At 46.1% G+C, this 71,167-nt stretch overlaps 2 protein-coding genes across 10 annotated transcripts in view; both read left to right on the top strand.

Annotated features, from left to right (window-relative positions):
• Positions 1 to 18,873, top strand: part of Znf746 (zinc finger protein 746) — a 23,602-nt gene extending 4,729 nt beyond the window's left edge. For 4 of the 7 annotated variants that reach the window (XM_040736874.1, XM_005087163.4, XM_013126049.3 and 1 more), the window contains 3 exons: positions 14,336 to 14,527; positions 15,095 to 15,220; positions 16,283 to 18,873. In XM_040736874.1, coding sequence (XP_040592808.1) covers positions 14,336 to 14,527; positions 15,095 to 15,220; positions 16,283 to 17,382 — 1,418 coding nt within the window. In that variant the 3' untranslated portion in view covers positions 17,383 to 18,873. The remainder of the gene's footprint in view (positions 1 to 14,335; positions 14,528 to 15,094; positions 15,221 to 16,282) is intronic. The other 3 variants (XM_005087164.4, XM_013126050.3, XM_013126051.3) reach the window with 2 other exon arrangements.
• A 15,799-nt stretch (positions 18,874 to 34,672) lies between these two features.
• Positions 34,673 to 64,292, top strand: Znf777 (zinc finger protein 777). 3 transcript variants are annotated; one of them, XM_040736842.1, is made up of 6 exons: positions 34,673 to 34,712; positions 38,660 to 39,508; positions 40,712 to 40,838; positions 44,716 to 44,829; positions 59,787 to 60,038; positions 62,842 to 64,292. In XM_040736842.1, exons 2-6 carry the CDS (start codon positions 38,675 to 38,677, stop codon positions 64,011 to 64,013), a joined length of 2,499 nt encoding a protein of 832 aa, XP_040592776.1. In that variant the 5' UTR covers positions 34,673 to 34,712; positions 38,660 to 38,674; the 3' UTR covers positions 64,014 to 64,292. The 3 variants fall into 3 exon arrangements, with proteins under 3 accessions (XP_040592776.1, XP_040592774.1, XP_005087222.2); XM_040736840.1 differs by lacking the exon at positions 34,673 to 34,712 and adding an exon at positions 35,274 to 35,405; XM_005087165.4 differs by lacking the exon at positions 34,673 to 34,712 and adding an exon at positions 35,632 to 35,775.
• Positions 64,293 to 71,167: the final 6,875 nt, after the last annotated feature.

Genomic DNA, 71,167 nt, shown 5'->3' with positions numbered 1-71,167 from the left:
CACCTCTTCAAGTTCAGGAAGGATGGGGATGCTGAGTTCCTACATGGAAGACCTTGCTGGGCCGTTTGGCAAGAGACAAAGAGACATTGTCTCTGCTCAACCTCTGCCTCCTCCTTTGTTCCTCGCCTGTCCTGCCATCTTGGCTTTGTGTCCTTGATTCTGTATCACTCAGATCTTCCTGTGGTTAACTCCTATGTAGTTAATTATGTTTTATGTGTTCACTTCATAGAGGTTAAGCTTCATCTCAGACAAGGGCAGAAGCAGGTCTAGGGCTGAGCTAGTTTTCACTAATGCACTAACTACATAGTTCAGCAGATGTAGTTTGAGAGTCTTGTACCAAGGACAGTGTATCAGCTAGATGGTGGAAAGGTGCCTGCTGAGTCCCCTGCCTGGAAGAGGTGGGGGGCACATGTAACCTTGACTTCCAAAGCCAAAAGTGAAAGGTTCCTGGTATCTGATTTTTTTTTTTCTGGTATCTGATGTTATTCCTTAATGTTTGAAACATGTGACAATATCCCTTGTGAAAACCAGTAGGGTCCAAGAAACAGCCAGTTGCTGGCCCTCAGTCTCCACTGTCTGTTGGAACTTGTCGGCAGGAATCAAATGTTGCCTTTCTTCCCTCCTCGGTCCTGGCATCTGGGGTCTCCGCCCTCCTCCAATTCTTGATTGGGTTGGCCCGTGCCCTTGCCAGGCCTCATCTCTTCTCTTCACCCCCTAATGTCTCCATGGTGCTTTTCAGAACCCACCATGCCTAGCAAGTACTACTGGAGCTGGTGGAGTCCCATCGTCTTGCTCAGGCTGAGCCCTGACTCTTTGCAAGTGCCATTGCCCTGAAGCTCTGTTGTCCTCTTTCCCATGACCCTTTGACGTTGGGCTTTCAAGAGGCCAGCGTCCTTGCTCCTCATCATTGACCCTTGCTAGCCTCTCTCTCCTCTCTGCAAACGCTGTCTTGAGCTGAAGCCTCCTTTAGATCTCCAGGCACCTCACCATCCTTCACCTTCCTGCTCTTGAAGATGGCTCTATCCATGTGCTGGCCTTACCTCTCCACCCCTTCATCATCTGGCACTGTTGGTGGTCTCCTCGTTCCTTCCACTGACCCCATTCCTAGCATGTATTCCACAGCACTTCCTGCTGTGGTTCTTGCCATCTTTAGAACGTACAGTCCACAAATCCTCCGTCTGCAGGACCTTCAAAGCCTTCACTCTCTCCTCCTCTATCCCTGTGGCCATCATTAGTTGCCCCTTCATATACTCTCTCACTTTCCCTGTGTTCACCATCTACTTGGAAAACCATAATCCCAGAGAAATCATCTGCATGCTCTGCACCTGCACCCACACAGCTGCCAGTGGCAAACCATAACCCTGCAGCCAGTCCCATGTGGTACTCCTGACCAGCGCTTAGTGGGAGCTTTTATCAGCCAGTAGTCACCAGCACCATCTCAGTTGCCTCGTTAGCTCAGAGCCTGGCAAATTATTGCTCACAGACCAAACCTAGTCCTGGTTATATAGAGCTCACAAAACCAAGAATTTCAGTTTAATATTAAAAGATCATTTTTCATTTTAAAAACCCACTGGGGGTGGGTGCTGGATCAGTGGTTAAGAGCACCTGTTGCTCTTATAGAGGACCCAGGTTATTTTCCCAGTACCCACATGGTATTTCATAGCCATCTGTGAAACTCCATTTCTAAGAGATCTGACAACAGGCACACATGTGCCTTCTGCATTAGACACACATGTGGTACATGTATATATGTATGGACTGAACATTCACACACAAGAGAAAATAAATCTAAAAACAAATTTTTTTAAGGAAAAAAAAAAGCATTCTCATGGCCCTTGCCCTCCAACTTCTTGTGCCCTGCCTGTTCTGTAGCTCCACAGCCCAAGGACGTCCCTTCTGCCTGACCCAAGACTCTGCCCTATGCCACCTTCTCAAGGGCAACAGACATTTCCTCCCTTGGCCCCACTCCTCTCCCAAGACTCCCCACTTTTCTAGCCTCCATTCCGGCTCCAGAGGGAGCATGTATGTCTCCAGGCCATCCCTTTTATCTGGGTGCCTCTCCCACTAAGCCTGACTGTATCAGTCTCCAGTGAACTGATAGTGCCAAAAGGTCTGCCTTCCTCATTGTGTCTAGAGAGTTTGCCACCATGACTTGCTGCCATAATTCATTTTCTGTTATTACTGAACACCAAAGACTGTCATTATAGATTCCCCACCGTCCTAGTCTGGCGGCTGTAGAGTCAAGGGCAAGGGGCCATACCTGGTGAAGCCCTTGTTGCTGAAGGCGACAGAGGACATCCCATTGTGAAACAGCAAATTTCCTTCGCCTTTTACAAAGCCACTCAGGCTATTATGGGGGATCACATACTTGTGACCTTATCTAATCCTGCTTGTCTCCAAAGGTTCCACCTCTAATACATTAACAAAGATGAAGGGATTAAATTTCCAACGTAGGGATTCCAGGGACACACCCAACCGTAGCACTGCTTCCTGAAGCCCTGTCTGGATACACAGGACACCTCTATCTCCTGTGGTTCCTGCCACACCCCTGCTGCCCTTCCTTTGCTGTTTCCTGTGGCCTTGAGACCTCTCTGAAATGGTGGCCCCTCATTTTCACAGTCCCTTCCTCATGGCAGCTTGGGCCTCAGTTCCTATGTCTAGGTGTGTGCCCCTAGCCTTGACACTGCCTGAATTTCCCACACCCCACTGCCTGGACTGTGTTTCCACTTGAGATAGCCATGGTAAATACATCCAAGGCAAGCTGGTAATCTCCCTTTGAAACCCACTCTTCCCTCATTCTCCCTGGCTTCTCCATCCATCCAGCTGTAAGCCAAAAACCCAAGTCCTCTATTCACAACATACATCCACCTTCTCTTTCTAACCCTCCCACTCAGTTACCTAGACTCCTTCCAAACCTCAGTCTCACTGGTCCTGCCCTTAGGCCCTACAGTCTGCTTGGACCCAGAAAAGATCCCCCTAAAGTACATGTCCTAACTTTCCATCCAATCTCCAAAGCCCAGCGAACCTGCCATTATCCTGTATTTCTGCTCTCATTCCACTGTCCTCTAAGCTGTTTGCTGAGCATTCAGAGCTGCCGGTCCCCAATCTTTGGCTGGTGTACTTCTGTAGAGCCACTACAGGCTGGCCTTTGAATGGGACTCTGCCCCGTCACCCTATCTAACTTGTAGCTCTCCCACCCACAATTGTAGTCTCTCTGTTGCAAGTATTTTGTATTTATTCATTATATGCATGTCTTCCCTCCCATTTATAAATCTCAAATGATAAAATGTGTGTGTTTTGATCACAAGTATTTCATAACAGAGAATAGGAATTCAGGAAGTGATTTTGAGTGTATGCTCATTCCATCCTTTAAGATGTGTCTCCGGTACTCTTAGCCTTTGCAGACTGAGTCCTGTTCTCCATGCAGTAACTACTTGCCCTTCATTGCCAAAGTGTTTTGGAAAGCCAGCATAAATGTCATTGTATTTTTACTCTATTTCACGTTTGTCTGTTCTAACTCATTAGGGTGTTGCTGCTGTGGGAGATAGTCCTGCTGTTTTAGTGCAGGCCTTCCTGCCATGGCCTCAGTCCTGGCTTAGAGGCGGGGCCTTCTGCACCTGCCCTAGCCTTTTCAGCAGGTGCTTGGTATTTGAAAACAGCTCTATAGCTGGATGTGACACATGCCTGTAATCTCGGCATTTGGAAAGTGGAAGACTCTTGAGACCAGCTAGGAATATAATAATGAGACCTTCTCTCAACAAGATAAAAGAAAAATCCAGACGTAATAATGTATGCCAGTGTTAACTTTCAGACCACTTAGGGCTACATAGTAAGACCCTATCGAAACAAAACAAGAACAAAAAAAACTTGCAGCATATTTTCCAGTAATGTCTTTCTCTGCCACAAGCAGCAGGGTAGAGCATCCTTGAGCACATCTTTGCATCAATGTGTCGTTGTTTCTTTGGAGCAGACCTAAGGTGCCCGCCAGTGTGTCAGTCCTGGTCACCCCCCTCCCTCCAGTACCCTTGCTCTCCCCAGAGTCAACAGAAGCCTTGCCCTTCAGCATTCGGAAACATGTTTCTGATACCTTTTCATAATTAACATTTGCCAGGCAGGCAGGGGTGAAATTGTATCTCAGTTTAATTTCTGTTTCTCCAACAGAATATCATATCATACAGAGGAAAAAAAAAAAAGAGTCTGCTCATCTCAGGCCAATCAGGAAGCAGAGCAAGCTATTGTCTTAATTTTTTTCTTTAAAAGATTAACTTACGTTTATGAATGTCTTGTCTACACTTATGTAGATACACCATGTGTGTGCAGTACATACAGAGACCAGAAGAAGGCATCATATTCCCCCTAGAACTAACAAATGCTCTTAACAGCTGAGCCATCTCTGCAGGCCCTTTAAATATTTTTTATTTTAATTATATGTATGGGGGAGCTATGTGCACATGAATGCAAGTCAGATCCCCTGGAACTCGGGTTAGAGGCAGCTGTAAGCTGCTTGATGTGGGGATTGAACTCTGGTCATCAAGAAGAGTGCCCTTAACCACTCAGCCATCTCTCCAGCCCCCCTTTAAATATTTTTAAATTACACTTTAAGTTTAGGGGTGTGGATGTGTGTGCACTTGCATGTGCCATGGCACACATGGAGGTCAGGACAGCTTGTAGGATGGGTTCTTACACTGTGTGTGTCCTGGTGATCAAACTCTGGTCGTTAGCTTCAGCCAGCATCACTACACACTGAGCCGTCTTATCAACCCACATTGGATTTTTTAGATATTTCTTAAGGTTTTGCTTTTTAAATTTAAGTCCTCATTCCATCTAGGATTAATATTTATAGAGGCTTCAAATGAGAATTTAAATTTTTTCCACTGGACACAATGGCACATACTTAAGCGACTGAGTGGAGGCACGAAAATCAGAAACTCAAGATCAATAAGAGAGTCTTCCTGGACAGAAAAGCTCAGCATCGTAATGATGGCAGTTCTCTAGAAGTTACATTATAAAGCAAGTGAATACAATTCATTCATGTTCCCAAGAGGATTTTCTTGAGAACTTAAAGATTCCAAAATGCATACTGAAGAGCAAAGATCCAAGAACAGCCCGACAGTTCAGTGATCCACGAGGTAAGGCTTAAACTGAGATAAAATTTCACCCCTGCCTGCCTGGCAAATGTTAATTACGAAAAGTGGGAAAAGACATCAGAAACACGTTTCAGAATGCTGAAGGGCAAGGCTTCTGTTGACTCTGGGGAGAGCAGGGTGCTGGCAGAGGGGGTGACCAGGACTGACACCTTAGGTCTGCTCCAAAGAAACATGGACTACAGAGAAAGTTGGAGGGGTGACTAACAAGCCACACACAGAAAACACTTGCTACCAAGCCTGGTGATGTGAGTTCAATCCCTGGGATCTACATGGTAAGAGAGAACCAACTCCTGAAAGTTTCTCTCTGACCTCTACACATGTGCTATGTCATGTGGACACTGCCACTCACACACATACAATAATAATAAATGTTTTTAAAAATTCATTGGAGACCAGCTTAAAATACATGAGACCCAGACTCAACACGCACTTCCAGCTTGAACTAGCTTCTGCATATACACAAGGCTGTTCTTTGTTCTGTTTGTTGCTCTGTCTGTCTCTACCAACACCACACGTTTTAGCTCCTCAAAACCTTACCTCGTGGGTCAGACCTGCCCCCTTGGTCTCTGAACTGTCGGGCTGTTCTTGGATCTTTGCTCTTCAGTATGCATTTTGGAATCTTTAAGTTCTCAAGAAAATCCTCTTGGGAACATGAATGAATTGTATTCACTTGCTTTATAATGTAACTTCTAGAGAACTGCCATCATTACAATGCTGAGCTTTTCTGTCCACAGGAAGACTCTTATTGACAATTTCTTAGGTGGTTGAATAGGTTTCACAGTCTTGTCCTGGTGGTCATTTCTCTAACAAATAGGATTTTCTTTTAGACTTAATTTTGTGTTTTATATAGTTGTAGCAGGGATGTGTGTGGTATGTTTTAACTTCATTAGATGGTCTTATTAGGTATGGTGAGTCATCTGTTCTGTTCAGACACTCTGGTTTTTTTAATCCTTACAAAAAAAAGTCATGAGAGGCTCCTTTGGCAGTGCTAGGTATAAAACCCAGGGACATTTGGCTAAGGTGTTATAGAATAGACACCCTTGCTGATGTTTCTAGAGTTTCCTCATGCATTGTGATTTTTATCAGGTAGTTTGTTTTGTTTTCAGAACTAAAGAGTAAACTCGGGTCCTTGTTTGTAACAAGCTAGCATTCTATCACTGAGCTATACACAAGCCTCCTTTTAAATGTATTTCTTTGTTTTCACTTTGAGATGGCATTTCCCGGTATTGCCTAGGTTTGCCTTGCACTTGAAGTACTGCCTTGCCTGTTGAGCCCTGGGACTGTTACCTGGAAGGAGATTTCTTGGCTTCTTGTCTGAAAGGAAAGACTTCATCCGAGGGGCTCAGTTTAAGCAATAATTTACCTAACAAAGTGGAGCAAAGCCATAGCACACTTCATAGAGCTGGGAACACACTGACCCAAGGGTGGGTAGCTGGAAAAGATCTTGCACTTGTTATTTTTGTAAGAGCTACTATGAATATTTATGAGGTGAGTAGCATATTTGAGTGGTAAGGTAACCTTTTTCCTCCCAAATCTTGGTATACTGGAGCACACTTCTAGGGTATTTCTTCCCATTTTTTTTTTCTTTTAGAAACCCAGTAAAGAGATCAAAACCACAATGTCAATGGTATTTTGAAGCCTGAGTCCTTGGAGGATACAAATCCTTTGTTAGTTCACAGTGTGGCAACTAGGAGACTCCCCCTCCCCTTAGTTTTAATATAGTGGGAATAACCTAACTGAAGTTTAGGATGTTCAGTCACAAAGCAACATTTTGAGCATAGACATAGCTATAAAGATAATGCTTCTTCCATGTCCTTGGCTACCTCACATCTGAAGCCCTGCTACTGAGTCTCAGGGTGTGTGTCATCATACCTGGCTAGGAATCCTGTTTAACGTATCTTCTAAAGGACCAGGCATGGTGAAGCATACCTGTCATCCCAGAACTTGGGAGGCAGAGGCAGGTAGATCTCTGAGTTTGAGACCAGCCTGGTCTACATAGCAAGTTCCAGGCCAGTTAAGGCTTCATAGTGAGGCCCTGTCTCAAAAAAAAAAAAAATCTAGCCTGGCTGGTGGTGGTGATACATGCCTTTAATCCCAGCACTTGGGAGGCAGAGACGGGCGGATCTCTGTGAGTTTGAAGCCAGCTTGGTCCACAGAGTGAGTTCTAGAACAGCCAGGACTACTACACAGAGAACCCCATCTCCAAAAAAAAAAAAAGGTATCTTCAAAAGGAGCCAGAGAGATGACTCAACAGTTAAGACCACTTGCTGCTCTTCCAGAGGACCAAAGTTCTGTTCCCAGCACCCGTGTCAGGCAGCTTACCCACATCTGTTACTCCAGCTCCAGAGGAGCAGTGCTTCTAGTTTCTAAGCCTTCGAGTCTAAGGGCACCTGTTCTCACTTGCACACAAAGACACATACCATATACATAACAAAAAATATATCTTTAAAAATTATTTAAGACTATCCTTTTAAATTGGTGATTTATTATATAATTTTAAATAAAATATGGTTTTATTTACACCTATAACCATGGCATACATACAGGAGGAAGGAGTATCAGAAATTTGAGTCTCCATTGTGAAACAAAGGCTGAGGATATAACTCAGTGATAGCGTTCTTGGGTAATATGCAAGGTGCTAGGCACTGTCTTCAGCACCACGCACACAACTTGTACCTAACCAAAAGTTTTGGATGGTTTGGGGGGGAGCTGTGTGGAAATCCAGTATAGATTCTTGCATGCGTGTGGTCACCAAGTACTCTATCCCATCTCCTAACCAGAAGTTTTTATTGTGGACAAGTGTTATTATCAAACATAGAGGGTCACTTTTGTTTTTTATGTGGTTTTTCTGCATCACACAGATGGCTTAGAGGTTAAGAGCACTGACTGTTCTTCCAAAGGTCCTGAGTTCAATTCCCAGCAACCACATGGTGGCTCACAACCATCTACAATTCAATCTGGTGCCCTCTTCTGGCATGTAGGCAAAACACTGTATATGTAATAAATAAATCTTTAAAAAAAAAATGCCCAGGAAGAAGATTGATGGCGTATCTAGAGTGAAGCCAACACCCAGCATGAGAAGGGAGCACCACCAGGACCTTCCAGAGTCCATGTCCTTCCAAGACCCAGCCCTTCCCTCTTTAAACAAACAGAGACCTGGAACTGAGCAGATCATTCCCTGCCTTCTTTATTGTTATTTTCTGTGTGTATTCCCAAAAACCATTGTTTGGCTTACCTGGTTTTTACTTTTTATGAATGGTGCCATTGTGTAAATTTTCTTTTTGGGCTTGCTTTTCTCATTTGGCATCTGTGCTTGAGCCCTCTGTGTTTACATAAAACTAGTTCATTTCCATGACTTTTCACTTCATAGTTGTTATGACTAACACATTGCATTTCTTTTACTGCTGGGGAGTATTTGCATTGTTTTCGAAGTTAGGGTTAGGGCTAGTTGTGGATTTTGGTTTGGTTTGGTTGTTTTGTTATAAGTACATGCTGTTGTGAAAATTCTTAGGCATTTGTAAGTTTCTCTAGTATAGACCTGGGAATGACCCAGTAATGTCAGAGTGTCCCCAGCAGGACCTGGGGCTCCTCTCCTGCCGCATTGGAAAGGTTCTGATCATGTGGGAGTGAATGTCTTGAATGCGTGTGATAAAGCACTGTGGGCTGTGTTTATGGACCATTCTTCTATTGGTCTTTTTAGGTGTTTTTCTTATTCATTTGTAAAATCTCTTTACATATGTGAATATGAATCTTTGTATGTGTACTCACACTCTCGGGGGGGGTTGTTGACTGTTTCGTGTGCTGGAGCTGGGACTAAGAACCACGTATGTGATGGGCCGTGCTCCTCTGCTAAACAGTGTGCTCTGTACGTTTTAAAGCCCACGTGCTTCTCACTCCACTGTACCCCCTGCAAGCATGAGCCTTTTTGTGTCTCCAACAATTAAGACATGTTTCCCAGTTTCCAGATCATAAAGTCTTGTATTTCCTACTGAAAGTTTCAAGCTTTGCTTTACATATTCAAGTCATCAACCCAGCAGGGCTAGGTTTTCCGTTGAGTTCCGAAGAGACCTTGGTACTTTGTTCTTTTCCTTTACTGTTGTGAGGAAACTTTCACTGCCTAATCAAGTGCCATGAAAAATGCAAATGGGGTTTTGAAATTGCAAAGTATTGACACTTTTCACTCTCTGAGTCAATAAGTACTGCAATAAGACCTGCAGTACTTATTCCATCTGTAATATCTCAATTAGATTTTATAATTTTATGGCCAAAAGGTTTTATACTTTTTCTTTAGTTATATTTCTTCATTTCTTGTGTAATTTGGTTTCTTTATTGTTTTTTAATTACTAAGCTCAATGATATCTTGTTTTAACTGGCAGTTTCTGTTTATTGCTGATTTATGGAGACTAAAGGCAGGAAACCCCTCCCATCCAGCAGGAGCTCTGTGGAAGGGCTGTTTTCAGTTCTCTGCCCTTCGTACAGCCAGTCTCTGGTAGTGTGGAGTAACACACTAGGAAGGAGAGGTGAGGATCAGGAGCTACACCAGCATAGTCCCTGGGCCACTGGTCACCTCCTGAAACAGGTGTCCTCAACATCCCTACTAGGAACAGGCTCCAGCCCAGGCTAATACTAGGGTCATTGTAAAGAAGTTTTTTGTCCACAGATAAAAGCCAAAGTCTGAATTACCATCACAAAAATAGCTTAGCCTCACTTCTTTCCTCCATTGTGTCTCAGGTTAGGATCCTCAGGCCAAAGGGGTTATCCTGTCCTCAGAGGAAAAGTAGCAATTAATTGGCTCCTTAAAACACTAGTGGTGTATCAAAAAAGCAGGCCAGCCTGGTCTACAGGGTGAGTTCCAGAACAGCTAAGTCTACACAGAGAATCCCTGTCTTGAACAAGAACAAGAACAAATCAAAAAAGCAGTTGCCTCTATTTGTTGACATTTCTAGAAATCTTACTGAAATTCTCATTAATACTAATAATTTTTCTAATAATTATCTAATCATTTTCAAATTTCCTAAGAAATTAATCACATCATTAATTAATAATGATGTATTGTTTTCTGTTTTAAATCTGGCTTCAGTAGGAAATGGGCACCCTGGTGATATACACATGATAATGTGTTAATAATAAAAACCCAGAGTCAGATATAGTTGTTAACGCTGGAAGATCAGAGAAGCAGAGTGGCCAGCCGGTAGAGAATTCTCACTCTACCAATGCTCAGACCAAAGGATCAATGCTGTCCTCAGACTGCATCCTCACACTGACTGCTCAGACTGCACTGCGCTCCCTTCTCCACCCAGCCGTATCACTCCTGTCTCCACCTCCCTAGTGCTGGGATTAAAGGCTGGGATCCCTTTGTGAGCTCTGTTTCTCTTTTAGACAGATTCAATCTCATGTAGCCCAGGGTGGTCTTGAATTAGCACAGAACCCTCTGCCTGTCTCCTGAGTCCTGGGATTAAAGGTGTGGCCACCACTCCCTGGCCTCTAGTGGCTTAGCTCTGCGCTTTATTTGGTTTTGTTTGGTTGGTTGGTTGGTTGGTTGGTTGGTTGGTTGGTTGGTTGGTTGGTTGGTTTTGGTTTTTCAAGACAAACCAAAGGGTTTCTCTGTGGCTTTGGAGGCTGTCCTGGAACTAGCTCTTGTAGACCAGGCTGATCTCAAATAGAAATCCACCTGCCTCTGCAAAGCTTTATTTGTTAAAACATAAACAAAATATCACTATAATAATAGGCACTCTAATGACTCATGATTTTAAAGAGACTGCTTTGAACGTTCCACCTTGAGAATGCCATTGATAAGTTCTACAATTCTGGGTGGCTAGAGGTGTCTAACATCCGATGGGAGGGACTACAGAGTTTTATAGAATGGATTTTTTTGTTAGCTTTGGCATCTATTGAGACTATAGGGTTTTTTGTTTGTTCCTTTAGTGTACTAATACAGTAAGTTACATTATATCCTAAAATTGAGCCAACTTTGTAGTCCTGGAATCAACCTTAGTGCATCATAATCATTTCTGTACACTGTAGGTTTATTATGTTGATTGTCAGTTAGACTATAACTTCCCTTTTCTAGACTGTCTCCTCCTGCTTTTAAAGTATTACAGATACAAGCCATGATGTGGTCTCCATTTGCTCCAAGAGTCTGCTTGAGTTGGAATGGCCTATTCTGAGTATTCAGAAGACACCACTGAAGCCATGCGGGTCTCAAATGTTCTTTGTTGGAAGCTTTAGACAACAGATTTAGTGTATTTTAGTTAAAGATTATTTGGTATTCTGTTCCTGTTTTGGTCAGTTTTAACAAGTTGTCATTTTTCTAGGGATTTGTTCATTTAGAATACCATTTGCAGTATGCTTTTTACCATTTTAACCGCAGCTGCATCTATGCCCCACCCCCTTCTTTTCATTCTCAGGCCATTCTCCTGGAACTTTTACTAGAGATGAACTGACTTAATATTCTTTTCAGTAAACTAATCTTATGCTCTCCACGTTGTTTTCCCTTATTCTAATGTACTAATTCCACTCTCAAGTCTTTCTGTCTCAAACTGGGTATTAAATCTAGGGCTTCTCACAGGCTAGACAAGTACTCTCTACCTCTGCACTGTCCCCAGCTGTCTTTGGTTGGTTGGTTTGTTCCCACTCTTTATCGAGGCAGGGTTTCAGAACGTTGCTCAGGAAACCTTCAGTAACATGCTTATCATCCCTTCCCACTGCCTGCCAAGAAGCTGGATTTAGAGGCCTGAGCACAGGTGTAGCTTCCTTCTGCTCTTGAAAGGCTTTTGTTTTGAGGTCAGCCTGGTGAGGTCCAGGACAGCTGCAGCTACATAGAGAAACCCTGTCTCAAAAATAATAGTAATGGTTTTTGTTGTTGGCATTGCTTCTTTTGTGATACTTTGCATTACCTGACTAGCCCATTAATTAATCCTCATGCTGTCTTTTCTACTATAAACATGCAAAACTACAAAATTTCTTGTATGTTCCACTGTTGCTCCAGCCCATACATTGTGACAATATTTTCATCAATATTAGCATCTAGCAACATTAGCAACTGATTTGCATTTCAGTTTTCCCTTAAACCCTTGAATTATTTACAAAGATACATGCATATGTTTACATATAACTCCATGGAATTACTGATTTCTATTTTGCTTTCTGTTAACTTTTTAATTTTAGTGTATGGATGTTCTGTCTGCATGCATGTCTGTGCACTACTTGTATGCCTGGTGCCCTCTAAAACCAGAAAAGGGTTTGGTCACGCTTTGTCTGGGTCTTCTGCTGAGTTCCCTTGAATGTTAGTCTTATTCGTGTCTCTTTTGCATTTCCCTCATTCTTCCTTTGAGGTTTATTCATTTAGATTTTCCCCCACCCTTCAGAATGTTGTTATTTTAATTAGTTTGAAGGTTACAGTCTGTTAAGCGGTAGTGACTCACACCTCTAATTCCAGCACCTAGAAGGCAGAGGAAGGCAGTCTCTGTTTGAGGACAGCCTAGTTTACAGAGTGAGTTCTAGAACAGCCAGGGCTACACAGAGAACCCTACCTTGAAAAGACCAAAAAGAAAAAAAAAAAGTTGCATTTTTTTTTATTCTTTCCAGAGGGCTTTGGGGATTTTTTTTTTCCCTTCCTTCATGGGGTGACTTTTTTTTTTTCTTGAGACAGGTTTTCTCTGTGACTTTGGAGGCTGTCCTGGAACTAGCTCTTATAGACCAGGCTGGTCTTGAACTCACAGCGATCCACCTGCCTCTACCTCCTGAGAGTGCTGGGATTAAAGGCGTGCACCACCACCCAGCATGGGGTGACTTTTTATGAATTTGATGGTTTATGTGTAATGGATTTGTCTGAAAATGCCTTTGTTCCATCTTGGTAATTGAAAGACAGAGTTCTAGTTTGTTATTTTCTCTTACCTGTGAAGATAATGTCCCTCTTTCTTCTGACTGGGGTGTTCTTGGGGAGAAGTCAGTAGGTAGCACTACTCTGCTTTATAACGATAATCGAGGCTATATAGGGAAAAACAATATATTTATTTATCAGGGAAAGAGAGAGTCGCACATACCAGGAGTTAGAAGCGTGGCTGGCTTCCAGGAGAAAAAAAGGGAGGCCCCTTTTCCTTTTACTACCTTTTATCTCTACCTTGACCCCGCCCTGTTGGGCGGGTAGCTTTGTGGGGTTCACTCCTACTCTGCTTGGATATGTATACTCCCTCAACCCAGGCAGCACTCACTAATCTTCCAATAGCTCCAGCTTCTGTTTACTGTATTTGTAGGTTGTCATCTGTGCTTAAAACCTTTGTATTTCCCCACGGTTTTAGATGCCCGTACTTTGGGGAGTTTCCCTGATTCCCTGCATGTCCAGCTACTGTTAGTCAGAAACAGAAGCTGTGAATGCCATTGTTAACATCTACAGAGATGATTCCAGGGACTTTGCTATTTGTCAAGAACTCTTTGGGCCATTTACCATTGTGTAATCCCCACCCCCACCCACACATGTACACATACACACCTCCTTTGTTTTTGTTTTGTTGTTTTTGGAAAACAGGGCCTCATTTATTCCAGGCTAGCTTCAAACTCTGTTTAGCTAAGGATGATCTTAAACTTCTGATCCGTTTACCTCTACCTCCCAAGTCCTCAGATTACCTGGGTGTGCCACCATACCTGTTTTATACAGTGCCGGGGACTGGACTGATAGCTCCTTGGGCTCGGTGGGTACTCCACCATCTGAATATAATCCCCAGCTCCTCACTCCATCCCCTCTAGACTTTCTTTTAAGCTCATGTGAATACATAAGGAAAGAGAGGTTAGACCAGGTGGTGGTGGTGGTGGTGCATACTTTTAATCCCAGTGCTCAGGAGGCAGAGGCAGGCGGATCTCTGTGAGTTCGAGGCCAGTCTGGTCTACAAAATAAGTTCCAGGACAGACTCCAAAGCTATAAAGAGAAACCCTATCTCAAAAAAGAAAAAGAAAAGAAAAGAGAGATTAAGACTTCCTATGTTACATACAAGTGGCAGCAGGCCTCCAGGGCAGCTAGGATTTACCCTTGGGTTGGCTCTAACCCTGAATATGTCTGTGTGTCCTTCCTTCTCATCAACCCAGGCACCTACTGCCATATCTTTTCTTGTACTGTTAGACCCTAAGTATCTCCTTGATCATATATACATCCAGCTCAGGCCTAAGGGGCTTACACGCTCTCCTTCTCCTAGGCTCCGGAGCCCCAGTTCCTGCCCCTGACCTCTTGATGCAGATCAAGCAGGAGGGGGAGCTCCAGCTGCAAGAGCAACAGGGTCTAGGTGTGGAAGCCTGGGCAGCTGGACAGCCAGATATTGGGGAAGAGCCCTGGGGCCTCAGCCAGTTGGACTCTGGGGCAGGAGACATCTCCACGGATGCTAACTCTGGTAAGTAATTGAGGCAGGGGAGCAGACTCTGGGATGAGTTTTAGGGACTTATGGTAGAGGTTGGGAAGGTGCCTAAAAGTGTTTGAGGAACTGTGAGCTCTCAGGAGATCTAGCCTAGGGGTTGCAAAGATGGCTCAGTAGTTAAGAGCACTGACTGCTCTTCCAAGGACACAGATTTAATTCCCAGCACCCACATGGCAGTTAACAACTATCACAAGGACTCGGATGCCCTCTTCTGGCCTCTGAGGGTATGAGGCAGGCATGTGGTACACAGACACACAGGCAGGCAAAACACCCATGTGTATAAAATAAATCTTTCTAAAAAAAAGAAAAAAATCTGGCCTGATAAGCAGTTTTTCAAACTTACCTCGAGGCATAGCTTCTTGTTGGAGAAAGGAGAATGAGTTGATAACATCTGACTTTCCAGAGAGGCCAAGGCACACGGTCATTCAGAACAGGGCTTTCAGGGTTTCACCACCCTGGCCTTCTCCCTGGTTTTCATGTTCACTGTTCTCCCGTGTCCTTTTCCTTCCCTGACCCACAGATGGCCATTTCCTTTCCTTACAGGTGTCCATTCCAACTTTTCGACCACCATCCCGCCCACTTCCTGGCAAGCAGATCTCCCTCCCCACCACCCGTCTTCAGCATGCTCAGATGGGACCCTGAAGCTCAGCACAGCAGCATCCACAGAAGGTACAGGAGTGGCAGGAGAGGAGAGGGAAGGCCTGGCCTGGGAGCCCTGTTCTTACGGTGAACTGTCCCATCCTTCCAGCCACCGTGCCCTGAGTCTGATCTTGTAGGTCCCTGTGTCTTCTGCTCTCTTCAAGAGAACTCTGATGGGAACAGCCTCTCTTGAGGATGCCCATGTTCTTTATAGATGCCAGTTCCTTTCATGTAGAGTTAGCCAGTCTGCTCAAATAAGCGCGCGCGCGCGCGCGCACACACACACACACACACACACACACACACACACACATCCTCCCAGGCAACCTGTGGCTCCCAGGGCACAGATGCAAACAGACTAAGCTAAAACCACTTCCTAGATACTGGTACTGCCAGAGACCGTGGAAGCCAGAGTTGGGAAGAACAACCCTCACATTCTTGTACTCGTTCTCTTGTTTGCAAGCCAGTTGTCTGTTACTTAGAATTTCTGTCATCTTTTACCATCCCTACACCCAAATACGCTAAAACTCCAAGATCCCTGATAACAAGCCTTGGGGCTGAAATTCAATGCATTTAAAGTCAAGCAGTTCCGTTCATTCAGCAGCATTTTGGTCATAAGATACCTGCACTTACTGTGTACCAGATGGCATGCTGAGGTACCTTTAGATGTGGTGTCCAGGCTCATCCTGTCGCCCTGTGAAGTTGGGCATTCGCAGTGGAGCTGCGGTTAGGAAATGTGCCTGACAGCTGTACAGAGTCCCAGATGCCTGGGAGGCCATGCTCATGCTTCTGCCTTATTTAGTACATGGCCATCACACTCAGAGACCCTTTCTTAGAATAAACTCGTGATTTATTTTAACAGCCAAAGAAACAGAAAACAGAATCTGAGAGCAGAATTTGGGGGTCGCTTTTCCTGTGGGGAAGTCACCGGGGCAGGGGAAGCTTTTGGCGGGCCGTACAACCAGGACAGGATGCTCATTTGAGCTGTGATGCTCCATGGGCAGGCCAACTGCTGCGCTTCCAGATGAAGGCGCTGACCATTTTTGTCCTTTAAAAATGTTCAGAAGGATCTCTGCTCTTCTCTCTTCTCAGCAGACGTAAAAATTGTTATCAAAACAGAAGTCCAGGAAGAGGAAGTGGTGGCCACACCTGTGCATCCCACCGACCTGGAGGCTCATGGAACTTTGTTTGCACCAGGCCAAGCCGCAAGGTTCTTCCCCAGCCCCATCCAGGAAGGAGCCTGGGAAAGCCAAGGCAGCTCCTTCCCCAGCCAGGACCCGGTGCTGGGCCTCCGGGAGCCCACGCGACCAGAGAGGGACATTGGTGAGCTCAGTCCTGCCATAGCACAGGAGGAGGCCCCAGCCGGGGATTGGCTCTTCGGTGGCGTCAGGTGGGGCTGGAATTTCCGGTGTAAACCTCCAGTGGGCCTGAACCCGAGGACGGTGGCCGAGGGGCTCCCTTTTTCCTCTCCGGATAGTGGCGATACCATCTTAGACCCCAGCCAGGCCCCAAGACCCTTCAACGATCCCTGCAAATACCCGGGCCGGACCAAAGGCTTTGGCCACAAACCGGGGCAGAAGAAGCACCCGGCAGCGCCTCCCGGAGGCCGGCCCTTCACCTGTGCCACGTGCGGAAAGAGCTTCCAGCTGCAGGTGAGCCTGAGTGCGCATCAGCGCAGCTGTGGACTGTCCGACGGGGCGGGCACTGGGGCCGCCTCCACCACTACTGGAGGCGGCGGCGGTGGCAGTGGAGGTGGGGGCAGCGCACGGGACAGCAGCGCCCTGCGGTGCGGGGAGTGTGGCCGCTGCTTCACACGCCCTGCACACCTCATCCGCCACCGCATGCTGCACACTGGTGAGCGGCCCTTCCCCTGCACCGAGTGTGAGAAGCGCTTCACAGAGCGCTCCAAGCTCATCGACCACTACCGAACACACACGGGCGTGCGGCCCTTCACCTGCACGGTGTGTGGCAAGAGCTTCATCCGCAAGGACCACCTCCGCAAGCACCAGCGCAACCACCCCGCGGTGGCCAAGGCACCCACTCACGGGCAGCCGCTCCCACCACTGCCAGCTCCTCCCGACCCCTTCAAGAGCCCCGCAGCCAAAGGACCCATGGCCTCCACAGACCTTGTGACTGACTGGACTTGTGGCCTAAGTGTCCTGGGACCCACTGATGGTAGTGGGGACCTGTGAGGACCCCCAACCCTCCTGTGGCCCCTGCAGGCCACACATGTACAAAGCCCCGTGTGCAGACATCAGGGTGGCCTGAAAGCTCAGAAGCAAAGGGAGACTTGGCAGAGAACCAAATTTCCATGTTGCTGAACTGATCACTGGAAAGAAACTATCAATGCAGCCTCCACCTTAAAGAGTGTAGGATTCCGACTGTGAGACTGAACACCGTAGTAGGATCTTAAGTAATTTAATTACAAACCCTTTTTTATTGGTTTTTTTCTTTAATTTTTGAGGGGAAAGATGGAAAACAGTAGCAACAGCAGTTGAAGTTCTGAGGTGTGCTTGTGGCTTTCAGGGGTGCGTGTCCACCTTAGCAGTGTTGGAAAGGTGGTCAGTGGGAGGAGCAGGCAAGGGCACTCACAGTCTTGGCCACACAATCCTATGCAGGTGAGTTCTGGTTCTGTCCAGGCTGCTGGTCTAGACCTTAGACCTGGGTTATGAGGGCGCTGAGGCCTAGACTGACAGCTTCCGCTCAGCGAAAGTACTCCACTAGAAGCAGCACTCACCTTCTGAAAGGCCCCTAAAGCCTAGCCTGACTTTTCCCTGTTTTGAGCCATCTGTGGTACTGTCTAAGGTGGTACTTCACTGTAGTAGTGTTAGATCTGGAGAGTGTTGGGCCCTCAACCATGAAGTCTCAGAAAGCCAGGGCCATCATCTTGGGGTATATGTGTTCATTACCCATAGATGCTTCTGTTGACCACCCATTGTGTAGTGTGTTCATTTTCAAAATGGTTCCACCCACATCCCATTCCATTACCATGACTGTGGGAAGCAGCTAGACAGGTGCTTCTTTTGAGGGAAGAGATAAAGGGCTCAAAGAGGACACGGCCCTTACTACTAGTGCCGCGTGTTCCAAGAACTGGGAAGAGGTCAGCTGAGCCCTGGCTCTCGTGGAACATCAGTTTAGGGAAGGAAAGAGTTTGAGGACTTGCAAAAGCTTTGTCCCACACAAATGGATCAGATCATCAAGACACAGAACTGCCTTGGCAGCTCACGCTGGCCAGCCATTCCCCGAGTGTCTCCAACCCTCCCCCCCCTGCCCCGCCCCACGCCTCCGCATCACTAGGCTCTCGGAGGTAGTTGGAATGCCAGGTAACTAACTGGGTAAACGGCCTTCTCAGGCTTGCCTGGAGTATCTTCACAGTGGAACTAGAGCTAGGTCCCAGTTTCTGTCAAAGCAGTGCTGTCCCCACATATAGCCATTCCCGTTTTGTTAAAGCAGCCACCGTCCTCTTGCCCAAATGGGTAATGACTCCCTGAAGAGGGCAGAGACCATGGCGCCCATTCAGCTCCCTTCTGCGTACTTTTATTAGAAATAGACTAGTTAAGAAGATTGTTTCTATGTACTGTATATTTTGTACCTGTTTACACTTCTAATATTGATATAACTGATATTTTGAAAAACAAATGAACAGAAAACATCCTGTTAAAATAAAACCTAACCAGCACCAAGGCTGTTTGATGAATTCCATTCTTAGACATTTGGTCACTTTTCCTGCTGCTTCTAAACACCTCCAGGAGGCCATTTCTGAACCACCATCGCTAACACTTGGCCACCTTGGGGACTATGTGTGGGGTCACTTCGCCACAGACTATAAACAAAGTATACATGGTTTAGTTCTCTTTGAGATGGTATTCAGGAAAATAGGACACTCTTGGAGAAAACTATGGGATATCAAGAAAATGGATACAAGCTGTTGAGCCCGCCCACCCTGCTTGCCTGGGGAGGCAGAAATACTTCCAGCTGCATCCTGGTCCTGCTGCTTCCAGAAGCGTTTCTGCCACACTCCCCCCAAGGCTAACTACTGTCGGTACTTTACCTCACACTTTTGCCATTCGTTGTCTTGGTCATAATTTTTAAGGAAAAGAAAAAATATATTGGGGGCTGGATAGATGGCTCAGCAGTTAAGAGCACTTGCTGCTCTTTCAGAGAACCCAAGTTCAATTCCCAGCACTCATGTTAGGTGCTGTGAACTTCCTGTAATCCTAGCTCCAATGGATCTGATGCCCTGGCCCCTGAGGACCTGCATTCATGAGCACACACTCCCACACAGACACACATAATTAAGAAGGAAGATGTAGCCGGGCGGTGGTGGCGCACGCCTTTAACCCCAGCACTCGGGAGGCAGAGGTAGTAGGCGGGTCTCTGTGAGTTTGAGTCCAGCCTGGTCTGCAAAGAGAGTTCGAACAGGCTCCAAAACAATACAGAGAAACCCTGTCTCAAAAAAAAAAAAAAAAAAAAAAAGAAGAAGAAGAAGAAAGCTGTATTAAAATTTTTATTTTTCACTTCATATTTTCTTCCATGAAGGACATGAGAATGAGACAAAGGATGGTTCTACCATGCCCATAATGGAGAATCATGGTGGTGCCTAATTCTTTGCTAACGTGACCCTTCCTTCACTTCTGGTCGTCTCCCCCACTGGCTGTCTCCAGAATTTGAAAGCCAGCACGGAGTCCTTCCCAGTTCACTGTGCCTTAGCTCTACCCCAGCCCCTCCACTCCTGCAGGCACCCACATACTGCAATGCAAAACTCAGAGCCTGGCCATGGTTCCCAAATAAAGGATTTCTCCATCCCGGGCTGGGTGCCCCTTGCCAGATGACAAAGGACAAGAGGGTCAAAGCTGCATTTTCACCACATCCGTAACATCAAGAACCCCGTGTGGTGGTGTATTCTATCATCCCAGCAAAGGCAAGAGGGTCACTGCAATCCAAAGCCAACCTAGGCTGCATAGAGAGTTTCAAGTAAGCCAGGGTTTTCATAGTGAGACCCTGTTTGAAAAAAAACTGGATAGTAACTAAGTTCTTTGTGTGTGTGTGTGTGTGTGTGTGTGTGTGTGTACTTGTATACCATGTATGTGCTGCAGCCCTCAGGAGTCAGAAGAGGGTGTTTGATCCCCTGGAACTGGATCTTTAAGCCTCCACACTGGTTCTGTAAATCAAACCAGGTCCTGTACAAGAACAGCAAGTGCTTTTAACTAACTGCTAAGCCACCATCCTGTGATAATTTTTTTCAAACACTCAACTCTTCTACATCACTAAAGGTCTCCCTGCCACAGAGGCCCCATTCCATCCCTTACATTGCTCCAGGGTGACTCTTCTACCTGGGAAACCTGGTCACTATTGCTCCCTGGTTTGATAAATGATTCTCCATTATCTGCTAGTTAAAATCTAAAGCTCAGCATAGCACTTCTAAGCCTGTGAGGTTGGGTGGGGCCGCTTCATTGTGTTTTCCCATGTCCCATTTGCATCTCACCCCAGACAATCGAAGCCACTGGCTCTCCCCTAAACTCCATGCCATAGCCACTGTGAACAACGTCCACCTCCCTTCCTTGTACCCTGTTGGCCTGGTACCTTCCTACCCCCCCCCTTTGGGTCTTGGCTCAAAGACTCATCCAGCCTCCTCTGGTCTCTGTCAGTGGAGCTGACACCAGCCCTGCATTCCTCCAAGACTCCTGTGTAGATGCCATCTGTCACCTTATCCAACCCTTTGCTACTTTATAGATGTCTATGGAAGTTGCCCATTTAAAAACAAGGCAGTAGGCTTACAAAACACTGCCCTTTTTCATTGACAACTGTAAGACAGTTCTAATTTGGGTGTAACTGACAAATGTAACATGATTGTTTAAAAAATATTAAAAGACCATTTAGATATTAATATATACTCTCAAATAATTTCTATGTTATTTTTAAAATAGGGGTGGGGGTGTCATGTGTGGTAGCTCACATCTATTAATCCCAGCATTTGGGAAGCTGAGGCAGAAGGATCACTTTGAGTTAAAGGTCAGCTAGGCTACAGAATGAACTTTCTAAGCCAGACTGGACTGCAAAGTGAGGTCATTTCTGGTGAGATGGCTCAGTGGTTAGGAGCACCTGGTCTTACCGAGGACCTGAGTTTAACTCCCAGAATGCACACACCTATCCATAACTCTAGTTCTGGGACATCTGACACCCTCTTCTGACCTCAGCAAGTACAAAACATGCACATTGTACACATACATGCATGCAAAACACTCATACACATAAACAACTCTAAAAAAACTATACATACATGCATGTAAAACACATAAATAAATCTAAAAAAACTTTATAAGTAATAAATGCAGATATTATGAACCATATGACCCAAACATATTGCTGATATGTGTATCTTGAAATTCTGAATAAGACTTAATAAACATGCTTTCAAATACAAATCCAAGACAAAAAAAAATAAAGGGAAAGACTATGTGCCCAAAATGAAGACAACTGCATGCCCGCGTTACAATCGTAGAAGTCCCAGTTGTACCTACCTGGGGTTGGATGGGTCTGGAGAAGGGAATAGCCATAAGTCCAAGGCAAAACCGGACTCCACAAAAACCTTGTACACCATGCCATCAACACACACGTTCAAAAACACATCCTGGCACCATAGTACCATGTGAAGGTAGGTCCTCTGGGAAACAAATGCTGAGACAGTTTGAAGTACAAGAAGCTTGCCTGTGGAAGATGAAAGAACGAGGAAGCAGGGTTTACAATCTCAGGGCACAGGGCAGGTGGAGCATCTGTGAAAGGAAGAGGTGAGGAAGCAGGTTTGGAAATCAGGAGCAAGGCATGACGCAGAACTGGCGGTTTGAACCAGCCCAGCAAGGTGATCCAGAGCAAATGCTGTCCACTGAAGGAATCCTACACCGGACAGAAATGACCAGGCCCCAACCCCCGGCTATTCACAGTCCCTGTCGAGCAGAACATCAAAACCAAGGTAAAATTCCAAAAGGTGTTCACAGGCAGAGCTGAATGGCAAGCTCTTAAACGGTGATCCAAGCTGTAGAGCAACACAGCTGCCACAGATGACAAAAGCTTGTCCCTCTCGAGCCAGGTTCTGGCCATGGTATGAGCAATATCCTCCAGGAGAATTCAAAACCGGAAACAGAACTAGGTGGAGGTGGCCCATGCCTTTAATCCCATCACTCTGGAGGCAGAGGCAGGTGGGATCTCTGTGAGTTCCAGGCCAACTCGGTCTATAAAGTGAGTCCCAGGACAGCCAGACAAGAGCTACACTCAGAAACCCTGTCTTAGAGAGAGAGAGAGACAGAGAGACAGAGAGACAGAGAGACAGAGAGACAGAGAGAGAATGCTTCTATCTACCAGTACCATACCTAGCACGATAAGGGTTCAAATTTACATTATCTAAGGGGTTGATAAATGGACCTAAAAACTGGACAGAGAACAATGATAGTTTCCAGGTGAAGCAGGGTGGACAACAGGAGGAACCACCCCAGAATACAGCCCTCAAGCCCTGCTCAATATAAACACACAATCACACATTACAAAAACAAACAGCTGAGAGGTGGTGGTGCACGCCTTTAATCCCAGCACTCAGGAAGCAGAGGCAAGTGGATCTCTGTGAGTTCGAGGCCAGCCGAGGCTACACAGAAAACCCGTCTCAAAAAATAAAAACAAAACAATCTACCTTTAATAAGGCACACTAACAGCATGATTAAGTAACCAAGAACTCAAATTCATATAAAAATTACTCCTGAAGTCAGATGTGGTGGCTCACACTTTTAATCCCAGTCTTGGGAGGCAGAAGCAGGTGGATCTTTGTGAATTCTAGAACAGCCTGGTCTACACGGTGAATTCCACGACAATCAGAGCTACAGAGTAAAACTATACATACATACATACATACATACATATTCCTAAAGATAATATGACTTGTTTAGATTATATAAAACTAACAGCACAGAGGCAGAAAGTAGAATATGCATAGTGAATAGAAACCACCAAACCTTAATCATCAATCTTATGTGCAACCATGAACCCTACAAGCTACAATAAAAAGCAGCCTGGTAAGATATTCCCCCTGGTGTAATAGTGGTATGAATGTCATAGGAATTTAAGATTTAAGATCCATTCCACAAGATGGAACCTACACCTGGTACCATTATCAGCGTAAGGAACCTGCAGCTAGACAGGTCATAGGCTCTAGGGGAGAGCCTACTATTACTCTGCTAAAGGGACACCGTATTAAACTGACTCCTGATGATTTACTGTTTGTTACACTCAGAGATTAGTGTATCTTTCAAACCTCATCAAAGACGCTCTTTTTTTTTCTTTTAGCGTGTATAGCAATTAACACAGAGACCCATATTTGGTAAAGGTGCAGAGAATAAGGAACTATAAAGTGTTTGGTCCTAAATGAGACATTTTTATCACTCTCTTCTCCTACCAAGGCTCAGGGATCACAGTAGAAGAAGGGGTGGGGGCAGGAAGATTATAAGAGCCAAAGATTGTAGATGACTACAAAAGAACCCAACAGGGCAGTTGCACACATGAATTGACAGCAGTTGTGAAAGCATGCTCGAAACTGTGAAAGCTCAAGCCAAACAAAACCCCAGCATAGAGGGAGGGGACGGGCAGCAACGCCGAGCCGCTACAGGTAATAGGCGGTTGCCTGAAGCAGAGTTAGTTTTCTTTAAGGGTGTGGTCCCTGGTAGGTTAAACATGCTACAGTGAATGGCCACACTCAAAACCATATAAACAGTGCTAGCGGGACTGGAGTTTTTAAAATTGAGGACACTAAGTTGGGTGGGCATGGAATTAGTGGATTTGAGAGGACTCGGGTAAGGGAATGTGATCAAAATACAATGGGAAATTCTCTACTACGTGTATCAACATATGAAGACAACATGCTATGAAGAACATAGTATCATTTTGTTTTTTAAGTATGCATAGACAGGCATGGTAGCCCACAGCTTCCCCCCCCCCCAAAGATTTGTGTGAGTGCTCCATCTGCATGCATGGCTTTATGCCAGAAGAGGGCACCAGATCCCACTATTGGTGGTTGTGACTAAGCCACCATGTGGCTGCTGAGAATTGAACTCAAGACATCTGGAAGAGCATCCAGTGCTCTTGCCCACTGAGCCGTCTCTCCAGCCCTCGAGCCCACACATTTAATCCTAGCAACCAGGAGACAGCGGCAGGTAGATTCTCTGAATTTGAGACCAGTCTGGTCTACTGAAGGAATTCCATATCAGTCAGGGTTACATAGTGACAACCTCCTGCAAAAACAAACGAACAAACAAATAAATTAAGTATTCCTAGAAGTAAAAGTATAATGACTTGTTAGGGTTTCTATTGTGGTGATGAAACACCATGGCCAAAAAGCAAGTTGAGGAGGAAAGGGTTTATCAGCTCACACTTCCACACTGTACTCCATCAAGACAGGAATTCAAAGAGGGCAGGATCCTGCAGACGGGGGCTGACGCAGAGTCCATGGAGGGGTTCTGCTTACTGGTTTGCCCCTCATGACCTGCTCAGCCTGATTCCTTATAGAACCCAGGACCACATGCCCAGGGACGGCACCATCCATAATGGGCTGGGCCCTCCCCCATCAATCACTAAGAAAATGCCCCACAGTTGCATCTTATGGAGGCACCTCAAATAAGGTTCCCTCCTTTCAGATAACTTAAGCTTGTGTCAAGTGACATAAAACTAGCCAGGACATATAGTCAGCCACAGAACTTGAAAAAAAAAACTTAATGGGGTAATTAAACAGTAGAATCAACAATAACTGAAAAAAATCATGGTCATTCATAGGTATTGGGGAGGACTCATTCCAAGCCCTTACCCCATAGCATTTGTATATAACCTATGCACAACCTCCCAAACAGTTTAAATCACATCAATATTGCTAGTAACATCTAACATAAAAGCTACACAAATAGTTGGTATACTATACTATTTAAGGAATAGTGACTACTTTTATAGACTATTTTACGTCTAAACCCACAAATACTGAGAGCTTACTGTAGTTACATCAAAGATAGTTGAAGAAAGAACCTAGAATGAAGAATAGAGAAAATAATAAATGGAAATATGTTATGCATAAACTAGAGGACTAGAGAGATGGCTAAGTGTAGTCAGACTTTCCTTTGGGCTACCAGCTCACAAATAATGACATGGGAGACTTATTACTAATTATAAAAGCTAGGCCTTAGCTTAGGCTCTTTTTTTTCTCTAAAAACAAACAAACAAACAAACAAACTAGTTCTTATCACTTAAACTAACCCTGATGGGGAAGTCCTGTGTATATGTCAATAAAGCACTGTTGGCCAATAGGGAAGCAAGATAGGTGGGACTAGGAGTTGAGGAGGATTCTAGGAAGGAGAAACACAGGGAGCCACGATGTAGCCGCCATAGGGGTAAGAAGTCTGGACCCTTTCTCCGGTAAGAGAAAATACTTAGATTAACAATTATGAGTCAGTGATAGCCAGTAAGAAACCAAGCAAATGGCCAACAGCTTCATAATTAATATAGCCTCCTTGTGTTTATTTGGGGACTGCAACTGTGGCAGAGTCCAAGCGGCTGGCGGGGGAGGAAAACCAAAGCAGCTGGCAGAGGAAAACGCTTCACCCTACATAACCCATTTCTATTCCACCCATCCTGCTTCTTTTGTGTCTCCTGGCGTCTCTCAGGCACCTCGATTCTTCTGCTACTTCCTCTCTCTGCCCAGAAGTCCCACCTTTAACTCCTGCCTAGCTACTGGCCATTCAGTTTTTTTTATTACACCAATCACAGCAATGCACCTTCACACCGTGACAAATAACCCCCACAACATTGTTAAGGGCACTTAGTGCTCTATCAGAGGTCCTGGGTTCTGTTCCCAGCACCCACATTAGGCAACTCATAACTGCTCATCTGTTTCCAGTTCCAGGGTATCTGACACTCTCTTGTGGCCTTTGCCAGCACTTGAATGCATAGGAAGAACACAAACTCACAGAGATATAACATACACACAAACAAACAAATATTTAATAAAACAGAAGCAGAATTAAGATAATCGACAACAATAAAGTATAAAGTGGAGCAATTGTAAATGAAAGCATTCTATGGTCTCTGTGATTTCAAGCAAAGGTCAGAGATGTAAGGAGTAATGGTAACCCCTTGTAATCTCAGCACCATGAAAACAAACAAGAACATCAGGATTTTAAGACCATTCTCAGTACATACTAAATTTAAGGCTAGCCTGAGCTACAGGAGCTTCTATCTCAAAAAAAAATTTAATAAAATTAAATTTTAAAAAAGAAACAAAAAGATACCAATTTCATTTAGACTTTTTCTGATACAGCATCTCACCATGTAACACTAGCTAGTCTGGAACACAAGCTGGCCTCAAATTCACAAAGATCCACCTGCCTGTGTCTCTACTGAGTGCTGGGATTATTGGGCATGCACCACCGCACCCGGTAAAGCATGTTTTAGACTAAGTCAACCATACAATTTAAGATGTTCATTCACACCACTAAAAGAACACCAGAATGGCTCCTAGCAGAGGTAAAAAAAAAAAATGAAGAAAGTCTGCTTCATTGAGCATTGTTATGTATTTAATCCTGACACTGGAGGGGAGGGGAGGGGAGGGAGAGGGGAGGGAGGAGGGGGACAAGGAGAGGGAGAAGGGGGAGGAGAGGGAAGGGGAGGGGAAGGGAGGGGGAGAGGGCAGGCTCTCTGCTTCATATCATCTCTCCCTCATACAGCACCCGCCTCATCCCTGAGACATGATGGCGAAGCTTGAAGGGAACAGATTTGGTTGTATTAGGCATCTGGTTAACAGGGTTGGCTTCAACCTTGTGCAAAGTGGATACTGTTGCCATCAATAACCCTTTCATTGACCTCAACTGCAGGGTCACATGTTCCAATAGGACTCCACCCATGGCAAATTCAGTAGCACAGTCAAGGCTGAGAACGGGAAACTTGTCATCAACGGGAAGATCGTCTCCATCTTCCAGGAGAGGTCCCCGCGTCCCCCACAACCCCATTTGATGTTGACAGGATCTCTCTCAAGTTTCCAACCCAGGACCCCCCCAGGAAAAGGGGGAGGGGCTTAGGGAACCCTACTTGAATACCATCAATAAAGCTCACTGCATACATGCATGCCCCCTCCCAAGAAAAAACTAACAAGGGAAACCTGCTTAATCTAAGTAAAGGAGAAAGCAACCCAAAAGGTAAAATCACAGGGGAGGGGAAGTGGGTTAAGGCACTTGCCCCCCAAGCCTGACGACCTGAGTCTGATCCTGAGACCCACATAATGGAAGGAGAGAACCAAGTCACACAGCTGTCCTCACACTTCACATGTACCTCCTCACACACACAAAATTAATAGTGAATTTAATTTTAAAACTTAAAAAAAAATTCAGACACATTTTCACGTCGCTCTTGCTTAGGGGGACATGCTAGTCTCTGTTCTTGCTTAGGGGGTCATGCTAGTCTCTGTTCTTGCTTAGGGGGTCATGCTAGTCTCTGTTCTTGCTTAGGGGGACATGCTAGTCTCTGTTCCATCCCAATTTTTGGTATATGTGTGCTGCTACAATGGGCACTGATGTTAAAGCCATGGATTGATTTCCGTTTGTTTGTTTTGAGGCTAGGTTTCTCTGTGTGTCCCTGAAACAAGCTATATAAAACTGACTGGCATGGAACTCCTGAGTTCTGGGGTTAAAGTGTGTACCATCATGCCTAATTTAAGAATGTTTTCTGTCTTTTTTTGTTGTTGTTTTGGTTTGGTTTGTGTGTGTGTGTGTGTGTGTGTGTGTGTGTGGGTTTTTTTGTTTGTTTGTTTGTCTTTTTTTTTTTTTTCCGAGACAGGGTTTCTCTGTGGCTTTGGAGGCTGTCCTGGAAGTAGCTCTTGTAGACCAGGCTGGTCTTGAACTCACAGAGATCCCACCTGCCTCTGGCTCCCAAGTGCTGGGATCAAAGACGTGCACCACCACCACCCGGCCATTATTTTATTTATGTATTTATTTATTTATTTATTTGTTTGTTTATTTATTTATTTATTTTGATTTTATGAGACAGGGTTTCCCTGTATTATTTTGGAGGCTGTCGGTCCAGCCTAGCCTCGAACTCACAGAGATCCACCTGCCTCTGCCTCCCGAGTGCTGGGATCAAAGGCGTGCACCACCACCACCCGGCCATTATTTTTTTTAAATAATTTGTAATTTCTGTGTTATGTTGGTATGTGTTTATGCCACATATATGCAGGTGCCCAAAGATGCCCAGCGAAGGTGCCCGAGTCTCTAGAGCTGGAGTCAGGGTGGTTGTAAAACTCCTGATGTGGGTGCTGGGAACCCAACTTGTATCCTCTGGAAAAACAGCAGATGCTCTTCATCACTGAGCCATCTTTCCAGCCATTTAACTTTTTTTTTTTTAATGATAGAGGAAAATCCAAACCTTCACTATGAAGCAGAAAGGCTGTTTGGATGAAGAACAAATTGTGCTTTCAAGTTTCAGGAGCCTGAGCCCTGGGGCAGAAACACTAAAGTGGGCTCCTTTGTCTAGTGACTGCCCTGTTCCAGCACTGTGTCAAGCCTTTCTTTCTTACTGGCTATCTGGTACCACAGTAACACCTTGCTAAAATGCCAAAAGATTGTGTCACTTGCTCTCACCAGGAAAACTACATGCTTGTCGGAGTCCAGACTGTATTTAGGGTTCAGTGTGACACATTCAGCAAAGCTGGCTGGCTCAGCAGTTGGTGAACCCAGGAGAATGCTCTTCCCACCTTCCCCCCTAGCCTTTTCCCCCCTTCCCTTATTTCCTTTGCTCAGACTTTGGCCTAGACTTAATTTTGAGACAGGGTCTCACTATCCCTGACCAGCCTATAACTCAGAGATCTGCCTGCCCTTGCCTCCTAAGCAATGGATTAAAAGTGTGTGTTACTGCCAGGCGGGTGGTGCATGCCTTTGATCCCAGCACTCGGGAGGCAGAGGCAGGCAGATGGATCTCTGTGAGTTCGAGGCCAGCCTGGTCTACATGGAAGGGGGGGAAAAAGACAAGTGTTTACACAGGAATTAGGGGCAGAGGATACACAACCTGCCATCAGCTTGGTTCCACGTTTGCCTGTGAGTAGCTGATTGTGGTACCCAGGGGTCCTCCTGATCCCAAGATACTGAAAATCAGTCTTAGGGAGGTAGATGGAAATCCCTGCCTCTGTGTGGTACAGGTGTCTCACCGTATGGCACGAAGCCCAGTGGGCAGCCTGAGGCCACCCCTTCATCCATGCTGCTTCATAGGAAGGTGAGGAAGCTGCTTGTCCCACTCACATACTACCAGGGCTCAAGAGGAGCTGAGGGCCGGCGTTGGTGGTGCACACCTTTAATCCCAGCACTCAGGAGGCAGAGGCAGGCGGATCTCTGTGAGTTCGAGGCCAGCCTGGTCTACAAGAGCTGGTTCCAGGACAGCCTCCAAAACAATACAGAGAAAACCCTGTCTTGGGAAGAAAAGAAAAAGAAAAAGAAAAAAGAGTTGAGAAGGGCTAGTAGCCACCCTATCTTTAAAATCTCTGCACTAAAACCCGTTTCTGTGTCTTAAGAGTGCCCACTCCTGAAGGAGACTACTAAATAATACCTGCTCTGTCCCATCTCTTGGGACTACATGAAATTAAAAAGTGGGTACCTTCAAAATTAATCAATGGATGAGGAAGGGAAACATCAGCAAACATGAGCCAACAAAAAGCCAGGGCACTAACATTACCAGAAAAGGCAGGCTTTGATGCCAGAGGCACTACTAAGTGGGACATAAAAAGTCACAATATCAAAGGGAAAATCAGTTTAATGTACCTAACATGGTCTCAAAAGTACATAGAGCAGCCAGGCGTTGGTGGCACACACCTTTAATCCCAGCACTTGGGAGGCAGAGGCAGGTGGATCTCTGTGAGTTCGAGGCCAGCCTGGTCTACAGAGCGAGTTCCAGGACAGCCTCCAAAACAATATAGAAAAACCCTGTCTCGAAAAAACAAAACAAAAAACCCAAAACCACAATACACTAAAATAAAAAGTAAATAATGAAATGATATGTAATTTGTATCTGAGAATTTAACCTGGAGCCTTATACATGCTAGGCAAATATTTTACCTCCCAGCTATAATAGTGACCCTATAAAATGTCTTTGTAACCAGGCATGTTTGTGAATTCCTTTAATCCCTGCTGAGGCAGGCAGTTCTCTGAGTTCAAGGCCAGCCTGGTCTACATACTGAGTTCCAGCACAAACAGGGATATATATATATATAGTGGAACCTGTCTCAAAACAACAAAACAAGACCAAAATAAATCTGTAAAAAGAATAGCCATTTATTGAAGAAAATGAAAAATATTTAATGGTGTTTTGGGGATGCAATCCTCCCTCCCATCCAAGTACTAATCAGGCCCGACCTGGTTTAGCGTCTAAGATCAGATCAGTTTGAGTCGCAGGTCAGGGCAATCTTTTCTATGGGAAGTTCATAACAAAATTCCATCTGATTACAGGACATGAAACACCGATGTTCAAATGTCCAGCTGGCAATCCTGGAAGGGGAAATACAGAGAGCACATACAACTGCAGAAACAAACACACCTGTGTAAGAAATAAAATGCCGAGAAACTGAGAACACTACATCCTGCAAGAGGAGGCCTCAGAGGCACAGCACCCTCTACAGCTGTCACCTGGTACCCAGGATGGTTGGTTTCAGAACACCCATGAGTACCAAAGTCAATGGATGCTGCTAGGGCTCTTATCTAAAACGGCAATGTATTTATACAGAACTTACGTGTGCCTTCTCATATGCTTTATATCATCACTAGGTTAGTGTTATACCTAATACGTGCTATACAGTATGGTTTGGGAATGGCAAAGGAAACACTTCTGTAGAGATACAATGTTTTAGATACATTCTTTCACATTTATATATTGGGGGAGGTGTGTGCCATGAGGCATGTGTGGAGGGTCAGAGGACAATTTGTGGGGCTTGGTTCTCTCCTTCCTCCATTTGGACCCCAGGGATGAAACTATATAGTCTTCAAGCTTGAGGGCCAAGTGTCTTTACTCACCGAGAGCCATCTTCCTAGCCCCAGATACAATTAAAAAAAAAAAAAAAGATTCTCTGCAAGAGCAACAAGTGCTCTTAACTGCTGAGCCATCTCTCCAGCCCATATGAAGCAGTTCAGACGAAAGACAAATGGATGAATGTGGTAGCTGTGACGGCGACACACCTCTAACCCTAGAATTCAGGAGACAGATGCAGGAAGATGCTGGGTTTGATGCCAGGGAGTAGACTACATGGCGAGACCGTCTTAGTTTGCTTTCTACTGCAGTGATTGTAAACACATGACCAAAAGTAACTTGGGAACAGAAAAAAAATGGTTTATTTTGCTTACACCACACAATCAGCACCTCACGCAGGGAAGTCAGGACAGGAACTCAAGGTAGGAACCTCGGAGGTGAGAACTGAAACAGACAGCAAGCTACTGCTTAACAGCTTGCCACCTCACGGCTTGTCCAACCTCCCTTCTTACGCAACCCAGGACCACCTGCCCAGAAATGGCATCACCCACAATGGGCTGGGTCCTCCCATGTCAACCACCAATCCAAAAAAAATGCCCATAGACTTGCCTACAAGGCCAATCTGCTAGCAACGGTTCTCGACCTATGTATGGGTCGTGAACCCTTTGCAGGGGCAAAGGAAGCTTTCACAGAGGAGGCCAAAGACATCAGAAACACACTGTATTGAATGGTAGAAGTACTAGGAAGGTCGAGAACCACCTTTCTAGAGGCTTTTTCCTCAGCTGGGATGCCCTCTTCCTAAATGACTGCAACTGTGTCAAATTGTCAAAAAAAAAAAAAAAACTAACCTGTCTAGATACACTATAACTTAAGGCAACCTCTTAAAATTAAGTGTAACCAGTAAGTAAATGATAAAAAGCAAAAAGTAACCCTAGAATCAGAATGCTGCCGTGGGTGCTAAGCTCACTTCTGTAATCCCGCACTTGGGAAGCTGAGGGCAGCAACACTGTTGTTGAATGCCAGCTGGGGTGCAATGTGGAGTCCCAGACCAGCCTGAGTTACAGTAAGACCCTTGCCTCAAAAGACAACAAAGCGAATGCTGATATACTTAACTATAAAAGGCAGGGGAAACGGGGTATGGGAGACCTTTGAACACCTGAGGAGGCAGAAAGTAACTCATAAGATGGTAGATTTACGTGATATTGTTACAGCAAAGCAGAGTAAACTGTGGCTCCAGTTTACTGGGTATTTCAAGACAGCCAGCAGAGGGCTGGGGGTGATGGGTATGGCGTGCTTGCCTAGCACGGATGAGGCCTGAGCCAAGAGGTTCGTGGGTAGTTCCAACACTTAGAAATGGCAAAGGTTTGGGCTGGAGAGATGGCTCAGAAGTTAAGAGCACTGACTGCTCTTCCAGAGGTCTTGAGTTCAATTCCCAGCAACCACATGGTGGCTCACAACCATCTACAATTCAATCTGGAGTATATGTAATAAATAAATAAATCTTAAAAAAAAAGAAAGAAATGGCAAAGGTTTGAACTAATGAGTACATGCTAGGCAAATATTTTACCTCTCAGTCGTGTCCTGACCTATGTCGCATAGACAAACTGAAATGCTGAAGTGCCCTACCGTACTTCACCAAGCCTAACGGCCTGAGTTCAATCCTGAACTCACTTGATGAAAGAGGGGAGAACTAACTCTCCGGAAGCTGTGTATCCACAGGTGCTCACGAGTATGCATGCCCATGCCCACCCACCGCACTCACACGTACACACGGATAAGCAAATAAATAAACGTAAATTAAAAAAAATAAGGGCTGGGGATGTTAACTCAGTGGCAGAGCAGTACTCTAGTGCGCATGAAGTCCCGGGTCTCAGTACCACATTAGATAAACAAACAAACAAACAAATGTGACTGCATCAGCAGTTCCATTAAATGTTTGGCGAGTGATAGGATTAATAACCAGGATGTATTTTTTTATAAGACACAATAAACCAGTGAGAGAGAGAAAAAACAACCCCAACAGGACAGGCAAAGGATATGAAGAAAACTTCAGTTAAGTGCTGTGAACATAAAAAGACAATTTCTTTAAGGAGGGCAACATAAAGACAAACGTAAACGATAATAAGGAGTTGCACTTCTCATTCAACTTTTTTGACAGATTTCCCCAAGTCACTTATCAGTAGACATTGGCCAGGACATGAAAACAGGAAGCCATGCATTGTTGGGTGGTGGGGTAAGTGGGCACCGCTTCTGGTGAGCAGTCTGAAGCCTGGGAGAGCTGAAGGTATTCCTGCCACCCACTAGCCCTTATCCGGTGAGCAGCGCAACGAGCCTCTATGCCTGGGATGTGTACGTGGCAGGTTTGTTTTCATTTCCCCCAAAGGATAATGAAATACTATACAGTGGTCAAAATGACTAGACCAAATAAACAGACTTGCTTACACGTGCCGCAGCTCAGAGTAGCCATGATCCACCGCGAAAACACAAAACGCCGCAAGACGATGTGGGCTGGATAGATGCCATTTATGTAAAATTTCAGGAATACTGAACCCAGTAGTGTACACCGTGTGTGCATGCACTCGTGATAAGCAGTTCATACACACACTGAAAGAGTCGGTGGGGAGGCGGAATGAGACGGCCCTAGGCTGCTCTCCGATTCTGTCGAGAGTTGCACATTATCCGGTTGCTTCCTAAGACCTGTTCCAACCCAGGCATCCTCCAGGGTCCCATGAAGTGGAAAAAAAAAATTATTCTGCCTTTTCCCTCTGGGTTCCAGCTGGGGTTCATCCCTAACTGTAACCAGGGCACCTGCTCAGACTCTTTTTTCTCTCTCTCTCTCTTCTGTTTTCATTCCGTTCCCAGATCTTTTGCTAACTCCTCGCGTCTCAAGGAACCTGTCCAGGAAAGAGGGTCATCTCTCGCGGTTGGACAGAGCACTGTGTACACCGGGGAGGGGGGGGGGGAGAGCCCAAACAGCAACTTGGGGTCCACAAGCCGCTTCCCGCTCGGCCTCAGTTTCCTCCTAAGCAGCCCGTCCAGCCCCCTGCAGCCCGTGCCCTCAAGGATCCCAGGAATTCTGTCCTTTCTGGCCGAAAACAACACTGAGGCTTTTCACAAAGCACTCCCACTCTCTCTCCCCCCACCCCACCCCCTCGCTCCCCTCTCAGATCCACAGCCCCGCGTCCCTGGAACCCGGGCTGCACCGCGCTGGTCACATGAACTCCGGCTTTCTGTGGTGTGACGGCTCCTCTGCGATCCCTTTGTGAGCGCAGGTTTTGAAAAGCCAACGGACCGGGTTCTGGGTTTGAGACGCCGCAGGCAGGCGGCCGCGGGCGGAAGGCTGTCGGGAGCCCATCGGCCCGCCTCCAGAGCCAGCACGCCGCGCGAGCCGCGCGCCCCGGATTCCGCTCCGCCGCCGCCGCCGCCGCCGCCGGTCGCCCGCCGCCGCCGCCGTCGCCCGCCGCGGCCTGGCCCGAGGGCGCCGGGGCCGCCAGGACGCCAGGTGAGCCGCGAGGGCCGGGGAGCCGCGACGGGCTCAGGGCGTGTCCGGGCGCCGCGGCGGCCCGCGCCTCACTGTTCGCTCCTACCGGCTGTAGATGGAGCTGTCTGGGTTCCGGCCGCCTCCGACGAGCCTCGGAGCGCTCCTCTTGAAACGCCTGAGAGGGACATGCCTCCCAGGATGCAGTTTGTAGCAACATGGCAGCTGCGGTGCAGCTCCCCTGCTGATAGAGGCGCCGGGACGGCCGCGCAGCTCGCAGCCGGGGCCCGGGCCGCAGCCGGGGTCGCAGCGTCGGCCGCTCGGGGCGGGCGAGCGCGCCGGGGGGCGGCCGCGGAGCGCTGGGGCCCAGCTTGCCGCCGGGGCGCAGCCCGCACAGCCGAGCTCCGACGCCGCCGCCTCCTCCCGCGCCTGCCCGCCGCGCACAGCCCCGAGCAGGCCGGGGCCCGACGGCCGCGCAGCCCCAGCGGGCGAGGACAGGCCGCGCCGCACTGCCAAGCCCGCCCGCCCGCCCACGGCTCCGGGCCTGCGTGGGGCTGCGCGCGGCGGCGGCGGCGGAGGCGGCGGCGGCAGCGCAGGGCCATGGCCGAGGCGGCCCCGGCTCCGGGGAGGGCAGCCCGCGCGCGCACGGACGCGCGGCCTCGGGGCCCGGGGGACTGCCTGCGTGCTCCGGGCTCGGCGGCCCGGCCTGGGGTCTCGGTAAGGGCCGGGCGCGGCGACGTTAGCGGGGAGGGGGCGCCCTGGCGGGCTCGCGCGCCCCCTGGGGGGGAGGCCGGCCGGGGCGGGCGGGAGCGGCGGCGGCGGCGGCGGCCGCCGTCCGTGCGAGGCTGCGCGGCCGCACGGCGCCCGGACACGCGGCCCGAGGTGGGGCGCGGGCGGCGCGCTCGCTCCCTGGCTTGCGGAGCCGGCGCTGCGTCCGTCGGGGTGGCCGGCGGCACGTTTTCCGCAGAGCTCGGCCCCGCGGAGCGGCTCCCGGCCTGGGCGCGGCGCTGACGCGGCTCTCCCATTTCGCAGAGCGGAGACACTGAGGCACGGACACCCGGCGGCGACCTGCCCTGCCTGCCCCAAGGTCACGTAGCGAGTCGGCCCGGGCTGGGTGCCCGCAGCCCCCGTTGAGGCCTGCCCGGCGTGCCGCGGGCCTGGACGGGGAGGGGGGCGGCGCTGGCGGCGGCTTCACCGGGGTGGGCGGCCTGGGTTGGCCGAGCACTGGCTGAGGCCCGTCGGGGGAGGAGGGGAAGGCCGGGCGGCGCCCAGCCCAGCGTCTCCGTGACCCACACAGCCTCTGCGGCAGGAGGACCCCCGAGTCAAACTTGGGGTACGGATGGATGCGGTCTGGTGAGGGAGCACCTCAGAGGTTGACGTTCCTCTCCCTTCAGAGGGCCCGTTCAATAATTAAACGCCCTCTCACCCAACGTGCTCTCTGAGGCACCCTGGCTGTGCTGGGCAGGTTTGCTGCATGGGAGTCCGTGCCTTTGAACCTGTTCCCTGTGTGTACAGGATGAGGTGGTCTAGATGGCTCTCTAAAAGCCTCGCAGTCCTTAAAATATAACAAAACTCCTGGGAAAAAAATGAAAAAAAAATTTTTAAACATGCCTACCTCTGGGCTTAGGTCCCCAGAACCCTTTCATAGCGTGTAATTCTGGGTGAACCATCCCGGGCCATGTAAGAAAATGGCACATCTTTTGTAAGAAGTCAGATGTGTGCTGTCGTGCGTTTTTCTAGAATGTTGGCATGGATCCTGGAGCCCCCCCCATTCTCTTAACCATACAAGGAGGGAGAAAGAGAAACAGGTAGAATCTTTGAAATGCGATGCAGAGGAGTTCTTAACCTCATTGCTAGCCGTTTGAGAATTTGAGCTTATTCGTTTTAGATATCCTTGCTTATTAAGGGTAAGATCGAGCCACAGGTTTACTGGAATTGATGACATTGTATCAAAACTTAAGTTGTAGATGGGGAAAGGGACATATCTTGCTTACCCTTCACCCCTTTCCAGTACTCCAAATCCCTAAATGGAGAAAACAAAAATTACCCTTTCCTTTAAGCTCTGATTCAACTGGCCCTTTATTTACTATAGCGGAGCCTTTTTTTCTTGTCTGAGTTAAAACTCAGGACAGCTAACCTGCCCTCCAGGTATTTTTTCTTTTTCCCTCTTCCTACTAATTGTAGGCAAACACCCCTTAGGTAGACAGTCTTAATGTACTTATTGTGTTGGCTCTGTTGGTTCCTTTGCCTGTGCGGTTGAGGCTTCCACCCAAGAGAGCTGTCCAGTCCTGCTACCAACTGAACAGTGAAGGGGTCTTTGAACTCTTTCAGTGTTTGCAGGATTATGCGTCTCTATGTATTTTGAGAAGAACTTGTCACTTGCATTTGGTTTTCTAAGGGACTCTTGACACACCATAATAGGTGATATCTTTAAGGGATGGAGCCTTCCATCCCAACATGAGCCCGTAGTAAGTCTCCCTCCCATAGGTCTGTTAAATCACCAAGCCTCTGACTCAGGTCTCAAACCTATCAGCTGTCTCTGTCTATAATTGAGACCTAGCGGGTCACCTGAAGTCTCTATGTGACCTTAGGCAAGGTGCATTCAGCCTCTCCTATTTTCATAGGCTGGAGGTGGATAATAATTCCAGTAGTGCCTATCTCGATAGGTTTTGTGGGGGGCTCAAACGAGGTAATCCTTTAAAACAGTTTATGTCACATAATAAATGCTAAATATTTACCCTGCTAATGATCTCCCCACATGACAGAGCTGTGGATCATCCTCTCTCAAAGATCTTTGCTGGACAAGGTCTCAGAATCTTCGACCATTTGGCATAAAAGTAGAACGCTGCTTTAGGGGCGTCAACTATACTTGAATCAGTGAGCACGTATAAGAAAGACAGCTATGGGAGGCATGGTGTGAGTTTAGATAAGTCTTTGATAGGAGGCGAAAGGACCTCATTACTTAGATAATCTTTTTAACCTGTCGGTATACTTGTCCACTCATCCAACAGGCATTTATTGAGCGCACACACTTAAGGGGTGTGCTAATTTTCGAGTGAAGAAAGCAAGTTTTGATTACAGAATACTCTTGCAGATGGTGTAGAAGCCGAACCAATTCCTTGAAGGAATATTATAAAGGAGAGAAGTGTGGTTGTAGAAAAATTCCATTCAGAGCCAGGAAAGATATTGAATGAAAGGGACTGGGCACTCACAGAAGAGCATGGTTTCACCTCCCTAGTGGTTCAGGGTTTTATCGTGGATGTGGCAAGATGGGGATCAGAGAAAGAAAGAAAGCTCAACTTTATTCTGCCTCTAGTCCCCAGCACTCTCCGTCAACTCTGCAAACTAGTGTGATGTCTGCATGGCTTCAGTCACGACGGGCCTACTTCCCTGATTCCCTACCTCAAGAACCACAGTGAGGGAGCCCAGCCCAGCAATGTACACCTACGAAACCTGGGCTCCTGAGGAGGCTGAAGTGTTAGCTCTCCCCATGTCTCAGTGTCCTTTACTTGGAGCAGAAGCCAGTTGCTATGCCCCAAGCCCTCTGAAGATCTTTGCAGACCGACCAGGGCAGCAGTCAACACCAAGCAGGCTGTAGTGGAAAGGGCAGCGATGGGTATTGATGGAGCCAACAGCTGAGTGTTCTGGTTTCTTCCCGGTACCCTTCCCTCTCCTGCACACCGTTCATCATATCTGAAATGTACTGTTGGGGGGGGGCGTAAGATGGCTCTGTAGGAAACAGAAGGTGGCGTAGCCATCTTTTTTATGTGTTGCTCTTAATAGCTTTTATCTTTGATGTCCCCATCAGTGCCACTATCAGAAGAGATTGGCTTCCTCGGAATGTGTCTTATTGTTGCAAAAAAAAAAAAAAACGGGGGCCTTTTAGCATGAATGCTTGTCTCTTTGGATTTGTTTTGCCAGCTGGGGACTGTGACCTTCAATGATGTCTTTCCTTCTCTCCTTGAACACAGGTCCAGCAGCTGGACATGGAGGACGAACACTCATCACCTCTGTCATTCTCCAGCATTCCACACGAAGAGTCTGTGCATCAGGCCCCTGCTGGACTCCCCAGAGAAACCGTGTTCCCTTCTTGTGTTCTCCCCCCAAAAGAAATTCCTTCCTTGTCTCCCACTGCCCCCCGGCAAGGCGCTCTGCCCCAGACCGACAGTACTCCTAAGCAAGAGGCTTCTCGCCAGATGTCACATGTTCTCCCGAAGGGACCTTCACTCCTGTACCCCGAGCAAGACACACACCACCAGGTATCCCTGGCTTCCCAAGAAGAAACCCAGTACCCTCCTTCAGCTGCTGGTCAGGGGACCCCTCTCCTTTCCCACTCCACCCACCACCAGGAAGCTCCACCCCACTCTCCTGAAGTTCCTGAGAAAGACTCGCTGACTCTGTCACCCACGGGTCCGGAGACTGACATGGACACCCTGCTCCAGAGTCCCACTCTGCAAAAGGACACTGCCTTCCATACCTCTTCCTCGGCCCCGAAGGAACAGCCGCTGCCCACCGCAGAGATCACACGCTTGGCTGTGTGGGCTGCTGTCCAGGCAGTGGAGAGGAAACTGGAGGCTCAGGCCATGCGGCTGCTGACCCTGGAGGGCAGGACAGGGACAAATGAGAAGAAGATAGCAGACTGTGAGAGAACGGCTGTGGAGTTTGCAAACCACCTGGAGAGCAAGTGGGTTGTCCTGGGGACCCTGCTGCAGGAGTACGGGCTGCTGCAGCGGCGGCTGGAGAACATGGAGAACCTGCTGAAAAACAGAAATTTCTGGATCCTGCGGCTACCGCCAGGCAGCAATGGAGAGGTTCCCAAGGTACACCCGTTCCGTCGGGGTCTTCCCAAGGAAACCATCTGCAGGGGAACATGGCTTAGGGATTTACTTCAATTGAAAGAAAGGGAAAGTGATGGTTGGGAAGGAAAAAAAATAAGAAGTAAGGATCCCTGCCATTCAGTATTGCTTCATCAAGAGCAAATTATCTCTGCTGTTGTTAGAAGCACAGTCTGATATAAGAGTCCACTTAGAGAGGAGTGAGTAAAGGCCTTCCTGGAGCCTAAGATAGGATGCAGAAGGGAGGCTTGAGAAGGTATGTAGAGAGTCTGCCCTGCCAGTCTGCCCTCCACACGCTCTGCTTCTGCCTGCTGATTTCTGCCCACTCCAGGTTAATACGTCTGCACTAAACATGAACGTGGGTTTTTTTTTTAGCAGTCCCCTGAATGACAGATTATAACAACTGTACCTGACACATTGTGGCAGCATTGCATGTCATCAAATGATGACTTAAAGTCCTGGAGGTTTTCTTTCTTATATATAGGTTTTATGCATATACTGTGCCGTTATATATAAGAACTTTAACATCTGCAGACTTTGGTGTCCTGAGGTTCTTGAACCAGTCCCTTGCAGGTACCAAGAGACAATTGTACCAATGAGCAGTGCTTAATGGCTTACCGTCATGGACAGGAAGAAGAATATCGTTTAACTGTTAGAGGTTTTGTGCTGTTTAACATTTTTTTTGTCAATTTATTTATAAATCTTTAATGCCAATAAAACCCATCTCAGAAAGTATCCTTAAGGAGCTAAGAAACAGGCTTTAATCTCATTTTTCCAGAAGACTCTTAACAGAACATGAGTGTAGACCTTTTTCTTTATGGTCCAAACAGACTGTGTAAGCCTCTTGAAGGCTGTTACACATTAGAATTCTAGGATCTCACTAAAGGCATACTGGCTTCCAAAAGTCCAGGGTGAGGCCTGAGAGTCTGCATGTCCAGCAGGTTCCATGCTGCTGCTGGTACTGCATGTTTTAAAGCTGGGGAAGGGCCTGGACAAGATGAGTCCTCCCCCTCCCCACCCCCAGTTGACCAGAAATGTGGCCAGATTTCAACGAGGTTTAGTAAAGCCTCCTGAACAAGAGCAGGGGAGGGAGGGCTTTCCCTCTCGGGTCCTCAAGGCGGGAAGTTGGGTTCAGTAGTCTGTGCTGTTGTCACTCTGGCCTTTCCTGACCCCAACGTTTGGTTTCAGGTCCCTGTCACTTTCGATGATGTTGCTGTCCACTTCTCGGAGCAGGAGTGGGGAAACCTCTCTGAGTGGCAGAAAGAGCTCTACAAGAATGTGATGAGGGGCAACTACGAGTCTCTGGTCTCCATGGGTGAGAAGGCAAACATTGGTTTGGTTTTGGATTTATGTGGTTCAGTAATGGGAGTGCTGGTGTGTGTGTGTGTTGTTTTGTTTCAAGATAGGGCTGCCATGACTGGCCTAGAACTTGTTGTGTAGACCAGGCTGGCCTCAAACTCACTAAGATCCTCCAGCCTCTGCCTCCCTAGTGCTGGGATGATAGGATCTCATTGTTGAGAGAGGCTGGCCTGGAATAACCATTTAGCCCAGGCTGACCTTGAATTCACAATCCTGTTGCCTCGATTTCCTGAATGTTGAGATTGTAGACATGCGCAACCACACCTGGCTTCAGACAAAGTTTTCTTGTTTTTGTGTATAATGTGGTGCATGCAAATCTCAAATGTTCCCTCTGTTCTCTTCATTAGTTTTTTTGAGATGAGGCCTGTCACAGAACAAGTTCACTTGACTAGGCTGGCTGGTCAGAGTGCTTCTGCGACCTGTCTGCTTCCCTTCCCCCTCCCCCTCCTCTTCCTGCCAGCACTAGGGTTACAGATGGTCACTGCTACACCTAGTTTTCACATAGGTACTGGGACTTAAACCCTTGTTATCATTCACACAGAGCAGTCAGCTCTACTGACTGCTCTCCAGCTCTACAAACAGAATTTTAAAGAGTGCCACAAATGGGCTAGAGATAGGTCGGTGGTTAGAAACAGCCAGCACACACGTCAGGTAGCCTACAACTGCCTGTAACCCCAGCTCCAGAGGGATCTGACTCTCTTCTGAACTTTGCAGGCACCTGGGATCACATCTGCACAAACATACATAAACATCTAATTAAAAATAAGGTATTTTTTCCTTTTTAAAAAAAGTGACATAAATTTTTTTAAAAAACCACACTCTCACGTGCTCTTGCATGTCAGTATGGCACAAGCTGGAACAATCTACACGTAGAGACACCGCGCTACAGAGAAGTCCTTGGGGCAGCGTGGGAAAAGCTGGCTGGATGTTGGTGGGCTTCACCATCAGAGCATTTCCCCCTGGAACCTGCTTACAAAATTCATTTACCTAGCAAATTATTAAAAGGAAAGAAACTAGAAGGAAGCAAGCGTACTGAGGGCATGCTGTGTGTCAGCAGGGTGTGAAACGCTTCTCAGAATAAACATGTAGTGAGGACTGAGGACAAGACTAGAGGTCTGGTTTTCTCACTCATGCAGCTGGATGCTATCACCTACCGAGGCTGTGTGGTCCAGCGTCCTGGCCCCCGTTAGGAAGTCACAGTCTCACAGAAGTTTGTCTTATACCAAGACCTGTCAGGTTTTGTTTTCATTAGAACCATGAAAGGGCAAAGACAATGAAAAGGTAGGCTTTCTGCGCGTGTGTATCCTTTTCTCTCGTGCGTAGAATTTTTTTGACATAGATAAGGCAAAAATCTGAGGGTCTCAGTGGATAAAGAGCTTGCTATGCAAACATGGGAAACCCGAGTTGAGATCGCCACCACTCACATACAGGCCAAACACAGTGATGCGTGTCTAACGGACTCCAGTGCTAGAGGTGCCAGCCTAGTCAAAATAGCTTCAGGTCCGTGGGAGATCCTTTCTAAAAACACAAGGGGGGAAAGGTGGGCACCCTGCATATACTCCCCCCACCCCAACACACAAATAAAAGAGAGAAAGGTTTGAGTGTCGAGTGCACTGCTGGGCAGAAGCTTTGGTCTAGGGGCTGGAGATGTCTCAGCAGGTAAGAGCACTGGCTGCTCTTGCAAAGGACCTCAGTTTGGCTCTCAGCACCCACAGGGCAGCTGTCTGTAACTCCTGTGTCCTCTTCTAGCTTCTGTGGGTATGAGGCACATACAACGTGCACATACATATAGACATGCAGGCAAACACTCATACACATAAAGTAAAAATATGTAAATATGGGCTTGAAGGAGAACTCAGTGTTTAAAAGTGTGGCTGCTCTTCCAGAGGACCTGGATTTGGATCCTATGCGGTAGCTTACGACCACTTGTAACTTCAGTTCTGAAGGATCTGATGCCCTCTTGATTCTGTAAGCACCGTACACATGGTAGACAGATATACATGTAGGCAAAAATGCCTGTAGACATAATGTAAAAAAATCTCAAAAATTTTAAGTAAAAAGATAAATCCTTTTTAAGAAACAAACCGTGATTCGTGTTAGAATAGATCATTTTAGACATACCTTTCTATAGGCTAACATCACCTTTAACAATTTTATGAAATTTGTGAAAAGTTAACAATTTTATAATGACATAGTAAAAGCCAACTACTATGTGCTCATTATTGCCACCCCACAGAGGAAGCCACCAGGCTCCCATTAGGTTCTATTCTTTCGTCCTTTCTCATCTTTCCTGGGCTCATGCAAATATGTGCACAGTGTGTGCCTATGGCACATGTAGTTATCAAGTTTGCACAAAGGTGACAGTTCACTGACAGTCCTTCTACTACACCGGGGACAGCTTTCTTCATCAGCAACCCTTGGGAAGAAAGCGCAGTATCCAGGCGAGCTTTGCCTTTTTTCTTTTCACGTGTATGGGTGTACCACATGCATGCCTGGTGCCCGTGGAGACCAGAAAGGCATTGAGGCCCCTAGAACTGGAGTTACAGGTGATCGTGAGCCACCCCGTGGGTGCCGGGAACCTGGCCCAGGTCGTCTGCAAGAGCAACAAGTGCTCTTAACCCCCGGCCGTCTCTGTGGCCCCCTGTCCTGCTGCTGAGCCGTGGTTCTTCTGTCTCTCTCACTGCTGAGTGTTGTGATAAACGGCCCTGCCTATCTGTGAGGCAGCCCAGCGATTGACAGACAGTGCAGATGTGTGAAGTGGGCTGTGGGGTAGAGGATGCCCAAACTAGTTAGCATCTGTCTGCAACAGCGCCCGAGAAAGTCATTTCTCCACACCCTGGCTTATTCTGTCAGCTTAAATCTGCTGTGTTTTGTTGTCTTCTGAGACAAGATCATGCAACCCAGACTGGCCTCAGATGTGCTGACCTTGAACTCCTGACCCTTCTCCATCCCAAGTACTTAATACAGGCAAATAAATATTTGTCCTTTTGATAGATGAAAAAGTGATATTGTTTTTATTTAAATGTATCTATTTGGTGACTGGTGAACCTGTGCATCTCTTTTATATAATTGCTGGTCCTTTGTATGCCTCCTGTGAATTATCTATTCATGCTTTTGCTAACCATTTGTTATATGTGATGAATATCTGTGTTTCTAATGTTTCTGTGATGTTTCTTCATCTTTTTATTTCAAACTAATTTTAAATTTTCTGAGGAGGATTGAGGATTAAACTCAGGGTCTCATACATGTTAAGCACATGATCTACCACTGAGCTACATGCTCTAACTCTTTTTCTTTTGGAGGCAAGGCCTCACTCCATAGCCTCAGCCAGCCTGAAGCTCTCACAACGTTGCCCAGGCTGACCTTGAATTACAGAGATCTACTTTGTCTCCCCAGCGCTGAGATTAAGGGTGTGTGCCACCATACCAGGATCTCCCTCTATGGCCCAAGCCGGCATTAGACTCACAGCAGTTCCCAAGTGCTGGTATTACAGGCATGAGCCATCATGATTGGCAACCCTTTTTTTTATACAAGGAACTCCTATCAGTATTTTTTTAATGAATTTTATACTTCATCAGGATTAGTTTTTACTTCATACAATTTCAGTTTTGTCATGAAGCTCCTGGACAAGCTTCAGTACCTGTGAACCGTGTGGAGACACACATGCACAATGTGTCCTGGAGAAAGAGGCTGAATGCTTGCCCATTTATTTTCCAGCATTGCCGGTCCCTGGTAGAGGGACTATACTAGGTCATATCCCCACAGATGATACCTTTACAGCATACAATGCCACCTCATACCACATAATGTTTTTTTCCCTTCCTTCTGCCCAGACTATGCAATATCCAAACCAGACCTCATGTCTCAGATGGAGCGTGGAGAAAGGCCAGGCATGCAGGAACAAGAGGACTCTGAGGAGGGTGAGACGCCCACCGACCCCAGTGCTGGTGAGTGGCAGACGGGTGTCCCAGGGCCCTACATCCTGCGTCTTTCAGCATTCAGGCGGCTCCGCTTTGGAGTGCCATGGTCAAGAGATGACTCGGAAGGCATGATACGATAGCACGCTGTTCAGGAAGGAGGGCTGCAGGTAGATATTCCTCCTGGGTCTCCATGATCACTAGCAGCCCAGGTAGCTGATAAGTAGGAGTGCATAGAGTTCATCGTCTTTGAGATTTTGTGGTTTTTGTTTGTTTGTTTGTTTGTTTTTGGCATGACCCATTCTTGCCATCTTTTTTATAGGAAGAATCACAGAGAAAGCATTGCTATGTTATGCTCATTCCTCCTAGATTTCCCACACCAGGGCCATGTCTCTGCAGAATAGAGGGTAGACATGGACTTTACTAGGCAGTAACCATGCGCATTCGCTGTCAGTGATCTCTTGGTGCATCAGTTTTGTAAGCTCTGCTTGGTGATTTGCCTCAGAGATTTTCGGTGGAAACATCCCTTTGTTCTTGGTGGGCGAATATAACGAGAATAATAGAACATCGACCAGGTGGTGGTAGTGTACACCTTTAATTCCAGCACTAGGGAGGCAGAGGCGAGTGGATCTCTGAGTTCGAGACCAGCCTCATCTGTGGAGTGAGTTCTAGGACAGCCAGTGCTAGCAGCACAGGGAAACCCTATCTCAAAAAAAAGACGAGAAAAAACATTTCATGCTGGGCAGTGGTGGTGCTCACCTCTAATCCCAGCACTCAGGAGGCAGAGGCAGGCGGATCTCTGTCAGTTAGAGACCAGCCTGGTCTACAGAGAGAGTTCCAGGACAGCCTCCAAAGCTACAGAGAAACCCTGTCTCGGAAAAAAAAAAAGAAAGAAAGAGAAAAAGAAAAAACATTTCAAATTCTATTGATTGATTGTAGAAGGAAGATTATCTTGCTGGGGAACCCAGTTGGTGACCAGCAGACAGACTCAGTTGTGATTTAATGTCGTTGTGAGACAGGGAAGGTTTGTTTGGGCTCCCAGTCTCAGAGGGGTCTGGCCGTGGACGCCTGGCCCGTGAACTCAGTGCCAAGCATCAGGTGAGGGGTGAGGCTTACCCCAGCTCAATACCACAGATTAAAAAAAGATGAATTTGAAAGTAGATGAGGTTGAGGGGTTCGTCTAGGGTTACATTTTGGTTAGAGGAAAATCTGAGTGACCACAAATGAAAGCAGGGATTGGGTGGGATAGAGAGCTTCTGTGTGGAAGAACTCAGAGGCTGGGAAGCTTAATGTGGCAATTGGCAGGACTGCTTTGTGGCCGAAACCCTGAAATATGGCTGCTGCTCCAACTGGTTTTGAGGCTCAGGGGCTGCACTGGTAGCATCTAACTCTTTCCCTACCTACTTTTGTCATCTGTATCCCAGACAGGCCTCCCCACTGTATAGGGTTCAAAGTGAAAAGCAGTGACCTAGCCTACTTTGTCCTGAGCTGGGTTTAGTCTGGCACAGGTGTCCATGGCCTGAGCTTCCACAGAGGCAGTGGCCTCATGGGGACAGCCTCACTGTGTGTCTTGCTGTGCTTATCCTTTCCAGCCCTTGGAGATAACGTGAGTAGGAAGGGCGGGTGACAGGGGACCACTGCACCGCAGAGTATCTACCTAAAGGCAATTGCTACCTGAGAAACTAGGTGTCTGCCTTCTACGTACATGGAATCATCTGTCCAGTGTCTTCTCCCTAGCAAGAAGGTGGCAGAGGCAACCCTGAACCAGATCCAACAGTATGCCACCAAGTAGGAGCATCTGAAAAACTGAAAACTTTCTTAGTTGCACACATATCAAGAATGACAGTTTTATGAGCTGCTTCAGTAGATTCTTTCAGTGCTTTGAGTCCCTAAGGGATCCAAAGGAAATTCAGATATTTGCCTGCAGTTGAAAATACCCAGAGTGCTTGTGTCCATGCTGTCATCTGTGTGTCCATGCTGTCATCTGTGTGTCCATGCTGTCATCCGTGTGTCCATCCATTTGTTCCCTCCCCATGTACTCTCAGCCCTGCGAGAGAAAACAAGCCAGAAACCATGACAAAAGTGTGCGTTCTCATGTTTTAAAGATTGTTTGTTTGTTTTTGTTTTTGAGACAGGGTTTCTCTGTGTATCCCTGGCTGTCCGGGAACTCGCTCTGTAGACCAGGCTGGCATCAAACTCAGAGATCTGCCTGCCTCTGCTTCCCAAGTGCTGGTTTTAAAGGCGTGCGCCACCACTGCCACATATATCGTATTATAACTTGGCACATTTCTGTCACCTCTGACATCACATTATGAAGAATTTTTATGCCATACAATTCACTTGTTTGTTTATTATTTAGTTCATCAGATTTTTTTTTTTATATCGAGTACTTTGTCCATAGTTGGGTACCCAAGAATTCTTTGCTCTCAGTTAGGCTTATACACCCTAGTAGAGAAAACCAGTTTTAGCAACCACATCTACACTATATGAAAACTGTCACTGGACTGGAGAGATGACTCAGCCATTAGCATGTACAGCTCTTCCAGAGGACCCACATTCAGTTCCCAGCACCCACACCAAATGACTCACAACTGCCTGTTACTCCAGCTCCAAGGGATCCACTGCCGTCTTGGCCCCCTTGACCGTCTTCATGAACATGGTGTGCACACATGACCTTTGTGCACACAGATGCACACATAAGTAAAATAAGTCTTTAGAACAAAACATAAAAATCACAGTCCTATAATACAGCTGTGACGGGAGCAGCCAGATTGCAAGGCAAAACACAGAAGGTTTTGCTGAGCTTGGGGAGTCAGAAAGGCATCATACAGACTGGCAAGATGAATCACCAGTAAAGGTGCTTGCTGCCAAGTCTGAGCATCTGATTCCAATCCATGGGATGCCCAACTCCAACAAGTCCTCTGGCCTCCATGTATTATACCATGCTATTCTTGCACACATGAATGCGCACAAAACACACAAATTTAGTAAAAACATTTAATAGGGCTGGAGAGATAGCTCAGCAGCTAAGAGCACTGACCATTCTTCCAAAGGACCTGGGTTCAATTCCCAGCATCTACATGGCAGCTCACAGCTGTCTGTAGCTCTAGTACCAGGGACCCAACACCCTCATACAGACATACATGCAGGCAAAACATCAATGAACATACAATAAAAATAATTTTTAAAAACCATTTAATAAAGAAGACAAGTCTTAGAACAAGTAATTTTTATGGGAGACCTAAATAACAACTAAGTTCCTTGCTCCTAGGAGACCTAGTGTGAAGGGAAGATATTGAAAGCTGAGAAATGGCAGCAGTATGTAGAGGCCTTGGCACAACCTAGTGGGAGCAGTGCTGTTTGCAGGATACACACTGGCTGTTGACCAAGGAAAACGTAGTGACTGGTGGATGTGAGTAAGAGGAGTGGAGGGTGCAAACGATGATTCCTGGCCGCTGACTCAAGGAACAGGGAAGGTGATGGACAGGAGGCCTGGATGGAGAGAAACAATAAAAATTCACTTCTGAGCACATGGGTTGAGATCCCAGCGAGACACTAATAAGAAAGCTGCTGGATAGAGTCTGGAGTTTAGAAGCAGAAGTCTGAACTAGAAACAATTGGTATTGGACATTGGGATATTTGGACATTAGGTGTTGATGGTGTAGACAGGATTAGATTAGAATGTCATTGCAGAACCCTGACTCTTGGCAGATTTGGGGCTATGTAACGTGTTGATCAAAAAGAACCCAAGTCTTGTTTTATCTTAATTCTTTCTATGTATGTGTGTGTGGTATGTATACATGTGTATGCAGGTTTCTATGTCTGTGTATGATGTCAAGAGTCTTCCTCAATTGCGCCTATGTGTTGAGGCAGGCTCTCTCAGTTGAACCCAAAGCTCACTGATATAGCTAGTACAGGTATCCCTGTCTCTGCCTTCCTTCTGCTGGGACTACAGGGGGACTACTATGCTCAGCCAGTATTTGCCTAGGTTCTGGGGATCCAAAATGTTTGCTTATGTAGCAGACACTTTAACCACTGAGCCATCTCCCTAGCGTAATTTTTATTTATTTTATTTAATGTGTTTGAGTATTTTGCTTGAATGTCAGTATACACCAATGCATGCCTAGTGTCCATGGAGGTCATAAGAGGGCATTGGATTCCCTGGAACTAGAGTTATTGACCGTTTGAGCCACCATGTGGTGGCTGGGAATTAAACCCAGGTTCTCTGCAAGAAAAAGTGCCCCTTTTTGTTGTTTGTTTTGTTTGAAACAAGGTCTCTCTAGGTAGTCTTGGCTGTCCTAGTGCTTGCTGTATATACCAGGCTGTCCTCAAACTCACAGAGATCCAACAAAAAAAGGGGGGTGGGGAGATGCGAGAGAGAACTGAAGACAAAGTGGGAAGCTGTGAAAGATCCTGGGTACTCCAGAAGGTTCTAGAATTTTTACAAATAGATGAAACTAATAAATGCCACATACGTATGAATGCTTTGAGAGTATAATTACACAGCTGAGGGAACTGAGGAGAACTTGGAGCTGAGTGTGTGGCCTTTACCAGTGAGCAAAGCAAAAGCAAAGATGATCACCTCTAGGGAATAAGAGCCAGCTGCAGACATGAGCCATGCTGATCAGGATCCACATCAGGCTCACCGAAACCAGAGGAGTTTGGTGGCTGGTGAGGGGTTTGGAGGGAGGGGTCTTGTCTCACCAGCTGAGGAAGTGCCCACGCGGGTATGGTTTTAGGAGTCTGGAGATCCTTGGAATCCCTGACTACAGAGTGAGTTTGGGGCCAGCCTGGGCTACCTGAGACCCTGCCTGTAGGACAGCTGGCAGACTAGACACAAAGGTGAAGCTGAGAACTGAGGAAGGGCGTGAGTGCTGTCTATGTCAGCGGTTCTCAGGAAGAAAAGGCAGGCTGGGAGGGGATAAACTTGTAAGTCACCTTATTCTTCCTAGTGTTCAGTGTATACTTACACATGTGTTGTAAATTATAGTAAGTGCGTTTGACTGTAAAACAAGTTCAAATAACACAGAAGCATATGAGTTGCTAGCTGTTTTTGGTAAAATAGTGTACACCTTCAGTTCCAGTGATCAGAAGGCAGACGCAGGAGGATTAATATGTGCAAATATTTAAATCTAGATTACTTCTAGTAGCAGATTTAAGTGTTGATGGCCTACTTGCATACTTTCCTGTTGATACGAATTTAGGAGGCTCACAAGTTTTACTGTATCAGTAAAGACCCTCATAAATAGATCTCTGCAATGGCCTGAAACTTTTAGAAAAGGATTTTCTAGGTCAAAGGATATGCCCACTTAAACATTTAATAGATATTGGCAGGGGCCCTTCAATTACTACCCCAGTCTGTCTGCTTCCATCCAAGTGTGAAAGTAATGCCGTACACCTGGCCAGTAGTCAGTTTTTAGCTGTGTGTGACTTGTAGGAGCTATGGGTGTAATCCAGTGGTTCTCAACCTTCCTAACACAGCAACCCTTTAATACAATTCCTCATGCTGTGGTGACTCCCAACTGTAAAGTCATTTCCTTGCTACTTCATAACTACAATTTCGCTACTGTTATGAATTGTGATGTAAATATCTGATATGCAGGAAATCTGATATGTGATCCCATAGGTTGAGAACCACTGATATGAACAGTATTCCGATGCCCTTCTTCAGTCCCCAGAAGAGTGAAGTGTGGACAGTCTCACCTTCGTTGGGTTCTACTAACTGTCCTTTACTCCTCCTTTTGTTCTTTGAGATGATTTCTTTTCATTACTGATTTCCGTTTCTGTTAGTGGTGATGGGGTCTCATGTAGCGCCAGGCTGGCCTTGAATTCCCCATCCTACCGCCTCCACTCCCGAGTGATTCTCCAAAGAGGTTTTAAATGTCAAAGACATGCCTGGTGGCGGCTCTTTATAAACTAAGCATTTGGCAGGTGGAGGCTGGACAAAGAACTGTCCCGGCAGTGGGAGGCAGAGGCAGGCAGATCTCTGAGTGTCAGGCTGGACTACATAGTGAGATCTCTCTCTGTCTCTCTCAAAAAAACAAACACAACCAAAGATATTAGCTCCTGTTTGTCATCTCTATGAAAACATTTCCCTAATTTGGGGAGTACTTTTGTATATGGTATTTATATTTGTGTCCGTATAACCACTTTCAGCTTTTATTTATTGAGATTAATTAGTCGTTGTCTTTATGGTGTTTGGGTTTCACATCATCAGCTACAGAAATATTGGATCATTTTAACCAGTAAATACTGTGAACACAGGGCATAAGCTATGGGCGTCCTAAAAAGTGATAAAAAGCCTATAATGTCAGCTAATTAGAAAGATGACAGTTGCATCCAAAGTTCATAGTCCCACTGTGCAACTTAGTGAGTGGCTATCTCAAAAGTAAAAAGAGGAGAGAGGCGTGGTGGTACACGCGTTTCATCCCAGCACCTGGGAGGCAGAGGCAGGCAAGAGAGGGCTGGGACTAACACTGAAAATATTTGAAACTTAAAACTTTGTGCCCTGGAGAACAAAACAAAATAAGCAAACAAAAAATGTTAAACATAAAGGATCGTTTATTTTAACTAAGTTTCTCCAAATATAACACTGCATAAGCTCTATTAGTAAGTAATCATTTATGTCAGGCAGTGGTGGCACACTTTAATCCCAGCACTTGGGTGGCAGAAGCAGGGATCTCTGTGAGTTCGAGGCCAGCCTGGTCTACAGAGCCAGTTCCAGAACAGGCTCCAAAGCTACACAGAGAAACCCTGTCTTAATAACAATTTTTATGAAAAGTGACTACAGAGATTAAAAATCAGTCACACCCAGGTGCCGCAGTAATACATGTTTGTCATCCCAAAAGTTAGGATACAGAGTCAGGAGGGTCCCCGCAATGGTGAGACTAGCCCAGGTCTACACAGCTAGTCTCAGCTAGCCAGGACATAGCATCACAGATTAATTTTTTGTAACCAAATGAAAACAAGCTGCAAAAATATTTTCAAGCCGGGCGGTGGTGGTGCACGCCTTTAATCCCAGCACTCAGGAGGCAGAGGCAGGCGAATCTCTGTGAGTTCGGAGACCAGCCTGGTCTACTAGAGCTGGTTCCAGGACAGCCTCCAAAGCCACAGAGAAACCCTGTCTCGAAAAAACCATTTAAAAAAAAGAAAAAAAACTTTCAAAATGGCTTACAGAGACCATAATATGGCTCAGTGGGTAAGAGCACTGACAGCTTGATGCTTGAGCCCACATGTGGTGTAAAGAACCTGTAGGCAGAGTTTTCTGTCCCACCAGCCAGCTCCCCAAATAACCACATAGAGACTTATTACTAATTATAAATGCTCGGCTGACAGGTTAGGCTTGTTACTGACTAGCCCCTGCATCTTAAATTAACCCGTATTTCTTATCTGTGCTCTATCACGTGTTACTGCGTGTCATATTCTCCTCCTGCTTCCTCTGCGTCTGGCTGGCCGCTCTTCCTGACTCCGCCTTTCTTTCTCCCTGCACCCTCTCAATGCGGCTCTCACACCTCACCTCTTCCTGCCTAGCTAATGGCCAGTCGGTTCTTTATTAACAACGAGCGCAACACGTCTTCACAGTGTGCAGAAGGATTATTCCACAGCATTTCCCCTTTTTGTTAATTAAAAAGGAAGGTTTTTAACTTCAAAATAGTGAAACTATATACAACAAGTAAGAATTATAGTCACGATGGCGTTGGTGGCACACGCCTTTAATCCCAGCACTCAGGAGGCAGAGGCAGGCAGATCTCTGTGAGTTCGAGGCCAGCCTGGTCTACAGAGTGAGCTCCAGGACAGCCTCCAAAGCAATACAGTGAAACTCTGTCTCAAAAAAAAAAAAAAAAAAAAAAAAAAAAAGAATTGCAGTCACAATATCCAGTTCATTTGTATTAGGTAAAATAAAAGAAAATACTCTTACCTATCTTTGTGAGTCTAAAGTTTTATATCTAATTTACTTTCATCATAACTAAGGAAAACTATAAGCTTAATTATTTAGTCTTTAACTCCACCAAAGACCCCAGAAGGGTATAATGTTACCTAATGATGGGGACATCTGACTGCCTGGACAGTCATCCAAAGTTCTGTAACATTGGGGCATCCATCTTTGGCCCTCAGGCCTAGTATTTCTGACAAACAGTTCTGAGAAGCAGGAAATTTTGAAAGACTGTCCTACCTTGTCTTGGCAAAGTTTGGCAGTTGCTTCCTTTTGCGTCCTGCTGGTCCAGTTTGTACAGTATACTGTCAATAGTTGAGGCAAGGGCAGTTCCTTTGCCCAGTGAGTACCTTTTGCTACAAAGAAAGCAAAGTAAATATGGAGTTTCTTCAATGCCCATCATCTTCTCTGAAGTAAATTGGCGCTGTCAGGAGCAGACATGTCTCACTGTCAAGAAAAGCCTTATGTTACTAAAACATTTTAAATGCCATATTCTGTAGATCTTTAAAGTATTTAAGATCACTTATCTATCTAAATATATCTGTGTATAACATTGAAAACATACCTAACATGACTATAAGTTTGATAGTTGTGAGTGACTAACTATTAACCTGTATTCTTTACTATCCTAAATAGCTTTCAAGGACTAAAACTTTATATTACATAATTAAACAAGATTCAAAGGTACATTACCTAAAACAAAATTAGAAACATATATAAAGTATAACAAAAATAACTTTAAATTTGTATAAATAAGCCAGAATTCATACCAGTGTACAATATTTAAGACTAGTAGGGTTGTTATTTTTTCAGTTTTAAAGTACATTCAATAATCTACCCTTTTATCCTATTATTTCTATATCATATCCCTCTTTTTCCTTCATAAAGATATCCTTAAATCTTAACTCCTTTGTTTAGCTTTTATTTTTTACCATGACCAATAATAACCTGTAACCAACCCCCCCCAATGATGACAAACATCCATTATCCATCTCTTGAGAATGTGGATGTTGTTTTTTCTAGACTGCTTCCTGTTGTTCGGGGGTGCTGGCATCTTTGCGGGAACCTTGAGAAAATCAGGATAATAGTTAAGCCTTGACTGAAGTAGTCTGTGAAGTTGGATCATCTCAGCTAGCAGCCTTGAAGCTGTTCTGGATGCAGAAGTCTGAGGAGAGGAGATTATAACAGGTGCTCAGAGGTGCTGGATCACCTGGGCCATTTTTTTTTTTATTGGTATCTGGTCCCCTTGGTCTGAAAATACATAAACTTTTAAAGGTAACATATATGTAGATTAATATAAGTATGGACCGTGTTGTACACAAGTCAGTCAAAGGTGATTTTTCGTGTCTTGTAGTTTTTCTAGTTTTATTTCTTTATGTCTGTAGCCAGATTTTCAGGAGGTCTTCCTTGATGAAACCTGATCATCTTTTTTTTTAATAGTTTTAATAGTGACAGTATCAGATCCCCTGGAACTGGAGCTACAGACAGCTGTGAGCTGCCATGTGGGTGCTGGGAATTGCATCTGGGTCCTCTGGAAAAACAGCCAGTGCTCTCAGTCACTGAGCCATCTCTCCAGTCCCCAAACCTGATCATATTTAACCCTGAAGAATCCACAGCTTTTCATTTTCTGTGGGAACAAAAGCGTAACCTGTTCCCCAAACAACACATATTTTGACTTACATTTTTGAAGTCAAGACGCTTTTGAAATATATATAGGTTGTTTTAATCTAGCAGCTTCCATAATCGAATGTCTCTTAGCAACTCTTGCTCATTCATCAGCAATTTAAAAATTCCAAGACAATGCAATAACATACAAAATAATCTATTATTTTATTTTTCTCTTTAAAGATTTTATTATTTTTAAACTACTTACTTTTTTTTCCTATGACTGACTGTACCTTTTCTCTCCCAGGCCTAGGTATATTTTAAACACACTGTAACCTGTTTGACATTTTATCCAACTGGATCTGTCTTTACTGCATATCTGTAATCTTTTGTGTTTACATGAGCAAAACTTTAAACCTGCCATGCGGCTTAGCTCATGGTGTGCTGGCACGGCTTGCCCTGGTCCCTGCAGCCCACACGCAGCAGCCTGGAGACACCTCCTTTTACTGCAGCCTGTGTGAGAGACTGAGGGACTAGGAAACCATATTTGACTCTGTTCTTGTATGTTTGGAACCTCTTTAAAAGTTTTTTTTCAGGTCTTGTATAGCAATACTTTGCCTCATGTTGGATGCTATTTGTAAGCGGGGTTTTTCTGTCCCACCAACCAGCTCCCCAGATAACCACACAGAAACTCATTATTTTATAAATGCTCAGCCAATAGCTTAGGCTTGTTACTAACCAGCCCTTACGTCTTAAATCAGCCCCTATTTCTTACCTACACTCTACCACATGCAGTACCTTGTCCAGCATGGCATATTCCTCTGCTTCCTCTGCATCTGCCTGGTGACTCCTTGTGTCTGCCCTCCTTCCTGCGTCCTTACAGGTAGGCTCTCCTGCCTAACCTCTTCCCGCCAACCATTATCCAGTCAGCTGTTTATCAGCAGTAAGAGCAATACATATTCATAATGTATAAAGGTTATTCCGCAGCAAGAGCCAAGACCCAAAAGCTGTCTTCTGACCTCCTGTGCAAGTGTGGCATATGTGTTTATTGGAGAGCATACACACACAACTGTGGTAAAATAACAAAATAACTTGGCATGGTAGCACAGACCTGTCATCCCAATACTTGTGATGTTGTGACCAAAGAGCCCTAAGTTCTAATTGGCCAGCCTGGGCTACGTAGCCAAAAAATTAACAGCAGAAGCTTGTAGTTGATATGGAATTGGAGCATTTAATGGTTTGTGTGAACAACCAGACAGCCTGCTCCTCAGCTCAAAATGTAAGGTTTACAAGCCAAGGCTTTTTTCTAGTACAGAACTAATATGATCTCATTATTCACATTTAAGGTACAGTCTCAAAATTTTAAAAGTAAAATGCCAGGCAGTGGTAATGAATGCCTTTAGTCCCAGCACTCAGGAGGCAGAGGCAGGCCTGGTCTACAGAGCGAGTTCCAGGATAGTCAGGGATACACAGGAAACCCTGTCTTGGGGGGGGGGGAGTAAAATAGGGGCTGGGAACTCAGCTCAATGGTAGACATATCTGGTTCCATCCCAGGGATCACAAGAAATGAGAGGGCACCCCTGCCTGTTCCAGTCTTACATGGAGCATTCTGAGGTGAACCCCCTGCATCACCACCCATATGATACAGACTGGTGGAAGACATGTGCAGAAGCTCAGTGCTCTTGGACCTGTATGGCAGTCCTGTTACTAGTTAGGTTTTCCCAGTATTTTGCTTTACAACAAAATTAAAAGAACATAGGTGTCTGCCAATGGCCATTAAGAAACAATTTTTTTTTGTTTTTTTACAAGACAGGGTTTCTCTGTATTGTTTTGGAGGCTGTCGGTCCAGCCTGGCCTCGAACTCACAGAGCCTGCCTCTGCCTCCCGAGTGCTGGGATTAAAGGCGTGCGCCACCACCGCCCGGCAAGAAACAATTTTTGATCATGTGTTAACCCCATGGTTTTGTAGCATGTAATTCAGAGTAAGTTCAAAGAATCAAGTGACATTTCCAAACTGAGCACCTTCTAGCCTGTCCACAGTACTTGTGTCTGTAAAAAATGAAAAACAGAATAGATCTGACTCTGACCTGTCTAATTATACAGTAAGAATGTGTTCATTCTTTAGTAAGTGAACTAATTGAACAAAACCCTGTTTATCCTGATAAGGGATTTGTTTCCAAAGTTTTTTTTTCCCCCATGTTGGATGACTGTTTGTTGTTCTGCATAATTTTTGCTAAGGATAACTTCAACCAGGAAGAAATTAACATGCACAGCCTTGTGACTGTTAGAAATGAAAGCAAGGTTATCTCTCAGTTTACAGGAACATTTTTCGTGGCAGATGAGGTGGCCAACAAAAGGCTCCTCAGAATGAAAGTGCATTCTATTAGGGTAACATTCCATGGGCAGAGTGGGGTTGGAAACAGGTTCAGGGTGACAAGGAATGGAGGAAAGATCCCAGCTATCAAAGGAGAATTTGTCTGTTTATTTTTTTTAAGCAAATAATGATGGATTTAACACCATTGGAGTTTTTAGATTCCATGAGTGACATTAAGGAATAAGGAAAAAGCTTATTGCTATCTTGATGTCTACTCTAGAAATTACATTTTTGTTGTAACTTTTTTAAAGACGGTCTCACTGTATCCCAGAATGTGTCAAGTTTGTGACACTCCTGCCTCAGTATCTCAAGTGCTAGGGTTATAGTGGTGACCCACTTTACCTATGTATTTATTCAAGAAGGTGCAAAGAGACTGTTTTGAAGTTTTATTTTAGGGAGTAGACAAATAAATACTTTCAGGAGTCTATGTAAATTAGGGAAGTCAAGTTTTTGGAGGGCATGTAGTGATTTAATATAGGCTTGAAGCAGAGTAAAGGGGCCCAGTTCATGAGGGCCTGTAGAATGAAGACAGAAACAGCAGTAAGGAAAGAGTGGATATAATTAAATGAGGGAGGGGAGATTGGAGAAGGGGAGGTTTCTAATCCATTTGGTATTGCTCTAACTAACTACCTCAAAATTGGTAATTTACACACACAAAAAAATTGTTGTAGACATTGTGGTGTGTCCCTATAATCTCATAACTTGGGAAGTAGGGGTCGGGAAAATAAGAGTTCAAGGTCATCCTTGGCTGCAAAGATAATTTGAGATCCGCCTGATCTGTACTGTAAGTTCCAGACCAGTCTGAGCTGAAAAGTGAGGCCTTGACACTAGAAAAGAAAGCAAGTGTGTTTAGCTTACAGTTTCTGCTGTGGAGAGTTTGTTGCCATCACCTCGTTACTCTTAGAAATCCTTTTGGCTACATTATAGCACAGCAGATGGTATCCCGAAGAAGAGAAACCCATGACTTTTTCTAAGCCAGCATCACTGCCTTCACAAGAGCAGTGCCTCCAATCTACCCATCTTTTAAATCTTCGCTCCCCCCATACCAAACACAATGCATATGAGCCTTTTGAATGGTGGTTCTCAAGGACAAACCTCTACAAAAATACTTACATTATAGTTCGCAACAAAAATAATTTGTGTTTGGGGGTTACCATAGCATGAGGAACTGTATTAAAGGGTCACAGCATTAGGAGGGTTGAAAACCACTCATTTAGAAGATACTCAAAAGATACCTAGACCAGCAGGACTAGAAATTTGGGAGGCTGAGGCTTGAGAATCACAAAATTCAGACCTGACTAGGCTGGAGTGAGTTCAAAGATAACATGGAAAATTTAGCATGAACCTCTCTCAGAAGTGCAAACTAGGAGCTAGAAAGACAGCTCAGCACTTGAGAGCACATGCAACCAAGGATGACCTTGAACTCTTGATCCTCCTGCCTCTGCCTCCAAGGACTAGAATGCATCACTGAACTTACCTCTAGAAAAAAATTAACAATAGGTGGTACTCGCTACACAAAATCACTCTAAAGGACCGATAGGCAGAGGAAACAATATCTAAACCCCCATATTCAATAAATATAACCAGCCAGGCATGTGGGTGCACTTTAATGCTGGTGCCTTTAATCCTAGCATTTTGGAGGCAGAGGCAGGAAAAATTTATGAGTTCCAGGCTAGCCAGGGCTACATGGTGAGACCTTGTTTCAAAAACTAAAAACAAAACAATAACAAAATAGAGTATAAGTTGCCACTTTTTACATTTGTTGAGGTGAGGAAAATGGGCATATGAAAATGTTGCTGGCCGGGCTGTGGGGAGAGGGTTTTCTTCCCGAGCCTAGTGGGAAGATGAGCTGTCTCTGCCTTATTGAGAAGCAGCCTGATCACATCCACCAAAATTAACAATATTTGATCTTTGGATTCTGTGGTCCCATTGCTGAGCATTTCACAGAAATGAAACCTCTATTTTGTAATTGGGGATATAAACAGATGTTTGATGTACTATTGTTTACTATAGCAAAAAAAAAAAAAAGGAAAAAAGTGTGTTTTTTTTCTTTAGGGAATCACTTGCTAAATTACAGTATGAGCCACAGTATGGGATATATGGTTCATTTAAAAGACTGGTTAGCACTATGGAAAATCATCTTGAAGGGATTTCTACAAGATAGTTGATCACAGAGGAGAAAATATGGCTGCTTTATTTTAACTCCAGCAGTGACCCAACAATAAAACTAATGTATGTATGCTGATTTGAATGTAACTATATAAGCATGGAGGCAATCAGAGCAAATTACAGGAGTTATCTTCATGGTTCTAATGGTGAAATGAGAGGAGAAAGCAAATTAATAGAGAAAAAAGACTACTAAAAGGCAAAAATGAGTATTATGCTCCCATTTGTGTAGAGTGATGCTGTATCTATAAAGCTCATCTAAAACTGATACAGATCTGTGTGAGAAAACAAGTTACAGCCATGTATCTAATGGGCTCTACTAACTAAAACAAGTTACAGCCATGTATCTAATGGGCTCTACTAACTAAAACAAGTTACAGCCATGTATCTAATGGGCTCTACTAACTAAAACAAGTTACAGCCATGTATCTAATGGGCTCTATCTAACTAAGACAAGTTACAGCATGTATTTAATGGGCTCTACTAACTAAAACAAAGTCACAGTCACACCTGTGACTGGGAAATTATGTGGGCCGAGAGAAGGACTTCTGTCTGTTAGAAACAGTCAGATGGAGAAGTGAGGAGATAGCCCGCCTTCTTATGGCCTTTGGTACATGAGTGAACCAGCAAGAGAGAAACTGGGTTTTGGCTGCCTGACCCGGAAAGCGAAATAATTTTCTAAACAACGTAGGGTTTGTAGAGAATAATGTTTTAATCTATTATAACTTGACTCCAATTTGTATTAGCATTCAAGACTACAAAGTGTCCAGAAAATTCTTTCTGCTCACCATTAACTCTATTGTATTTTTTAGGGTCTCTTTTTAAAAAGACCTGTTGGAATGTTAATGCTAGGACTATAGAAACCTGGGGAGGTGGCATGACTGCTCTGTATGTCCTCACCTTCCCTCAGCACATGATGGCATCGTGATTAAGATCGAGGTGCAGACCAATGATGAGGGCTCAGAAGGTCTGGAGACGCCAGAGCCACTGATGGGACAAGTGGAGGAACACGGCTTTCAGGACTCAGAGCTGGGTGACCCCTGTGGAGAGCAGCCAGACCTGGACATGCAGGAACAAGAGAACACACTGGAGGAGTCCACCGAAGGCTCCGGCGAATTCAGCGAGCTCAAGCAGATGCTGGTGCAGCAGAGAAACTGCACAGGTCAGTTCCGGGTGGGCAGGGCTGCAGAGGGCCCTGGCTCCTGAAAAGTGGTCCTAGTAAACTCAGAATTTAATTAGAATCTCCAAGGTCACACAGGTAGTGACAGAGCTCAAACTTCCTTCTCATTCTTCTCAGCATCGCTGTAACTTTGGTAGTTTTGTTTTGCTCTGTTTTAATTGGGTGGTGGTGTCTGTTTTTGAGACACTAAATAGCCCAGGCTAGCCTCCTGGTGCTGGCAGTGAAGGTGTGTGCCAACACACCCTGCAAGAACAAGAATGTTTTAAAAACAACTCTGGGCAGACGTTGGGAGCCAATACAAGGGGCTGCTGGCTCTGCCCGCCATTCTGAGTCCTAACCTAGAAAGGGTTAACTCTTCTCTTTCCTTTTCTGTTCATCCCACCCAGATGCTGGCCAGAGCCTGAGTGTGCTTCCTCTTTACGATTGCTCTAGAGTGCCTCTCTGACCTCATGCCGGCAGAGAGAGAGAGAGAGAGAGAGAGAGAGAGAGAGAGAGAGAGAGAGAGAGAGAGAGAGAGAGAGAGAGAGGGAGAGAGGGAGAGAGGGAGAGAGGGAGAGAGGGAGAGAGGGAGAGAGGGAGAGAGGGAGAGAGGGAGAGAGGGAGAGGGGAGAGGGAGAGAGGGAGAGGGAGAGAGAGAGAGAGAGAGAGAGAGAGAGAGAGAGAGAGAGAGAGGTTCCTGTCCTTCTCTGCCCAACTAGTCACAATGCTTGTAACTACATAATCCCAGTGTCCTCATTCTGTGCCCCATGAGTGCAGATTTGTAGCATTGGGCATTCGATGTTGATCCTGGAATGCCCTTCTTTTCTGGTGCTCCAGTTTTCATTGTTTGGTTGGGTGTTTGTGTTTTGTTTGTTTGTTTTTGAATCTGGGGGCTTCTAGTTGTAGCTTAAATTGGCCTTATTTGTGATCCTCCTCCTTCAGACTTCCAAATGCTGAGAGTACAAGATGTATCACCGCATCTGGCTGTATTTTCAGTTAACAGAAATCTTGTGGTACCCTTGGTCAAGTGGTCAGAATCTAATGCCTTAGACTGAAATAAGTACACAGAGGCCATGTTTGGAGGCTCTCACTACACCTATGTTGTCTGTTTAACACTGCAGTTTACAAGCTTTAGAGCAGTGGTTCTCACCCTTCCTAATACTGCAACCCTTTAATAATACTTCATCACGTTGCGATGATCCCCCAACCAGAAAACTATTTTTGTTGCTACTTCATAACTACTTTTGCTACTGTTATGAATCATAATGTAAACACCTGTGTTTTCTAATGATCTTAGATGACCCCTGTATAAAGGTCATTTGACCCCCAAAGGGTCATTCTGTGCTCAGGTACAAAGGACAGGTGTAAAATGTCTAGAAAGATTTTGCTAGAATTCAAAAACGGGGCTGGAGTCATGGCTTAGTGGTTAAGAGGACAGTGCCCAGAACTCATGTTGGGCAATTCAAAATTGTCTGTTACTCCAGCTCGTGTAAGATCCCATACCCACACACAGATACATAATTAAAAGATAATTTTAAAAATCTGATATAGCAAATGGTCAGCCCAGAAAACATATATACAAGTAATATTACACAGACTGAGTAGATTATATTTAAGAGAGAGAGAGAGAGAGAGAGAGAGAGTGTGTGTGTGTGTGTGTGTGAGAGAGAGAGAGAGAGAGAGAGAGAGAGAGAGAGAGAGAGAGAGAGAACAACTAAAAAGGAGGCCATGAATTTAAAGAGAGCAAGGAGAGGCAAATGGGAGCGTTTGGAGGGAGGAGAGGAAGGGAATAAATGTAATTATATTTCAAAAAGAAAATCTGAGCCTGTAATCCTCAAGAGGCAGAGACAGGTGAGCTCTTGAGTTCAAGCCAGCCATGGATACATGGAGACCCTGTCTCAAAAGCAAACAAAAGTCCTCTCCAGTTAACAGTAGTTAGGAAATGCCAGATGACAGACTGTAAAGCACCTGGAGAAATTCGAATGGTCGGGCCCCTGTAGAACATGGCTTTATTTAGGTCCCATAGGGACAAGCCAGGCTTAGAGGTAAGCAGAATCATGTACCAGTTGTGCATGCAGGGCACTGAACTCTGGAGCCTGAAGGAAGCTGCGAGGCTGGTGTTTTAAAACTCCTTGTTCCAGGCTGCACAATGAGACCTGCTGTATAATCCCTGGGTTGCCACAGAAAACCAGAGCCTTAGTCCCAACAGAGAGGAGCACAGTTAATGTTGAATGTCACTCACAGGTCAGGGTCACAAAGGAAGACAGATTGAGGAGGGAGGAGTTCGTGGAGGCAGATAAATGAATGAGGGCAGGATGAGGAGGAAACCAGGTGGGCTCAGGGAGAAGACCAGTCTGAAGTGGGAGAAGAACGTTGTGAGTCAGCAGTGCCCAGAGACCTCAGAGGACACTCAGGCCCCCACGTGCTCCAGAAGGGAAAGGGAAGCTTTGCAGGCTCACAGATTTGAGCTCACGAACACAAGCTCTGGCACGGTGCGGTCCTCCAGCAGCTTCATATTATGAGCTTCCTCCCTAAGAGCCCTGCTAAGCTCTGGGTTTCACGACTGGTCATCTGATGGTAGGAATCATGGAACAGGGAGGGAACTAGATTTTCCCAAAAAGAAGAGTGTGTGTGTGTGTGTGTGTGTGCGTGCGTGCGTGCGTGCGTGCGTGCGTGCGTGCGTGTGTGTGTGTGTGTGTGTGTGTGTGTGTGGCACAAAGTCTGTTGGTGAGGATGAAGCCTTGTACTTATCCAGGATCAGGATTCTAGATAATAGCTAAACTCTCTCTTTCTAACCTTGGAGCAGAGGGGATCGTGATAAAGACTGAGGAGCAGGAGGAGGATGAGGAAGAGGAAGAGGAAGACGAGCTGCCGCAGCACTTGCAGTCCCTTGGGCAGCTGTCCGGGAGATATGAGGCCAGTATGTACCAGACCTCCCTGCCTGGGGAGATGTCCCCTGAGGGCGAGGAGAGCCCCCCACCCCTGCAGTTGGGCAACCCAGCAGTGAAGAGGCTGGCGCCCAGCGTTCATGGGCATTCGCACGGGCATGGTGAGCGGCACCTGGGTGAGAGCCGTGGAACCTCCAGCCAGCAGCAGCGGAACCGGCGTGGTGAACGGCCCTTCACTTGCATGGAGTGTGGCAAGAGCTTTCGGCTGAAGATTAACCTCATCATCCACCAGCGCAACCACATCAAGGAGGGGCCCTACGAATGTGCCGAGTGCGAGATCAGCTTCCGCCACAAGCAGCAACTCACGCTACACCAGCGTATCCACCGGGTTCGCAGTGGCTACGGCTCCCCAGAGCGTGGGTCAGCCTTCAACCCCAAGCACTCGCTCAAGCCACGTCCCAAATCACCCAGCTCGGGCAGTGGTGGCGGCCCCAAGCCCTACAAGTGCCCAGAGTGTGACAGCAGCTTCAGCCACAAATCAAGTCTGACCAAGCACCAGATCACACACACGGGCGAGAGGCCCTACACGTGCCCGGAATGTAAGAAGAGCTTCCGCTTGCACATCAGTCTGGTGATCCATCAGCGTGTACACGCTGGCAAGCACGAGGTCTCCTTCATTTGCAGCCTGTGTGGCAAGAGCTTCAGCCGCCCCTCTCACCTGCTGCGCCACCAGCGGACTCACACCGGCGAAAGGCCCTTCAAGTGCCCAGAGTGCGAGAAGAGCTTCAGCGAAAAGTCTAAGCTCACTAACCACTGCCGCGTGCACTCGCGCGAGCGGCCGCACGCATGCCCCGAATGCGGCAAGAGCTTCATCCGCAAGCACCATCTGCTGGAACACCGACGGATCCACACGGGCGAGCGGCCCTACCACTGCGCCGAGTGTGGCAAGCGCTTCACACAGAAGCACCACCTGCTGGAGCACCAGCGAGCTCACACGGGCGAACGACCCTACCCTTGCACGCACTGCGCCAAGTGCTTCCGCTACAAGCAGTCGCTCAAGTACCACCTGCGGACCCACACGGGCGAGTGAGCATGCGCCCCGCCCCTGCCCCAGCCAGATGAGCAGCCAGGTGCAAGGGTCTAAGGCCCCTGGGACAGGTGCCTCGGCTGAGCCCAGTGGGCGGGAGCGGGGCGCCCCAAGCCCTTCTGCTGTGAACCCTCCTCCCCTCCTGTCCCTTCTCCCCAGGACGGGGTAGTAAGACCAGGTCGCTTGTTGCCTGCTTCCCCAGGGCCCCAGGGGGGGAGCGCTTGGGCCTGGGGAACCCCTTCAGGCTGTTAATTTCCTTGACAATAAAATGGATGAAAACAATCTGCACGGGGGCAGTGATTTGGCTGCCAGCCATTCGCAGGCGCGATACAGGGCCGTCTAGTGGGGGGATAGAACTTTCTAATTACCTTTTGGATACTGTGGTTCTATTTGATAATAATAGAGTAATTTTTAAAAGATGAGTGTTTCCTGTTTGCTGTTCTTGTTTGGTTTGTAAGGGGAGGGGCTGAAGTGGCCCAAGGGGCATGTGCCTCATATCAGCTTACAGACAACTGATTTCCGTTCTCAAACTCGCTGTCGGTGCCCGGAGGAGAAGGAAAAGCAGGTACCACGCTTACCAGCTTGAAGGAGCGAAGTCTAGGGAAGGTGAAAGCAGCTACCTGACAGTCTTCCGGTGCCCTGGTGTCTACCTGGACTGTGGCATCTCCGTAGGGAAGAGGTTCCAGCTGACCAGAGGGATCAGGAGGTCAGGTTGGGAATATTGTGAAAAGGTGGTCCCATAGTCAAAGCTGGGGGCTTCCCTCAGGGCTCAGACTTTGCTGTTCAGTTTGGAACGCCACTGTCAGAGGGATGACGTGGAGGACGGAAGGACACCTCGTGTGGCGGTTGGAGCAGCCGCAAATGGCACCATCAGCACATTTTTTCTTTTTTTAACTTCATTTTTGTGGAGAATGGGTGTGTGTGTGTGTGTGTGTGTGCACAGAGGTAGCAGAGAACTTAAGTAACATGAATTCACACAGAAGGAAATGAGAGAGCCAGGATATTTTTTTCTATTTACTTTTTGGATTTTAGTGTTTTGAAACAGGATCTTGCTTTCACCCAGGCTGGTCCAGAACTCACTATGTACCTCAGGTTGGTCTCAAGCTCATGGCAATTTTTTTTTCTTAAAGACAGGGTGTCCCTTTATATCTCTGACTGGTCTGGAACTTAACTGTGTAGACCAGAGTGGCCTGGAACTGATAGAGATCCACTTGCCTCTGCCTCCAAAGGGCTGGGATTAAAGACCTGAAGTACCCATCCCTGGTTACAGCCCAGATTTGAACCCACCCAGAAGCCACGTTTGATCATAAATTATTTCTTTTTTGAGGGGCGGGGAGTGAGAGAGGGTTTCTCTGTGTTGTTCTGGAACTATATAGACCAGGCTGGCCTCAAACACAAAGATCCACCTGCCTCTGCCTCCCAAATGCTGAGAGATTAAAGGCGTGAGCCACAACTTCCCAGCTTGATCATAAAGAACTTTTACTGGGCTCTGGAGTTTGTTGGAAGGAGAAAAGCCAGTCTCTTAACTAGTCCCTTTTTCCAGATTTTTTTTCTCATTGAAAATAAGATTGAAAGGGAATCTATTGAGGGAATAGGCTTTGTGTGTCAAAATGGTGAGTGTACTAAGGATGAAAAGGAACATTAGAGTCAAGACACTTTGTAGCAGGAATCATTAAGTAAGTAACTGATGGGTTTTCTTGGTGTCTGAGAGGCTCTTGTTCAGGGGCAAGAGGAAGCAGATAGAATAGGGCATAGGTCTGGTACCTTTAAGGGTGCTTGGTTGTATAGCCTCCCAGAATTTATTATGTACTGGGCTCCATGAGGAAACAAAACATAAGAAACCATTGCTGCCTTTCCAGTGCTTAGAACCTGGGAGCAGCTTTGGGCTTCATGCTCTAGACTGAACCTTTGGGAATCTAGAGAAGCTTGAACCTTCAGGGAGAACTTTTTACTCAGGTATCACTGGCTAAAGAAAAAAAAAAAAAGGCCACATCTTCAATTTTTTTTTCCACCTATAATCCTTCCTCAGAGCAGTTTGAACAGCCAGCTGCCACGAGGGACCTTTCCTGAGGCACCGTGTGGCTGACAGCTCCTCAGATTAAGGGATCAGGGACTGAGGCCCTGTGGGGGCCCTTCTGTTGCTGGGGCAATGCGGAGTCAGGGCGGGCCTCTCAGCCTTCTGGGAAGTGATTTGACTGCAGAATCATCTTCCTTCTCATAGTGGGAACCTTTAAATTAAAATTTCATCAAAACCAATTTTGAATTGATCACTTCCAGTTGGGTTCCTTGAAATGTGTATTTGCAGTGAACACATAACAATTTAATTCTTTTTTTTTTTTTTTTCTGACACAGGATAGCTGCAGGCCCAGAGAATTTAAAAAGCAAAAGGAAAGAAGAAAAGGAATTTAACCCAATACTACTGATAGTGGACTTACATAAAAACTGGTCTGAAATTATCACTCAGAATTTTACTAAGGATAATTCATTGGCTCAAAAGTGTAGTAGGCATTGTGCCAGACAAATGCTTCTGTTTCATCCCAGGACAAGTTATAAATTGCTGTCCCCATCCCTTCTAATAGATGAAGTTCACACTTCAGCCCAAACTTGCCTGGCCAAGATTTAACCTATGCTAGGCCCTTAAGTGTTTGCTGTCAGTTACTATCTGGAAGATCCTTAATAAGAGAAGACAAAAGCTGCAGCTCTGACTTCACGGATGCCTCAGTTAAGCCTGGACCTGGCTGGAAACAGGTATCTTCCAGCCCTGTCACAGCACTGGGACATGTAGCGCTTTTTTCCCTAACCAAGATCGAGTAGATGTTGCCACTTATTGCAATGGGACTTGGAGAAGACGTGTCAGTTTGCGTGTTTGTCAGAATGACGGCTGTAGCGATGTTAGCAAGAGGTTACCACCCCCTGCGGCTCTGTCTGAAGCTGGCACCTGAGAAGCCATTTGTGCAGTGATCAGAGCAGCAGTTGGGGGAAGTAGACTTTTTTGTTCTGGCTTGGTTTTTGCTTATCGAGACGGGGTTTCTCTGTGTAGCCCTGGCTGTCCTAGAACGTCTCCGTAGACCAGGCTGGCTTCAAACTCATAGAGGTCTGTTGCGGAATATTTGTTTATGCTGTAAAGATGTGTCTCTGCCTAAGGTGCCTTCTGGTCGGTTTAATAAGGAACTAAATGGTCAGTAGCTAGACAGAAAAAAAAATAGGTGGAACTTCCAGACATAGAAAAACTGAGAGGACGAATCTAGGTGTAATTTCGCCAACAGACTCAGGACAAGTCAGATGTGCTGTACTAAGAAAAGGTAACTGAACCGTGGGACAAAACATAGATTTAAAAAAAAATGGATTAAGGACTGGAGAGATGGCTCATCTGTTAAAGGCCAGGCTCACAACCAAGAAATATGGGTTAAGTTATAAAGACTAGTTGGGGAAAAAAAGCCAAGACTAAGGCCAAGCTTTCCTAGTCAGTCTCTGGGTCATTACTTGAAGGCTGACGATCCAAAGATATCGCAACAAGAAAACTTGCTACAGAGATCGCCGACCTCTGCCTCACAAGTGCTGGGATCAAAGGTGTGCGCCACCACCGTCCAGCAGGAAAGGAGATTCTTACAAGAAAAAGGCACTGCTGCAGGTTCAGAACTACAATCCCTCACAGCGTGAATAAGGACAAATGCTAAACTAACCCGAGCGGACTTCAAGCTGATGGTGTTCCTGATTCAGTCTGCCCCCAGTGTAGCTGTGATTACAGATGCCACCAGGCCTGACTCAGAATCTTGTTTGTTTGTTTGTTTTGCTCTTCGAGACAGGGTTTCCCTGTGTAGCCCTGGTTGTCCTGGAACTCACTCTAAACACCAGACTGGCCTCAAACTCAGAGATCCACCTGCCTCTGCCTCCCTACTGCTGGGATCAAAGGTGCCACCAGTTAAGCAAGAGCTCTGATTCTACCACTACTTAAACTGAGAGTTTTGGGTGGGGGCTGAAGAGATGGCTCAACAATTAAGAGCACTGTCTGCTCTTCCAAAGGATCAGGATTTGATTCCCAGTGCCCGCGTGGCAAGTCACAACTGTTAGTAACTCCAGTCCTAAGGGTTCGGCTGCCCTCTTCTGGCCTCCCAGGGTACCAGGAACACACGTGATGCACAGACATACTTGCAGCCAGACTATCCATACACATAAAGGTGTGTGTGTGTGTTTACCTAGTTGGACATAGGTATCAATGAAAAATTTTGCATTAATTTTCTCCAAAAGCAGAAGTTCATTGGTTCTCACAATTTACATCCCAATTTAATAATTCATGTCAAACTAAAATCATTACTCATTTCCCTTTTTAATTCTGTGGTTGCTTGACTTGAATTAACCAGTACCTTATTCAACCAAAAATTCGTGATACACCTTCCAGTAAATTTTGAGGGGAAAATTTTTTAAAGGTTTCAGAATGCAGCCTCTGAGTGTGGTGGCACACATCTTTAGTGCCAGCACTAGGGAGACAGGATCCAACAGATCTCTGTAAGTTTCAGACCAGGCTCTGCTACTATCTCAAAAAGCAAAACAAATAATATAATAATAACCAAAACAAACAAAAAGTTAATATTCAGAGCAACCAAGATGATCTCTATATTTACTTCAAACACTAGACATAATGAGAGAAACAGAGGTGCATACAGAGATATTCATTTTTGGAGAAGATTAGCTCTCTGTGGCACATAATGACAAAATTAGAGATTTATATTTAAAACTTTTCCCCCCTCAAATGAAAATAGTAGGGTTCTTTTTTTTTCTTTCTGGATTTAAAAAGAATTTCTGAATTTTTTCCCTTTGATTTTTTGAGACAGGGTTTCTCTGTGTAACAGCCTTGGATATCCAGAAACTTGCTCTGTAGACCAGGCTGGCCTTGAACTCATAGAGATCCACTGGCCTCTGCTGGGATTAAAGGCCTGTGCTACTGCCTGGTGGATTTCTGAATTCTAAACAACAAAATCTTTTAGGTGAACAAATGATTTATTTTTGTGCTCATCAATTTCTCTCCTAAATGTGACAGAAGAAATGTGTGTTAGGTGCCATCTGGCATGAGGACTTGTAGTCATTTCCATGCCTGTGATATTAGTTAACATGAAGTGTGTCACTAGGAGAGCCTGCTGCCCCTCTCTCCCTCTTAAAGACAGGGTCTTGGGGAGCACAGGTGACAGAGAACACACTGTGTGGAAGGGTGATCACCTGCCTCACCTCCCAAGTGCAGTAAAACCAGGTTCAAGACGCATGACTTCATCGACTCTACGAACATTTGCCAGATCCACAGCTCTAACTCTGCACCCTGTCGCTATTCTCACACTTACGTTTTCAGGCTCTGGATCCCTTGGGTTTTTTGTTTGTTTTGCTGGGGTTTTTTTGGGGGGGGGTTGGTTTTGGTTTGGTTTGGCTTTTTGAGACAGGGTTTCTCTGTATTGTTTTGGAGGCTGTCCTGGAAATTGATCTGTAGACCAGGCTGGCCTCAAACTCACAGAGATCCGCCTGCCTCTGCCTCCCGAGTGCCGGGATCAAAAGCGTGTGCCACCAACAGCCGGCAATCCCTTGTTTAAGTAGAACCATTTCCATGTCAAGGCATCCTTCCTGCTGGCCACTGTCTGCCAGGGTTTCTGTGAGGGGAACTACCGAGGTAGAAGCTTTCATTGAGCCCGAGGTTCTGCCCAAGTCCCTATGACTCTTCTTAGCATTACCCAGCCTCAAACCAAGCTCTGTATGGTTAATTTATTCAGTGACACTTGCCATAGTTACCTCACCCTTGGATAGAGAGAGGTTTCTTAGACGTTCTTATCGGAAAGTGGTTAAGTTCCTTCAACCTCACCAGGAAAGTCTCAGAAGCCAAAATTCACCAGGAATTCCTGGAAGGCTCTGGAAATGACAGCACAGATGTCCTTAAAGGATGCATTATAATTGCAGCACATGCTTAGATTGCCTGTGCCAGGGAAGATTCAGGGATCTTGCCTCACAGCTTATGAGCGTCCTGGAGGGGCTGTGCTGCCCTAGGGTTAGTGTACTTCCTTGGGGCACTCTAGCCATCATGTGTTTGATTTCCACTACGAACAGGAATAGCTTTTATGTTTTTTGTGCTTGCTCTGTAGTCTGACAGAGCAAGAATCTAGTGGATAAATATGTTACAGGTTAGCAATGATTTAAAAACTCTACCTTGTTGGAATTTTTTGTTGTTGTTTTTGTTATTTTCTAGACAGGACGTCATTAGGTAGCTCTGGTTGGTCTGGAACTTGCTATGTAGACTGGGTTGGCCTCGAACTCAGGACCCTGACTTTGTCTCCCAAGTTCTGGGAATCAACACTGCCTTCCCAGGCAGAAATATTTGTCTTAATTATAGGCGACCCCAAACCAGAGCCATGTGTGGTGGCACACCAATCCCGGTGCTCAGGACGTCGAGGCTAACCTGTACTACATAGCTGATCAGAGACCAGCCCGAGGTATAGCAAAATTCTGTCTCTAAACAACGACGACAACAAAATCTAAAACCTTTAAATGATATTATCTCTTAGTATGCAATCATTCCAGCATTCCCTCTCACATTCAGCCCACATACTAGGGGGTCACTGTCTCCAGGTCACTGCCAAATACTCCAGATGGGTACCTGGTGTCACCCAGAGGTCTGATAAGGAATTCAAGGGCGGGCAGGCTGCAAAGCCAGACCCCGGGACCCCACTCAACCTCTTTGACTGAGCACAAACTATTGGAATTCAAAATAAGCCAGGTTCTGAGATTCTTGTTTTAGATGCCTGGCTCCGCTGTTTGCCCGCTCTCTACAGCACACAGAAGCTATTGACCCTGGGAGAGGTCTCCCAACCCCAGTCTCCCAACCCCTCCCAGATGACCGCAAGCCCTCCAGACTCCCAGGAACCCATCCTCTCTAGCTGGCCTCAGAGCCCATCGTTTCTGCCCCCCAGGGACTTTATATAAAAACTTTCAAATCCTGAACACCCGTGAAAGACAGCGGTGTTTGTCTCACAGGGCTCTGTGCGTGCAGCGGAGAGATGATGGGACGGGGATCCAGGAAGCCATCCCGTTTTTCCTAATCCCCAAGACGAATCTTTCAGGTTTCTATTTTTATATTTTCAATAAATGTAAATAAATATTCCGTTTGTACACTGGAAGTAATT

Source organism: Mesocricetus auratus, unplaced genomic scaffold, assembly GCF_017639785.1.
Source record: "Mesocricetus auratus isolate SY011 unplaced genomic scaffold, BCM_Maur_2.0 Super-Scaffold_100125, whole genome shotgun sequence".
Lineage (NCBI taxonomy): Eukaryota > Metazoa > Chordata > Mammalia > Rodentia > Cricetidae > Mesocricetus > Mesocricetus auratus.
This window is presented reverse-complemented; position numbering and strand designations above follow the sequence as displayed.

What these genes read in the sequence shown, in the direction of transcription:
- Znf777 (XM_040736840.1), top strand. Translation starts at nt 35,289, where the DNA reads ATGGCCGAGGCGGCCCCGGCTCCGGGGAGGGCAGCCCGCGCGCGCACG. An exon ending in CGGCCCGGCCTGGGGTCTCG is followed by an intron (nt 35,406 to 38,659) that starts GTAAGGGCCGGG and finishes CCTTGAACACAG; the next exon opens with GTCCAGCAGCTGGACATGGA. An exon ending in GCCCACCGACCCCAGTGCTG is followed by an intron (nt 44,830 to 59,786) that starts GTGAGTGGCAGA and finishes ACCTTCCCTCAG; the next exon opens with CACATGATGGCATCGTGATT.